We start from the raw sequence: 71,736 nt of genomic DNA on the forward strand, positions 1-71,736 counted from the left end.
ATTTGGTAGCATTGACTTTAAATTGTTTAGCGTGGGTCAAACGTTTTGGGTAGTCTTCCACAAGCATCCCACAATAAATTGCGTGAATTTTGGCCCATTTCTCCTGACAGAGCTGGTGTAACTGAGTCAGGATCTAGGCCTCTTTGCTTGTACACGCTTTTTCAATTCTGCCCACACATTTTCTATGGGATTGAGGTCAGGGCTTTGTGATGGCCACTCCAATACCTTGACGTTGTTGTCCTTAAGCCATTTTGACACAACTTTGGAAGTATGCTTGGGGTCATTGTCCATTTGGAAGACCCATTTGCGACCAAGCTTTAACTTCCTGTCTGATGTCTTGAGATGTTGCTTCAAAATATCCACATCATTTTCCTGCCACATGATGCCATCAATTTTGTGAAGTGCACCAGTCCCTCCTGTAGAAAAGCACCCCCACAACATGATGCTGTCACCCCCGTGCTTCATGGTTGGGAGGGTGTTCTTCGTCTTGCAAGCCTCCCTCTTTTTCCTCCAAACATAACGTCATTATGGCCAAACAGTTATATTTTTGTTTCATCAGACCAGAGGACATTTCTCCAAAAAGTACAATCTTTGTCCCCATGTGCAGTTGCAAACCGTAGTCTGGCTTTTTTATGGCGGTTTTGGAGCAGTGGCTTCGTCTTTGTTGAGCAGCCTTTCAGGTTATGTCTATATAGGACTCGTTTTACTGTGAATATAGAAACTTTTGTATCTGTTTCCTCCAGCATCTTCACAAGGTCCTTTGCTGTTGATTTGCACTTTTCACACCTAAGTACGTTCATCTCTAGGAGACAGAACGCGTCTCCTTCCTGAACGGTATGGCGGCTGCATGGTCCCATGGTGTTTATACTTGCGTACTATTGTTTGTACAGATGAACGTGGTACCTTAAGGCGTTTGGAAATTGCTCCCAAGGATGAACCAGACTTGTGGAGGTCTATAATTTTTTTTCTGAGGTCTTGGCTGATTTCTTTTGATTTTCTCATGATGTCAAGCAAAGAGGCAGTGAGTTTGAAGGTAGGCTTTGAAATACATCCACAGGTACACCTCCAATTGACTCAAATTATGTCAATTAGCCTATCAGAAGCTTCTAAAGCCATGACATCATTTTCTGTTTTTTCCAAGCTGTCTTTCAGTGATACACATCCCGGATCCGGGAGCATCCTCATCAAAAAAGCAGACTAGCATAGCCTAGCCTAACGGGACAGGGATATCATATAATATAATTTCATGAAATCACAAGTCCAATACAGCAAATGAAAGATAAACATCTTGTGAATCCAGCCATCATTTCCGATTTTTAAAATGTTTTACAGCGAAAACACAAAATGTATTTATATTAGCTAACCACAATAGCCAAACACACAACGGCATGTTTTCACCATGTTCCACCGCATAGGTAGCTTTCACAAAACCCAGAAATAGAGATAAAATTAATCACTAACCTTGAACAACTTCATCAGATGACAGTCTTATAACATCATGTTATACAATACATTTATGTTTTGTTCGAAAATGTGCATATTTGAGGTAGAAATCGTAGTTTTACATTGCAGCCACCATCACAAATAGCACCAAAGCAGCCAGAATAATTACAGAGAGCAACATGAAATACATAAATACTCATCATAAAACATTTATGAAAAATACATGGTGTACAGCAAAGGAAGGATAAACATCTTGTGAATCCAGCCAATATTTCAGATTTTGTAAGTGTTTTACAGCGAAAACACAATATAGAATTATATTAGCTTACCACAATAGCCAAACACACAAAGCTATTTATTCACCGCCAACATAGCTTTCACAAAAAACAGCAATAGAGATAAAATTAATCACTAACCTTTGGACAACTTCATCAGATGACAGTCTTATAACATCATGTTATACAATACATTTATGTTTTGTTCGAAAATGTGCATATTTAGAGCTGCAAATCGTGGTTATACATTGTGAATACGTAGCAACAATTCACCAAAATCTCCGGAGATATTTTGGACAGTCACCTAATCTAACCAAAGAACTCATCATAAACTTCACATAAAAAATACTTGTTGTATGGCAAATGAAAGATAGACTGGTTCTTAATGCAACCGCTGTGTTAGATTTTTTAAAATAACTTTACTACAACATACAGCATGCATTATTGTGAGACAGCGCTCACCTATTCTCCGCCGTGTTGGAGCCAACATGTTACACAGAAATACGAAATAACATCATAAATATTCTCTTACTTTTGCTGATCTTCCATCAGAATGTTGTGCAAGGAGTCCTAGGTCCAGAATAAATCGTTGTTTGGTTTTAGAATGTCCATTTCTTCTGTCGAATTAGCAACTTCGGCTAGCATTGTGGAGCGCACATGTCCATCATCTCTTGGCGCATGGAACAAAAAATTCCCAAATTCCCAATAAACGTCGAATAAACTGGTCAAACTCGGTTGAAAATCCTACTTTATGATGTTCTTCTCATATGTATCCAATAAAATGAGAGCCGGAGCAATTCGTAGTGTATACCGAACGCTTTTCAGAAGACAATGTGAGGTTCCCCGGCGCGCAGATGAAAACTGACAAAAGGGCGGACCTGTCACTCCAAAAGCTCTTATTCGGCCTCACATCAAGCTAGACACCCCATTCAACCTTCTACTGCCTGTTGACATCTAGTGGAAGGCGTATGAAGTGAATACAGATCCATAAATAAAAGCCAGTTGAATAGGCAGGCCCTGACACAGAGCCTCATTTTCAGAATGTTCACTTCCTGTATGGAAGTTTGCTGCCAAATGAGTTCTGTTTTACTCACATATATAATTCAAACAGTTTTAGAAACTTCAGAGTGTTTTCTATCCAATAGTAATAATAATATGCATATTTTGTATGATCTAGAACAGAGTACGAGGCCGTTTAATTTGGGCATGATTTTTTCCAAAGTGAAAACAGCGCCCCCCTATTCACAAGAAGTTAATTAAAGGCCCTGTCAACTTAGTGTATGTAAACTTCTGACCCACTGGAATTGTGATACAGTGAATTATAAGTGAAATAATCTGTCTGTAAACAATTGTTGGAAAAATTACTTGTGTCATGAATAATGTAGATGTCCTAAACGACTTGCCAAAACTATAGTTTGTTAACAAGAAATTTGTGGAGTGGTTGAAAAACGAGTTTTAATGACGTCAACCTAAGTGTTTGTAAACTTCCGACTTCAACTGCATATGCATTATGGTTGTTTAAACAGTTGATGTTTTGTACAGTACAATACTGTACAATACAGTACTGAGTGATAGGCTGTATGAGTACATGTGATTTAATGTGAGTGCGTTCAATTTACAAGGGGAGGGGAAGTATATGGAGCGGAGTGAGGAGGAACCTTTATTTTTTAATTTAACTTATACAAAGATCAGCTCTGTGCTAAAAAATATATGAGACAACAAACTCTGATCTCCACTGTATTTGAATAAGTCTGGTCTAGGCCTTCTGGGAGGAATGGGTTTACCTTCATCTTAAACTCAACTCAAACAAATGAAAGCTGGAATTATTTGAAAGAAATAGCTTCCTGACATCCATTTGTTTACATTCATACTGTGTCTTATCCATGGGTATTTTTCATTTGGTTTTCAAGGTGTAATGTTCAAGGCACATGGAAGGTTTATTTATGTACAGGTGTAGGATCTTAATTTGACCAGTATTGTCTTCGCAAAATAATCCTGCAGCAACAGGATTTGAACGTTCAATCCATAATGTTGCTTGGTCGGTAGTTAGGCTATTAGCTGGACAAAAATTGGGTACATGAATGTGCAATACTGTTAATATAACCGTGAGTTAGTGTGGTTTATCAGTAAATGTTCCTACGGCATAGGAACATTCTCAGCAATAAAAGAGTGATCAAATTAAGATCCAACATCTGTAGGAACTAGTTAGATATAGTACCATTTTGCACATATGCATTTCACTTGAATGTGGGAGGCATCTACCAAATCTGGTGTTGGATTTTGGGTTTATCATTCCTTAAATGTTTAACTAGGCTTTACTCAACTGTCTTTTACACAAACTGTTATGCAGTTTATTCAAATTGAAGCAAGTTAAGAATGATGATATTAATATTGATATTATATCAATTTCCTCTCCTTTAACTTCCTCTTCTCTTCAAAATACAATATTTATCATAGATCCTGCTGCACCCTCTGTTCTGGAATTGTAAACAATGTGCAGAATGGCAAGGACATTTATAGAACCCAAGGTGTCATTTAATTCCTGGCATCCATCTGTTGTCATAACTTCAATCTTTGTTGCCTTGCTTGATTTCACTGTTATTCTGTAATGGTCATGGTTACTTTTGTAATGAGGGCCTTTTCAAAATAATTTGAATTCCTTAGTCACACGACTGCAAAGTGGTGTATGTACAGGTAACTGACAAAATAAAGGAAACACTTGAGTAAATGAGGGATACAAAGTAAACTCAGCAAAAAAAGAAACGTCCCTTTTTCAGGACCCTGTCTTTCAAAGATAATTCGTAAAAATCCAAATAACTTCACAGATCTTCACTGTAAAGGTTTTAAAGACTGTTTCCCATGCTTGTTCAGGTGCCTTGGTGGAAGAGTGGGGTAACATCTCACAGCAAGAACTAGCAAATCTGGTGCAATCCATGAGGAGGAGATGCACTGCAGTACTTAATGCAGCTGGTGGCCACACCAGATACTGACTGTTACTTTTGATTTTGACCCCCCCACCCCCCTTTTGTTCAGGGACACATTATTCCATTTATGTTAGTCACATGTCTGTGGAACTTGTTAGGGTTATGTATAAAAATCCCCAGTTTACCATTATTTTGGCTACCATGGTTGAGTGCATGAGTGGCGCAGTGGTCTAAGGCACTGCATCGCAGTGTTAGCTGTGCCACTAGAGATCCTGGTTCGAGTCCAGGATCTGTCGCAGCCGGTCATGCCCGGGAGACCCATGGGGCAGTGCACAATTGACCCAGCGTTGTCAAGGTTATTAAGGGAGGGTTTGGCTGGCAGGGATGTTCTTGTCCCATCTCGCACTAGCAACATCTGTGGCGGTGCAGTGCAGACTTACATAGTAGCCAGGTGTAAGGTGTTTTCTCCGACACATTGGTGCGGCTGGTTAAGCGGGCATTGTGTCAAGAAGCAGTACAGCTTAGCTGGGTTGTGTTTCAGGGGACGCACGGCTCTCGACCTTTGCCTCTCCCGAGTCCGTATGGGACTACCAATTGAATACCACAAAAAAGGGGTATTTTATTTATTATAAAAGAAGTGACTGAAATATGGGTCTTACGCAGTGTTTTCCACCATCATCATCAAAACACCAAATTATGTAATTTATTGTGGAAGAATGGTGTCACATCCCTCTAATAGAGTCCCAGACACAATAGAATCAATGTTGGCATTGAAGCTGTTCTGGCTGCTCGTGAAGGCCCAACACCCTATTAGAGTTGATTGACGCACCCATGCATCACAAGGTGACATAATTTTAAATATTGAATAACTCCCTGTGTGTTTATGCTAGAGACTTAGTTTATTGTAGTGGCTGCAGCTCAATCCTCTCTTTCTGCCGATATAAATTATGCGCTTATTCCAAATCATGGGGCTTGTGAAAGTGGTCTTTTTCTACACATGAGATGATCCGGACAAGAAAATCGTCACAAAATCGTGTGTAAAACCCGAACCATTGAAACACGACAGTGTCGGTTGTTTGGCTCTATGACATTCACAGGCTTTATGTCTGAACTCTCTGTCTTCTCACAAAACCGACTGTCCAAACTAAAATGTCACCAAAGAGGAGACTCTCATGAACACAAAGGTGTTGGCTATTCTGCTCTATGAGCCACACAAGTTTCAGGGGAGTCATTTAAAGGTAACCCTGTACCGTTGTGTAAAAATGGCAAAAAGTGCATAGGGGGTAAAATGTGCCACGAATAACATGACCAAACATGAGTCTAGATTATTTTATTTATTTGTTTTTTTATATTTCTCAGATATAGTACCTCTGGCGTACCGGACACTCCACAGTTACAGGGATGGTTAAAAACAGCTTTATTGCCTTAGCAACATCAGGGAAACTGGGCAGAAGGGAGTGGTTCTTCAAATATAGCAGTTCTGCAACATCTTTAATAGAGCCTCTTATTCTCTTTAATTGTGGCTTCAAAACGTTACAGAAAGAGATGAACTGTATAGGAAGCTCTGGGACAGGTCATCTGGATACTGGAGAACAAATAAATTGGCAGATGCAAACAGATTATCATCTTCAGCGGACAACAGTCGTTGAGGGCACAAACCAAAAAATTGGTTTGCGATTTTCTTCATACTGGTGAACCAGTGTTTGAGTTGTGTGGTTGCAATATCAACAGTCCTTTATCTCTGTTATGTCTTGGCATGCATCATTCAAGACTAAGTTTCAATTGTGTGCAGCGCAATGGACATACAGTATAATGCACAACGTCTCAGGAAGACTTTAGAAGACCAGAGGAGTCTCTCAAGCTGGATTTCATCTAATCGACTTTGATTGCAGCCCATTTGTGTATGCTATTAGCCAGACAAAACCTGCTGAGTTCAACAATAAATAATGGCTACATTTATCCTCGAGCTGAATACTTTTTCCCTCATTGTTGGGCTATTTGATGTATAATTTGTATAAAAAGTTTATAATAGCAGCGAAATGGCAGCTAAATAATGTATATAGTGTCGTGGTAATTTCCTGTATTACTCAATAAAGAGAGAGAGAGCCAACCACACACAAGTCAGAGTTATATTATAAAGTACATTTTTAATATATATATAAGCTTCACCAAAGCCCTTTAATGACTCTCAGATCAATTCAGTGTCTATAAATGAATTCTCTGAGAGTGCTTACAAAACAATTCTTAGTTTCATTTATAGCCAAGATACACCCCTCTCAACTTACAAAGAACCCTGTACCCGAAAGAGGAGTATCCTATCGCTAGACAGCATCAGCTATAAATCATTGTTCAGTTTGATCTCACAAGACAAGGTTTCAATCTCATGCTTGGTACTTCACTGTCTACCAAAACCTTACCTCATCCAATGGCATATATCAATTGTCATTTGAGATACTCCCATCTCAAATACACCCCCTCCTGGATAAGCTCAGAAAAGACAGTGAGCCTCTTAGGTCATATACTAGATCAAGATAAGGGCAACCTCAGAGGGGAAATACAATGGTTCCAAACACTGCCAAACTCCTTCCCCCTATGAGAAAAGTAGGGAGTGACTGGCGTACAGACATTGTATGAGATAACTAACTGGTTCCCCATTAATAACGCCATCCCATCACATGGTTTAAGATTATAGTTACAGACACATTCATAAGAAAACAACGTTCCATTCTGTCCTCCTCCCCTTCTGATATTCTACATAGCACCACATGGTTTAACAGATACATTGACTTATGAAGACAAGCCTGACCTCTCCCCTCTCTGGCCCCAAGTTACTAAGCCCTATCACAGAAGGGGAAAATGCACTGCCAATCCTATAGTCCAAAGGGCCCCATTCTAATGACAAGTATCTCACAAGCATATGATGAAAATAACATCTTATCTATCTATGTTACTTAGCTAAATCTGATTCTGCCACGACAATAGCTATAGATAGTAGCCTACACTGCAAAATAAAACAATCCATAGTAAACTAGTGCTTTGAGGGTGGACTGACTTGTTTGGCATTAATAGACTGGTTTAACGCCCAACAACGTTCTATCCAAGCTGGGAGAGAGCACGAGGACTGCTCATGTCATGGAGGTTCAGGTAGGCTGTACAAGACAGTTGTTTTTTTATAAATCGGTTGCAGATTAGTATTCTGTTGTATCGAAAATACATTTTACAATCTGCAATGTTTAAATTTCCAACTTTAATTACTGAACCAGTGATTATATTATTGCCACCAGACAGCATTTTTAATGATGGCAGACTTGCGGCACTGTGTACAGCTTCGTGAAATGTTAAGCTTAACATGAGAAAATGACGACCAAATAGGCCTACCAATAAACATGTATCCGTTTGCTAAAGCAAAGCTATAGGCTACATGCCCTGTCACCACAGAAAGCCTATCATCGTTCCGATAGGCAGCCGCATAGATATGTCCTAATTTCAGCACCATGGACAGTGGTTGGTAGTCTAAACTTTGTGAGTGACTCTCTGGCTAACACATTCTGTGTTTATTTTAGGGTCCAGAGAAACTGCGTTACACCAGTGTATAGGACAGACACTTCAAAACCTTAACCCTTACAATTTATTTTTGGAATGTCTGTTTTGCCATATACAAATGTGTTAATTAATTTGTTTCTATGGGTTATAGCAGTAAAGGCCAAAATTCAGTGTTTCATCAAATATATGCATATATATAAAAAATTATATACCTACAGGGGTCCTCAAATTCAAATGGCGAACAATTCCATATCTTAACTTAGTAGATACTGCGACCTATGGGCTTAGACCTAAAGACACTTTATGTTGGCGTTTTCGTTATTTTGGCAGTTACCTGTATATACCTCCAAGAAAACCTATGAGCAACCAATGGTGTATGTTTGTATGGGAATGACTGCCACCTGATGGCAATGTTAAGGAAAACAGTTTTGAAACTGTTGAGCTAAGACAGTTTATTTATTTTTTTAATTGGGGTGGGGGGGTTAATATACAGTAAGAAAATATCAAAATACAAAAAAGAAATCATATACAACAACCAATTCAGTAATTAACTTGATATAGTCCCCTTTAACTGTCCTTTCAGTTTTGGAAAAATGACAAATACAAAAACCATGACTCAAACTGCATGAAGACATACTTAATTTACTGTGAGTTGACACTGTATGTTAACTATATGTACTACATACTGTACGTATGAAACAAAATGTGTGGGGGGGGGGGGGGGGGGTGTATGATGCTGATGTTCCATCTATGTAGAATACATTTGATTCTATGCATTTCATGTGGAAGCAGCACCACTCTAAATCGTCCATGACAAAATGTACCCTCGTGGACAATAAAGTATATCAGATCAGTGCTGTTTAAGCTGCAGGGTTAGTGGTGACCTCCTCGAGCAGAGGCTTATACTGCTCCAGGTCCTGGATGTTCTGCAACATATCAGAGCAAAGTTACACATTACTTGGGAGGACACAACAAACACTACCTTGGTTGTGTGTGTGTGTGTGTTTGTGTGTGTCTACAAATCCGTATTCTACTTCAATTTGTATGGCCGTTGTATTCGCTCTGTTCAAGGGTTCTCTGTTCATACCTCTTTTCCCTCCTTTCCATTCTTGTACAAAGCCTTGAGACCCAACACAGCAGAGCTGATGGTGACACAAAGCTGAAGGACTGCAAGCACGATGAGCATGATGTCCAAGGTATCAACATCTAATGGTAGAACAAACACATGGAGGAGGATTTGAACATATTGACTGGATTGTTTAGCAAGATAGCGGTGTTGGTGAACACTGGAAAATACAGAAACAGACTGGCATACCAGCTATTAGAATGTGCTTTAAACATGGAACCCACCATCTCTGTTTAAGAACACACATGTTCATTACTAAATTAAGCAGTTTGATCCATCTAATCAAATGTTAATATATTTGACAGACAAGGGACACCTTCCTCACATGATGGATATCATTAAAAAACTTCATTCAAAAGCACTCACCTGTGCAATCTGCTTGGCATCTTTGCATTTCGCCAAGAGTCTATCCCTCTGCGGATGACTTGGTGGTTGTCTCACCTGGCCGCCATAGTAGTCATCTCGCCAGATGTAGTCATCTTCATTGCAACTCCACCAGAAATGGCCGTTTGCCAGGTCTACAGAATACAGCACAATTCCAGAAATGGCCAGAGAAGCACCTGACACGTTCATCAACATATTGATGCCCACCTAAAACACAATCAGAGAATATAAAACCAGTTTGACTCAATTGAGTAAACCACGGAGTACTAGTTGTCTCAAATATTCAGTTGATGATTATAATTCAACTGGATCAGATTGAATGATTGTTCAATGGATGAAGGGAATGAGGCTTAGGAATGACAGGAAAGAGTTAAGGTCAATGAACAACTCACCAAGCAGGGACTGGGGAACTTCTCAGCCAATATACACATGATGCCAACTGCTATAAACTAAGAAGGCACAGAAATATCAAAATCAAATACGCACAACCTACACAATCAACACATTATTTGTCCTGATAAAATAACAAAAAATTCACAAGAAAATACACAGACATTTGACTTCAACCCTTAATTTTATTTAAAAAAATACTACTTAAGTAGGCAGGCCGAAATTAAAAAATAAATAAAGTTACTTATATGTTTCCTGGTTTGTTTACTGTGGTTATAACTCCAAGTGAAATCATGTGCTTTCATACTAAACATGATAACATGGTAAATGATAACAAAATAAAGTAAGCTTACCATACCACCAAGCCAATAAGGAACCCTATACCCTGCCAGTGTAATAATCAGTGCTAACAAGGATTGCTCCCACGCCAATGTTGAGTACTCCCACCATGATCTGTATAGTCGGTGAAAGAAGAAAATAATCATTTTAGATAACTCCCTCTCACTTCTGATGACAATTGTGACCCAGTGGTGATAGACATGTATGTTGTGGTGTGTGTGTGTGTGTGTGTGTGTGTGTGTGTGTGTGTGTGTGTGTGTGTGTGTGTGTGTGTGTGTGTGTGTGTGTGTGTGTGTGTGTTTTAGTTCACTCACCCCCAGAGCTGACTGGGAACTGGCTTGGAGCCTCCTCTGTCCCTGGGACACAGAGCTTGCTGGGCTGTAGCACAGGGTCCCAAGTATTTGACACAGCAGGGGCCAACTGCTTCCTTCTTTAGAGTTCACGGTAAATACAGTCACCCCTTTGCCTTTGGTCACAGTCACTGACATGCTGGCCACTCTTGGTTACACAACTCTAAAACAAAAGGAAGGCTGAATCTGCTATAAATAAGGGCTCTCTTACTGTCACTGCTACTGTGTTTATTGGGTCATAGTGGCAAACAGGTTCCATCCCATGTAGACAACATTAAAGTTAATCTACCCATTATTTTGTTGCTTTGCTTTCCTTCATTGCGGTAATCTCTTGCCTCATTGAAAGATGATATGGCATGTCATAAAGTGTGGTGATGAGTGGGTGTAGAGCCTCTGCTATGCCTGAGCAGGAAGTGCACATCATAAAACCCCCTCTTCTGGGAAATGACTTGAAACAGCAATTGTATGACCATGTTGCTCAATTAACTTATCAATTCAGTACAGCTCAAATTTCTGCAGCACTTTACGGTAAAGAATTTAGGCTACCGATTGTTTACTTAGATATGTGGGGGAAACTCACATCATCCACATACAATGTATAGCACCCAACTGGGCAGCCATTTTGCATTAGAAAGTGCTCCACCCACTTTGTACCAAGCAGGCTACAGGTATTTACAAATAGTGTTTAATTATTTTTAGTTAGCAGCAGAAAGTACCCATACCATATAATGTCCCAGTAAACCAGCTTAAACAGTACTGTAAAATAAACTACTATCCAGGAGTTACACATGCGTCTGTCAGTGGTGGAGTTGGTTTTGCATGTCCCGGTGCCCCGGGTGGGTGGAGATTTCACTTAAGGACCAATGGAATGGTCTAAAATGAGCATATCCATCCCGCTGACTCACGAGAGAATGTAAACCATGACAAATGTTTGCATAGATTTTATAACTGTTGAACTTCAATTTGCAGTATGAACTGTTCAATATAATCTATTTATTTACTATTTTGTAATTACATTTGATTACATCATTTATTTTTGAGACCATGAAACAACTACACACCCATTTCAAATTCACTCAAAACATATCATTCAACAACAAATGCATATTTTAGAGAAAGTGAGCTCATCCGTTCCTGGCAATTGAGATGGACACCTCTATAGGTCATATGTGATCAGTGGCAGACCAGTCTGCTTGATGCACAGTTTGGTTTCATTACAGGGAAGTAGCTGATAGGGAGGGCTCAACCAGTCTCAGCTAGTTCCCAACAGTACCTCCTCAGTTTAGAGGAACTGAGAGGTTAACCCTTCCCTCAATGAATAATAAACATACAATGAATTCCTGTCATTTCCTGACAAACTGAAGAACCCTTGCTGTCTGTTTCCAAGAGAGTAATGCCCAGCTTAAAGCTGGATTTCTGTACAAATATCCTCTTTCCACTTGCCTCAGCCATAGTTGGCAGGTCAGACTTCACCCATATATCTTTATAATTTTTCCAACCAGCTCCTCAACATTCCCCCCTTAAGGCCCTTCTACTAGCCTGCTAGCCCCGGCCCGTTAGCTGTCTGGATTGCCGTGTCTCCAGCTCGCCTAACCTCCCACTGGTCCCTATGATCACTCGGCTACGAAAGCCTCTCCCTAATGTCAATATGTCTTGTTCACTGCTGTTTTGGTTAGTGATTATTGTCTTATTTCAATGTAGAGACTCCAGCCCTGCTCAATATGCCTTAGCTAGCCCTTTTGTTTCACCTCCCACACATGCAGTGACCTCACCTGGTCTAAATGATGTCTCGAGAGACAAAACCTTTCATCGTCACGCAATGCCTAGGTTTACGTCCACTGTATTCACATCCTACCATACCCTTGTCTGCACATTATGCCTTGAATCTATTCTTCCACACCCAGAAACCTGTTAATTTTACTCTCTGTTCTGAACGCACTAGACGACCAGTGCTTATAGCCTTTAGCCGTACCCTTATCCTACTCCTACTCTGTTGACGTAGAGGTTAATCCAGGCCCTGCAGCGCCTAGCTCCACTCCCATTCCCCAGGCACTCTCATTTGTTGATTTCTGTAACCGTAAAAGCCTTGGTTTCATGCATGTTAACATTAGAAGCCTCCTCCCTAAATTTGTTTTACTCACTGCTTTAGCACTCTGCCAACCCGGATGTTCTAGCCGTGTCTGAATCCTGGCTTAGGAAGACCACCAAAAATCCTGAATTTTTCATCCCTAACTATAACATTTTACGACAAGATAGAACTGCCAAAGGGGGTGGAGTTGCAATCTACTGCAGAGACAGCCTGCAAAGTTCTGTCATACTATCCAGGTCTGTGCCAAAACAATTTGAGCTTCTACTTCTAAAAATCCATCTTTCCAGAAACAAGTCTCTCACCGTTGCCGCTTATTATTGACCACCTTCTGCCCCCAGCTGTGCCCTGGACACCATATGTGAATTGATTGCCCCCCATCTATCTTCAGATTTCGTACTGTTAGGTGACCTAAACTGGGACATGCTTAACACCCCGGCCGTCCTACAATCTAAGCTAGATTCCCTCAATCTCACACAAATTATCAATGAACCTACCAGGTACAACCCCAAATCTGTAAACACGGGCACCCTCATAGATATCATCCTGACCAACCTCCCCTCTAAATACACCTCTGCTGTCTTCAACCAGGATCTCAGCGATCACTGCCTCGTTGCCTGCGTCCGTAATGGGTCTGCGGTCAAACGACCACCCCTCATCACTGTCAAACGCTCCCTAAAACACAGGCCTTTCTAAACGACCTGGCCGGGGTATCCTGGAAGGATATTGACCTCATTCCGTCAGTAGAGGATGCCTGGTTATTCTTTAAAAAGTGCTTTCCTCATCATCTTAAATAAGCATGCCCCATTCAAAAAATGTAGAGCCAGGAACAGATATAGCCCTTGGTTCACTCCAGACCTGACTGCCCTTGACCAGCACAAAAACATCTTGATGCAAATGCAGTACGCCACGAATAACCCCCGCGATATGCAACTTTTCAGGGAAGTTAGGAACCAATATACACAGGCAGTTAGGAAAGCAAAGGCTAGCTTTTTCAAACAAAAATTTTCATCCTGTAGCACAAACTCCAAAAAGTTCTGGGACACTAAAGTCCATGGAGAATAAGAGCACCTCCTTCCAGCTGCCCACTACACTGAGGCTAGGAAACACTATCACCACCGACAAATCCACAATAATTGAGAATTTCAATAAGCATTTTTTCTACGGCTGGCCATGCTTTCCACCTGGCTACTCCTACCCCGGTCAACAGCCCACAGCAACTTGCCCAAACCTCCCCCATTTCTGCTTCACCCAAATCCAGATAGCTGATGTTCTGAAAGAGTTGCAAAATCTGGACCCCTACAAATCAGCTGGGCTAGACAACCTGGACCCTCTCTTTCTAAAATGATCTGCCGTAATTGTTGCAACCCCCATTACTAGCCTGTTCAACCTCTCTTTCGTATCGTCTGAGATCCCCAAAGATTGGAAAGCTGCCGCGGTCATCCCCACTCTAGACCAAAACTGTTACAGACCTATATCTAATCTACCCTGCCTTTCTAAGGTCTTCGAAAGCCAAGTTAACAAACAGATCACCGATCATTTCGAATCCCACCGTACCTTCTCCGCTATGCAATCTGGTTTTCGAGCTGGTCATGGGTGCACCTCAGCCACGCTCAAGGTCCTAAACGACATCATAACCGCCATCGATAAAAGACAATACTGTGCAGCCGTATCCATTGACCTGGCCAAGGCTTTCGACTCTGTCAATCACCACATTCTTATCGGCAGACTCAACAGCCTTGGTTTCTCAAACGACTGCCTCGCCTGGTTCACCAACTACTTCTCAGACAGAGTTCAGTGTGTAAAATTGGAGGGCCTGTTGTCCAGACCTCTGGCAGTCTCTTTGGGGATGCCACAGGGTTCGATTCTCGGACCAACTCTTTTCTCTGTATACATCAATGATGTCGCTCTTGCTGCTTGGTGATTCTCTGATCCACCTCTACGCAGACGACACCATTCTGTATACTTCTGGCCCTTCTTTGGACACTGTGTTAACTAACCTCCAGACGAGCTTCAATGCCATACAACTCTCCTTCCGTGGTCTCCAACTGCTCTTAAATGCAAGTAAAACTAAATGCATGCTCTTCAACCGATCGCTGCCTGCACCTGCCCGCCCGTCCAGCATCACTACTCTAGACGGTTCTGACTTAGAATTTCTGGACAATGACAAATACCTAGATGTCTGGTTAGACTAAACTTTCCTTCCAGACTCACATTAAGCATCTCCAATCCAAAATCAAATCTACAATCCGATACTTCTGTACCGGTTTCCTCCAGCATCTTCACAAGGTCCCTTGCGGTTGTTCTGGGATTGATTTGCACTTTTCGCACCAAAGTACGTTCCACTCTAGGAGACAGAACGCGTCTCCTTCCTCAGCGGTATGACGGCTGTGTGGTTCCATGGTGTACAGATGAACGTGGTACCTTCAGACGTTTGGAAATTGCTCCCAAGGATGAACCAGACTTGTGGAGGTCTACAATTTTTTTCTGAGGTCTTGGCTGATTTCTTTTGATTTTCCCATGATGTCAAGCAAGGAGGCACTGAGTTTGAAGGTAGGCCTTGAAATACCTCCACAGGTACACCTCCAATTGACTAAAATTATGTCAATTAGCCTATCAGAAGCTTCTAAAGCCATGACATAATTTTCAGGAATTTTCCAAGCTGTTTAAAGTCACAGTCAAGATAGTGTATGTAAACTTCTGACCCACTGGAATTGTGATACAGTGAATTATAAATTAAATAATCTGTCTGTAAACAATTTTTGGAAAAAGTACTTGTGTCATGCACAAAGTAGATGTCCGAACCGACTTTCCAAAACTATAGTTTGTTAAACAAGACATTTGTGGAGTGGTTGAAAAACGATTTTCAATGACTACAACCTAAGTGTATGTAAACTTCCGACTTCAACTGTATATACACACACACACATACATACATACATACATACATACATACATACATACATACATACATATATATATGAATTGACTCACAGCATTTTGCTCACTTTTCAAAAACTTTCTTTTCCCCCATTAGGTTTAAAGGAAGAAATGTTAGGTTCAATTTAGAGTGGACAATGTAAACCTCTATAATATCTGTAGTGGAATTAATGGGGACTTATTTTAAATACCTGTAGCCATACTTACACAAAAAGCAGTAACATGTACTGTAGAGGTGGCACAACAGACCTTTCTCAGTGGTCCTCATGGTCACGTTAAAGGAGGAAAACATGCAACAACCTGCCAAAAAAGATGAATAATACACTGCTCAAAAAAATTAAGGGAACACTTAAACAACACAATGTAACTCCAAGTCAATCACACTTCTGTGTAATCAAACTGTTCACTTAGGAAGCAACACTGATTGACAATAAATTTCACATGCTGTTGTGCAAATGGAATAGACAAAAGGTGGAAATTATAGGCAATTAGCAAGACACCCCCAATAAAGGAGTGGTTCTGCAGGTGGTGACCACAGACCACTTCTCAGTTCCTATGCTTCCTGGCTGATGTTTTGGTCACTTTTGAATGCTGGCGGTGCTTTCACTCTAGTGGTAGCATGAGACGGAGTCTACAACCCACACAAGTGGCTCAGGTAGTGCAGCTCATCCAGGATGGCACATCAATGCGAGCTGTGGCAAGAAGGTTTGCTGTGTCTGTCAGCGTAGTGTCCAGAGCATGGAGGCGTTACCAGGAGACAGGCCAGTACATCAGGAGACGTGGAGGAGGCCGTAGGAGGGCAACAACCCAGCAGCAGGACCACTACCTCCGCCTTTGTGCAAGGAGGAGCACTGCCAGAGCCCTGCAAAATGACCTCCAGCAGGCCACAAATGTGCATGTGTCAGCATATGGTCTCACAAGGGCTCTGAGGATCTCATCTCGGTACCTAATGGCAGTCAGGCTACCTCTGGCGAGCACATGGAGGGCTGTGCGGCCCCACAAAAAAATGCCACCCCACACCATGACTGACCCACCGCCAAACCGGTCATGCTGGAGGATGTTGCAGGCAGCAGAACGTTCTCCACGGCGTCTCCAGACTCTGTCACGTCTGTCACATGTGCTCAGTGTGAACCTGCTTTCATCTGTGAAGAGCACAGGGCGCCAGTGGCGAATTTGCCAATCTTGGTGTTCTCTGGCAAATGCCAAAAGTCCTGCACGGTGTTGGGCTGTAAGCACAACACCCACCTGTGGATTCGGGCCCTCATACCACCCTCATGGAGTCTGTTTCTGACCGTTTGAGCAGACACATGCACATTTGTGGCCTGCTGGAGGTCATTTTGCAGGGCTCTGGCAGTGCTCCTCCTTGCACAAAGGCGGAGGTAGTGGTCCTGCTGCTGGGTTGTTGCCCTCCTACGGCCTCCTCCACGTCTCCTGATGTACTGGCCTGTCTCCTGGTAGCGCCTCCATGCTCTGGACACTACGCTGACAGACACAGCAAACCTTCTTGCCACAGCTCGCATTGATGTGCCATCCTGGATAAGCTGCACTACCTGAGCCACTTGTGTGGGTTGTAGACTCCGTCTCATGCTACCACTAGAGTGAAAGCACCGCCAGCATTCAAAAGTGACCAAAACATCAGCCAGGAAGCATAGGAACTGAGAAGTGGTCTGTGGTCACCACCTGCAGAACCACTCCTTTATTGGGGGTGTCTTGCTAATTGCCTATAATTTCCACCTTTTGTCTATTCCATTTGCACAACAGCATGTGAAATTTATTGTCAATCAGTGTTGCTTCCTAAGTGGACAGTTTGATTTCACAGAAGTGTGATTGACTTGGAGTTACATTGTGTTGTTTAAGTGTTCCCTTTATTTTTTTGAGCAGTGTATAATGCAAATCCAAAAATCATACTCCTGATTTTCTATATAGCCTTACTTTTCTAGATGGCTTTCCTATACCAAGACTGAAATAGAATGTTTCACCTGGCTAAAGACTGGGATAATCACATACAGCTCCGGCCTAAGTAGTTTCACACAAGTGCTGGTGGTCTGACCTCTGCAGATTGCCAACTAAATTATAGCATACTGATAAAGGATAGGCTGGTCTTATAGTGTTTACCTAGTGTTTTTCCTATGTCTTTGAGAAAGGTTAATCACACCTTTTTTTTGTTAAATCAAATGGTACATTCTCAGCCTTGATCTGCAGTCGCAAATGTGAGACGAGCCTTGTTAAGAATGTCATTAGCTTTATTTCCAGCCAATTGGCGACAAATTTTCATATGGACATTCTCAAATCCACATAAAGAAAAAGATGCACATTTTCCACATCGGTAGGTTTCCAGCCAATTGGATACAGACTGTCATGCGAATATTCTAAAATCCGCATAAAGAAAAATGATTTTCCCACCAAACAGACTTGTTGCGGATAAAAGTCCATGCGTGAGGATGTAGTGTACACAAAATGTACTTTTTCGCTTAAAGCTGCAATAGTTAACTTGTTACTGTCATTCTCATTGAAAGTAAGTCTAAGATGTTTTACATGTTAGTCATTTAGCATACGCTCTTATCAGAGCGATTTACAGTAGTGAGTGCATTCTTTTCATACTAAGAAACGGTAGAACTGTTTTATGTGGGCTATGGCTCCCGGTTTTATGGTTCGTTTTTGTGTCTTTTACTTTCGGTTTTGTAGGCTACACCAGCTTCAAACAGCTGACAATTCTATATTTTTGGTTATGGAAAATGTATTTCACAGCAGTTTAGATCACGTGTCAAACTCATTCCGCCGAGGGCAGATTGTCGCCCGACTTTCGCTCCACCCATGTACTTGATTGACTAATTAAGGTTAGTAGTTAGTATGAAACTCCCCTCACCTGGTTGTCTAGGTCTTTATTGAAAGAAAAACAACTAATACCTGCAGACACTCTGCCCTTCATGGAATGAGTTTGACACCCCTGGTGGGCCTACAATGATCATCTACACCAGGGGATCCCAAACTTTTTAACTCAGGACACACGCACGCCACATCCAAATGTACTTTTATATGACAATTATTATATCAAATCAATTTTTACGCATAAAGGCGTTTTCCATGCACCGCCATTTCTCGCATATTTTAACGACACAAAAAGATCCCACCATGTCCAATGAACAAATTATCTGTTGGCATTTATAAAATTGAAGCCTACCGAAACTTCCTGTTTCCGTCACAGCTTTCATTAATAATTTTTTATATGATATTACTTTAGGAAAAATTAGGGTCGCATTAGGGTCGTACAGTGCTTTGATTGAGTTATTAGGCATAATAGGCTGTTATTCACCTTCAAACCTTAATTTTCATGTCATTAAAGAATTAAATGAATGCATGTGGGATTTTATGCTCATTACCGCACAAAAAACTACAATACTTTAAAGGGACAATCTGCAGTTAAAACAATAACAAGGTATACGCCCCAACTCTGTTATGGTATGGTAAAAAGTTGAGGGATGGGCCTGGAGAAATGTAACCACTCTCACATTCATAAACATAATGGTGCAAGGACTGACCATCCATGATATTAACATTTTATTTTTAACCAAGTTTTTAGGATGCAGTGTTTGTTTACATTTACATTGTTTACAAACATTGGAGTAAAACAATCTTATATTTTGGGTTTGATAGGGTGTGACAGTTGAACTAAGGCATAAATTATATTCTTCAAGAATCAATTTAGGGTTCCAAAAATGTACGTAGCAAATGCAGATTGCCCCTTTAAATATAATATTTAATATATAAAGTATTTGCCCACTTTTTTTCTCAGCATTACAATTTTAGATTTGACAGTGATTTAGATCTTGGTTTATATACATAATTGAGTAGCACACATACATTTTGGCCAAATGCAATGACACCCCCACACCACTAGACTTCAACGTTGCAAAAACCTAAGGTAATACTGCTTTCATCTCAGCTTGAGAATTTTGTTAGCTAGTTTTGTGATGTAGCAAAGATTGTTTATTATATTGACAAGATAGTAAAGTGACCGCTATAACAATGGAAATACATGTCCTCAAAGATGGAAGGCGGGCGATGCGAGAGCACGTGGCGCCATTCTAGCCAATGAGAGGGCCGATACAAGTGTCAACAATAGGCCATAGAGATAGATAGAGAACTCATCTTTGTGTATGTGCTATTATAGCGTCTGTAACAGCATTGGCAGCGCATTTGAGGCTAACTCCATTTTAAAGTAGTAAATTATCTTCTTCTTCATCGGTTGAAAACTCCCAACTCATAGGAATCCCCACCTAGTTGACCACTTTAACGGTAGAAGCCCTCAATGGCAATGGCCATACTTGAACGTGTTATATGATGAGTCCTCTATCTACCTCTATGACAACAGGCACAACTCCGATATAAAGTCGTTGTTTTGGCGAAATGCCACGTCTGGTACACCATTACGAAACTTCTATTTGATCAAATAATCCTCACATAGCAAATAAAATATAGACGTTTTTGTTGACCAAATTCGACACTTAATGACCATACAAACAAATATTATTTTCGTGGACAGATTTTGGGCTGAGTAAAACCTCTCGCTTCGCCTCTTCCTCTCTGGATGTAGTGAATTCGAAGAGTAGTAAATATGGCGGAGAACAGCGGCACAGATCCCACTGTGGATTCCAACGTTGTTGAAAATGCTGCCTCAGACGGGACCATGATCGTGGTCACGGTAAAAACTCCGAAAGATAAAGAGGAGATAGCGATCTCGGAGGATTCTTCTGTCGCACAGGTATTCGCATTTATTTACACAGTCAGTTATGCAAGTCATGCTGTGGCTAACAAGCATAAATCGAAGTTAGCCAACTATTACCTAGCTGGTTTACGATGTTAATTGGGAAGAATTATCTAATGTTCCTGACTAGTAATATTTATTTTCAACTTGTCCATTTCCTTGAAAATCGGTTCCTAATAGTAGATTGACTCGTGTTTTGCACAATCGGCACTGTGTAAAGACATGTATAGTAAGCATGAGCTAGCTAACTACGCAACTAGCTAACGTTAGCTTGTGAGTAAGCTAGCCAGCTACGTCTCTGTCAGGCTCATCTAGCTAGCTAACTTTAGCTGCGATCAGGCTAGCTGATAACCGGCTAGCCAACGGAGGACCCGGCCATTGCAAAAGCCAATCGGGAAACGGGTGGGTATAATTTGTGTAACGTTCCAACAGGAATCTGTTCCAAAAACTTCGTAAAGTACAAGGTTGCCAACAAACAACGCATACAAAGTGGCAGGATCAATTCACCTAGCTGCCGAATAGGCATGCATCACCTCACCACGTAGCTTATTCTTAATGTTTGTCCATAGGCTACCAAAGTGAGGACAGACATTTTTCGGAATAAACGTGGTGAGTGAAAATTTGAATGAAATAGCCCGCTCCCTACCCGGTGTCTTATTCTGCCGCTATACAACTTTGTATGCGTTGTTTGTTGGCAACCTTGTTATTTACGAAGTTTTTGGAACAGATTCCTATTGGAACGTCCCACAAATGATACCCTCCCTCGGGAAACTGATTGTTAAGTTCACGGCTGGCGACATGGGTAATGCTGTATTTGGTGATTTCCTAAACCATTAACATTTGACCTCATTGTTCTTTATAAAACTAAAAGGACAGCTAGCAGATTCACATAGTTAGCTAGCTAGGCCAAGACAACTTTTTTTACCAACACTGAATGATTTGGGTGTGTACCTATCCTCTTTATTCCCATTTGTCTTCACCGGCCACTTCATTCTGTCTCTTGCATACAGTTTAAAGAGGAGATATCCAAAAGGTTTAATGCCAAGCAGGACCAGCTGGTGTTGATTTTTGCTGGCAAAATCTTAAAGGATGGAGACACACTGAACCAACACGGCATCAAGGATGGACTCACTGTTCACCTTGTCATCAAGACTGCTCCCAAGTAAGAATATTTTCTTGCCCACTATTCTAGTGACACTATTTTGTGTGTGTGAGATAATGGGAACATTTAGGTTGATAATGACCATGCTTTTTCTCCAGGGCTACAGTTGGTGGCACATCCCAGTCCTCAGCATCCAGCTCTGGGACCCCCCAGGCCAACAGCAGCGTCAACCCCAGTGCAGCGCCCAATGACAGCACAACACCAGGCACTGGGCCTACCCCAGCCTCTACACAGCCACCCAACTTACTGAGTTAGTGACCCAGTCCCCACCAAACCATCTCACAGAAAGATGGCCATATTGCCATACAACTACTCAACATCCACACAACTAGGCATTAACCTATATCCTTCCAGTAATCCACCGCCCCCTTGTGTCTGCATAGGTGGGTTTGGTGACCTATCTAGCCTGTCAGGCATGGGCATGGGCTCGGCCAACTTCATGGAGATGCAGCAGCAGATGCAGAGACAGCTGATGTCCAACCCGGAGATGCTGTCTCAGATCATGGACAACCCTCTGGTGCAGAACATGATGTCCAACCCAGACCTGATGAGGCAGATGATTGTGACAAACCCTCAGATGCAGCAGCTGATGGAGCGCAACCCTGAGATCTCCCACATGCTCAACAACCCTGAACTTATGAGACAGGTTAGGTCTGGAGCTCAGATGGGTCCTTTGCTCGAGGTGTCATAGACTTGGTTTTGGGGAGTCATAGTGTGTCTTGGCTTTATTTGAATCCCTCTAAAGAACCTACGCTTGAAGAGCATATTACTCAAACCATTTTGCTTGTTTATGTAGTTAGCTTGCAATGTAGTTTAAATGTAAAAAGGGTCTATGTAACAGTGCAAATTTACATAGGCCCAAACCCTTAAACTAGACCGCCTCACTCGCAGAACGGTGGGAGGAATGGATGTGAGGTGGATCATGCACAGATGCATAATGTTAACTCCCTTCCTCTCTTCAGACCATGGAGTTGGCAAGGAACCCAGCCATGATGCAAGAGATGATGCGTAACCAGGACCGGGCGCTTAGCAACCTGGAGAGCATCCCTGGGGGCTACAACGCCCTCCGGAGGATGTACACAGACATCCAGGAGCCTATGTTCAGTGCCGCTAGAGAGCAGGTAGCTATTATTCCTGCAAATACCATATGTAGACATACAATTGTCTTGAATCTTTTTTCCATCCATAGTTTGGAAACAATCCCTTCTCTGCTTTGGGGGGCAACTTGGACTCTGGCGTGCAGCCCTCCAGAACAGAGAACAGGGAGCCCTTACCAAACCCCTGGGGACCCCCAGGAACGACCCCCTCAGAGATCAGGGGGACTGGCGCCTCCACGACAACAACCTCCTCCGCTGGCGGGACTGCACCCAGTGCCTCCAACCCCCTGGGCATCAACGCCTCTGGGCTGGGCAACGGTAACACCACTACATCAGAAGAAGCACTTTCACCTTTTAGTCAATCTGCAAAACTATATTTCCCTTTACACCTGTATTAACATACCACCCTTGAGTATAACCCTTGTTTTGCGGCTTAGCTAATCCGTGGTCTGTTTCTCTCACTCCACACCCTATAATCTGTCCAGGTGTGTTCGGTAGCCCTGGCATGCAGAGTCTGATGCAGCAGATCTCTGAGAACCCCCAGCTGATGCAGAACATGCTGTCTGCGCCCTACATGCGCAGTATGATGCAGTCGCTGGCGCAGAACCCTGACCTCGCCTCGCAGGTCTGCACAACTTTATCCCTCTCTGCAGTAGGATTCAGAAGTCCTGATGAATATTCTAGGCTATTTTGTGTGGAGAGTTGAGTCATTGCTTAATCCTTTACTAATTCCCTCAGGCAATGCTGAACAACCCCCTCTTTGCCGGAAACCCCCAGTTACAGGAACAGTTGAGACATCAGATGCCAGTCTTTCTCCAACAGGTCAGATTTCTGTCTCCAGTTATACACTTTAGTTCCATATACTGACAACAACAACAAAAAAGACGACAGAGTGTTATGGAAGGTGCTGAGTTTCTGACTGACTAAATGGAACATCATTTGGGTTGACCAACTAAATGGTTATTTTACAGATGCAGAATCCTGAGTCACTGTCTGTGATGACTAACCCCCGGGCCATGCAGGCTCTCATGCAGATCCAGCAGGGCCTGCAGACCCTACAGACGGAAGCCCCCGGCCTAATGCCCAGGTACTGTACCATCTATTATCCAGTAGATGCTTACTGGACATACTCGTGCTTTATACACTGCTCAAAAAAATAAAGGGAACACTTAAACAACACAATGTAACTCCAAGTCAATCACACTTCTGTGAAATCAAACTGTCCACTTAGGAAGCAACACTGATTGACAATAAATGTCACATGCTGTTGTGCAAATGGAATAGACAAAAGGTGGAAATTATAGGCAATTAGCAAGACACCCCCAATAAAGGAGTGATTCTGCAGGTGGTGACCACAGACCACTTCTCAGTTCCTATGCTTCCTGGCTGATGTTTTGGTCACTTTTGAATGCTGGCGGTGCTCTCACTCTAGTGGTAGCATGAGACAGAGTCTACAACCCACACAAGTGGCTCAGGTAGTGCAGCTCATCCAGGATGGCACATCAATGCGAGCTGTGGCAAGAAGGTTTGCTGTGTCTGTCAGCGTAGTGTCCAGAGCATGGAGGCGCTACCAGGAGACAGGCCAGTACATCAGGAGACGTGGAGGAGGCCGTAGGAGGGCAACAACCCAGCAGCAGGACCGCTACCTCCGCCTTTGAGCAGGAGGAGCACTGCCAGAGCCCTGCAAAATGACCTCCAGCAGGCCACAAATGTGCATGTGTCAGCATATGGTCTCACAAGGGCTCTGAGGATCTCATCTCGGTACCTAATGGCAGTCAGGCTACCTCTGGCGAGCACATGGAGGGCTGTGCGGCCCCACAAAGAAATGCCACCCCACACCATGACTGACCCACCGCCAAACCGGTCATGCTGGAGGATGTTGCAGGCAGCAGAACGTTCTCCACGTCGTCTCCAGACTCTGTCACGTCTGTCACATGTGCTCAGTGTGAACCTGCTTTCATCTGTGAAGAGCACAGGGCGCCAGTGGCGAATTTGCCAATCTTGGTGTTCTCTGGCAAATGCCAAACGTCCTGCACGGTGTTGGGCTGTAAGCACAACCCCCACCTGTGGACGTCGGGCCCTCATACCACCCTCATGGAGTCTGTTTCTGACCGTTTGAGCAGACACATGCACATGTGTGGCCTCCACACGGCTCCACAGGGCCCCGTGTGGCTCAGTTGGTAGAGCATGGCGCTTGCAACGCCAGGGTTGTGGGTTCGATTCCCACGGGGGCCAGTACAAAAAAAGTATGAATGTATGTACTTGTAAGTCGCTCTGGATAAGAGCGTCTGCTAAATGACTTAAATGTAAATGTAAATGTCTCCTGATGTACTGGCCTGTCTCCTGGTAGCGCCTCCATGCTCTGGACACTACGCTGACAGACACAGCAAACCTTCTTGCCACAGCTCGCATTGATGTGCCATCCTGGATGAGCTGCACTACCTGAGCCACTTGTGTGGGTTGTAGACTCCGTCTCATGCTACCACTAGAGTGAGAGCACCGCCAGCATTCAAAAGTGACCAAAACATCAGCCAGGAAGCATAGGAACTGAGAAGTGGTCTGTGGTCACCACCTGCAGAATCACTCCTTTATTGGGGGTGTCTTGCTAATTGCCTATAATTTCCACCTTTTGTCTATTCCATTTGCACAACAGCATGTGACATTTATTGTCAATCAGTGTTGCTTCCTAAGTGGACAGTTTGATTTCACAGAAGTGTGATTGACTTGGAGTTACATTGTGTTGTTTAAGTGTTCCCTTTATTTTTTTGAGCAGTGTACATTTGATTTTATTGATGATGCCACTTAAACTATGGTTCTTCTCCTAGTTTGGCTCCTGGTGGGATACCAGTGATTCCTCCAACCACAGGAGGCAGTGTGGCCCCAGAAAACCTTCCTCCCCCAACACAGGGCTCAAATCCCACCGCTGCCACTAACCCATCCCAACAACAGCAGCAGCTCATGCAGCAGATGTTACAGATGTTTGCTGGAGGAGGAGGCGGCTCATCGGTATGTCATTGAGCTGCAAACATAATTTCTGACTTTCTACTTGGTAACTATACTTTGCTATTATCCAGTGGGTTAGCATTAGCTTTGTGTTTCTACTGGCCTCATTGACCTAAAACCAATTAATACTGACACTGAGACTTGTATCCTAACAGTCACTCAAATAGGACCCCAGCAACATTTTCCACGTAGGCTCATATAAAAATTGACTTTGGTTATGCTCCCCTTTGCAGACCCAGACCGTAACCCCAGAGGTGCGGTTTCAGCAGCAGCTGGACCAGCTCAGCGCCATGGGCTTCATCAACCGCGAGGCCAACCTGCAGGCCCTCATCGCCACGGGGGGAGACATCAACGCTGCCATTGAGAGACTGCTGGGCTCCCAGCCCTCCTAACTCCCTTAGCCCCCTGAGATTACCGGGAGAGAAGGGTTAGGGGGGGGCCTGGAGTGGGAGATTACAAATGAACACAGTCCATCACAGTCTGACAAGCCCCTCAGACTCAATTGAATTCCAATTACTATTCATCTCTTTGGCTGATCTGTGAATCGTAGGAAAGATATGGGGGCAGGAAGTGGGTGTTCAGATTCAAGTTTCTATTGGAGAGATCTCATATCAACCCTGTGGAATGATGACATCGCTGCAAAATGACGCCACCACTAACATGACTACTTCCTCTGACTATGGGAGATTATTTCTGAAATGACTGTGCCCATTTGCTGGACATGCATGAGGTTGCCGGCTTAACCCATCTTAATGGATTGTGTTTAGCCGGTAACGAGTTGAAATTTGGAGGAATATGAGTGTTGAAATCATAGGTCAGAGGAATCCCTCATTCTTTCATTGTCATGAGAACCTGCTTGTTTTTACTTAATTTCACACTATCATGCCTGATTGACTAGTATTTATTACAGGAGCTGTAGAAGTTACCTTCTCTTTTCTTTACCACTCACCTTCAATTTACCTTCTGCTTTAAGAATTTCTTGACATCCTTCAAAACTGATACAGGCTGTTGGATTCTCTGTTTGAGCACTATAGTGCTCCTGGTTCAGCTGTTTGCTACACTTTCAGCTTTTTTGGAAGGGATGATTTTCAGATTGGAAGGTCAAGCAAGGTAGCTGGTGAGCTCTGCAGTCAATGCTACATTGAGTCAATGAATTGAGTGTAAATTATTCAACAGTTTAGGCTCTGATTATGGGTTGTGATAAGACCTCAATGTTTTAATCTGAGCAATGATAAAAATGCAGGCACCTTTTACGTTAACCATTTTGTGTATTTTCATACAAGCAGCGGTTTAGTGCCTGATAAAAATGTATGTATTGGGTTCAGCAATATATTCAAAAATAATTTGTGAAATCTATAATGACAAAGTGTACTAATAGCATAGAGAATAGTTTTTCTTAAACCCATACATATTAGTTGCAATACCTACAGTTAATGAAAATCTGTTCAGCTCTGCCTTTTTCTTGGAGTCACTCTGTTATCTATTCTAATAATACCTTTCAAGAAACATGATCAAGTGTGTGGTGGTGATTCATTTAGTTCAGAAGCATGGTCTACACCAGTAGTCTTCACTCCTGATCCTGGAGGGATGCACCCTATGTTGAATTCAGATTCTCAATCCTCAAAATGCACACTTGTTTACCCCACCTCAGATTTAAAAGCACTGGACTGCAGTGAGAAATGTGGTGGAAACTCCATTTAGCCCGAGCTTATGCCAACCCTTTTGGCAAAGTAAAATTGGAATTGAGTGCAAGCCCAGCGCAAACACATGTGATTCAGCTATTCATTATCTTGATGAGTAGTTAATGTTGTAGACTTAGTCTGTTCACACTGACTGCAACCCCCTAGGACCAGGTGTGATTAACACAAGTCTACATTGTGTATGTTATGAAATTATATGAACTTGATATGGATGATTTGTCAACTTGTATGGGAATTGTTGTGTGTAGTCTGAGAGGTGGGAAAGTTATAGTGGTGACCATGCATATTTGGTAAATCATTAAAGGACCAAGCTTGAAAATATAAATTGTGAACTGTAATAAACATTGAAATATCTTAATGGCAATTAAGCATTAAGCTGTTTTAACATTCACCAGAGAGGAGTTTGGATTTGTTTATTTTCCTCCATGATGACAAAATGTATAAAAGCATGGATTTCTTAGATCATCAATTTATGATCATTTCATATAACTTTGAAGATCCTGGTCTAAAATGGTGGCTAAAGGAAAGCTGTGTAAGTTATAAACAAATGACTGGGGCTAGTTCAATCTCATCAATTATGCTTGGGCTGTGAAGTTGGAAGCAATGCAATTGTTAGACTCATCCAGCCTCACCGCAAAGAGGTTACTCGGGGTAGCTATTATTTTTTGTTTAACTGATTGGAATCTCATGTCTGAAAATATGATGGGGATATATGCCATTTTGTGCCCTTGATATACCATATTGTGCCTTTATTCAATAACTGCAATTAGCCCCAGTCAGGATACTGTAGCTAACTCTGTTCTTCTAATACAGATTCTCCCCCAGTACCCTTACTTGGACAAGTGTTTAACATCTCAGGAGCAACATGAAAAGGATATCAATTCTATAATTGGGGCAGATCTGAGCTGAATTGGTGCAATTGAATATATTATTCCAGTGACCGGTTTCAATCGTCTGGAACGCACCCAGTGCCATTCCCATAATGCATTACGATTTGTATCAGGAAGTTGAAGGGGTCAGCTGACTGGATTGTGTTGTTATTGAAGAAGTCACTGAACTGGATGATAATATACATTTCATAATAATTTCGCCTAAATTAATCGAGTTGCTGCGAAGTATTGCTCACGCCAACCATGTTGCGGCCAAAAGCATTGACGCAAGTTCTCAGCCAGGCAAATACAAGCGGAGTACAAAGCACACTGTAAGTATTGAGTGGCAGAGGCACGTGAATATAGCGTTCTTTTCTGCTATCTAGCTAAATTGGCTAATATTTTTTTTTTAAGATGACTTTTAACGACAGCTACCTACATGTAGGTAAGTCTTACCTAACACTCTCCTTGGCTAACGTATTTACATGTTCTCCCCGCAGATTGTTAAACAATGAAGGGTCTCTTTTGGCTTACTCTGGCTATGGGGACACTGACGCTCGAGTGACCGCTGCCATCGCAAGCAACATATGGTCGGCCTATGACAAGAATGGGCATCAAGCTTTCAACGAAGATAAACTCAAATTCATTCTGATGGATTGCATGGTTAGAGTTTGAACTATATGGTCTAGTTACTATGCATGAACCAAATTTATTTTTGTTCCATAATTCTACCTTGCTTTGATTATCCATTGACTATCACAGTCAGAGGCTCCAGAGAAAATCTGTTGTATGCCCTATAACGTTAGTTAAATAGTGGTCGAAAATGATGACCTAGGCTAGTTGGCAGCTTGGGAGGTAGTATCACCATCAAAGGTCAATTGAAATTCAATGTGCATGCATTTTTATCTATTCCTTTCTGGTCTTCTCTTTGCAGGAAGGCAGGGTGGCCATTACACGGGTAGCTAACCTACTGCTGTGCATGTATGCCAAAGAGACTGTGGGCTTTGGAATGCTTAAAGCCAAGGTGAGGAAGAATACTTTGAGTGTGAATGACATTGGTATGTGAATTGTGTTGTATTTGAAATTACAAAACACTAATGACTTATTCCTGAAGAGAACAAGTATGTACAGTTGAAGTCGGAAGTTTACATACTTAGGTTGGCGTCATAACTTGTTTTTCAATCACTCCACTAATTTCTTTTAACAAACTATAGTTTTGGCAAGTCAGTTAGGACATTTACTTTGTGCATGACACAAGTAATTTTTCCAACAATTGTTTACAGACAGATTATTTCACTTATAATTCACTGTATCACCATTCCAGTGGGTCAGAAGTTTACATACACTAAGTTGACTGTGCCTTTAAACAGCTTGGATAATTCCAAGAAAATTATGTCATGGCATTAGTAAGCTTCTGATAGGCTAATTGACATAATTTGAGTCAATTGGAGGTGTACCTGTGGATATATTTCAAGGCCTACCTTCAAACTCAGTGCTTCTTTGCTTGGCAGCATGGGAAAATCAAAATAAATCAGCCAAGACCTCAGAAAAAAAACTGTAGACCTCCAAGTCTGGTTCATCCTTGGGAGCAATTTGCAAATGCCTGAAGATACCACGTTCATCTGTACAAACAATAATACACAAGTATAAACACCATGGGACCACGCAGCCGTCATACCGCTGAGGAAGGAGTCCTAGAGATGAACGTACTTTGGTGCGAAAAGTGCAAATCAATCCCAGAACAACAGCAAAGGACCGTGTGAAGATGCTGGAGGAAACGGGTACAAAAGTATCTATATCCACACTAAAACGAGTCCTATATCGACATAACCTGAAAGGCCGCACAGCAAGGAAGAAGCCACTGCTCCAAAACCGCCATAAAAAAGCCAGACTACGGTTTGCAACTGCACATGGGGACAAGATCGTACTTTTTGGAGAAATGTCCTCAAAAATAAAAACAAAAATAGAACTGTTTGGCCATAATGACCATTATGTTTGGAGGAAAAAGGGGGAGGCTTGTAAGCCAAAGAACACAATCCCAACCGTGAAGCACGGAAGTGGCAGCATCATGTTGTGGGGGTGCTTTGCTGCATTAGGGACTGGTGCACTTCACAAAATAGATGGCATCATGAGGAAGGAAAATTATGTGGATATATTGAAGCGACAACTTCCTGACTGATGTCTTGAGATAAAGCTTGGTCGCAAATGGGTCTTCCCAAATGGACAATGACCCCAAGCATACTTCCAAAGTTGTGGCAAAATGGCTTAAGGACAATAAAGTCAAGGTTTTGGAGTGGCCATCACAAAGCCCTGAACTTAATCCTATATAAAAAAATATGTGGGCAGAACTGAGCGAGCATGTGTGAGCAAGGAAGCCTAGAAACCTGACTCAGTTACACCAGCTCTGTCTGGAGGAATGGGACAAAATTCACCCAACTTATTGTGGGAAGCTTGCGGAAGACTATCCAAAACATTTGACCCAAGTTAAACAATTTAAAGGCAATACACTCAATTAGTATTTGGTAGCATGTGAACTTCTGACCCACTGGGAATGTGATGAACAAAATAAAAGCTGAAATAAATAATTCTCTCCACTATTATTCTGACATTTCACATTCTTAAAATAAAGTGGTGATCCTAACTGACCTAAGACAGGGAATTTTTACTCTGATTAAATGTCAGGAATTGTGAAAAACTGAGTTTAAATGTATTTGGCTATGGTGTATGTAAACTTCCGACTTCAACTGTATGTCATTTAAAGAGCCATGAGCACAGATCATGTCTGCATACCATACTAAGCATATTTCTCCTGTATGTGTGGTATTTTTAGGCTGAAGCACTGGTACTTTACCTGGAGGAACCTTTAACCCAAGTTGCTGCATCATAGGGGAAGTCTGGCTGGAGCGTTGTCTTCAATTTTGTCTTCACCTGGTCTTCATGAACCACTGCAATCTGTGTATGAATGAACTGAGTATTTATCTTCTGATTACTATATTTATACTCAATATGCTCTAACTTAATGCTTGAGTTTTTAGTAATTTGTCCTTTTGTGGCATGCAGTTCAAAAGTCAAGCTCATACATTGTGTAAGGCTGGCTATGTAAGTCTTTGAGATTCAAGAGGACTGCTGAACATGCTGACACATTAACTTTAAGGCATTCACTGTTTACCCTAGTCAGAATCTTACATTTGTCTGTTGCTGCCATGCAATAAAATGTATGATATCCCTTTGTAACAGGCTATCCATATACTATTGTTTTTTTTCAATGGAAAAATCACAAATGTTTTTATCTTCAAGGATCTGAAATAAATGGTTTTATGTGTTTGATTTATACGTTCGATTTTTAGTTCCAGGGGTACTAAGTTGTTTTTTTGCGTTACAGGTTTGCTGAACAGACCTAAGATTGCATCACCTTGTCAATTGTTTGACAGTATTGTTCTTACTGATATATATATTTCTGTTTGACAATTCAGACCATTATCAACACTGTTTCTAGGTCCCTTTTACTGTTGCTTTGTGTTCCTGGTTTGAAATGAACAGAACCAGGGGTTGGTTTATTCATTAGTTGCATACTGTAGCAAAATGTTTTGCAATGGAAACAGTTTTGCAACAATTAGGTTCTATTTGGCAGGTAGGTCCCTCCCTGTTTCGTTTGCTTTCGTTTGGTTCATAGTGAATACACCTCAGAGGAAGCAATGATTTTCTCTCACCATGAAAAAGGGATAGGGAAACAGTAATTTCCTGAAGACAATCATTTGGTTTGTCCAGCAGGTGGCATGTAGCAATTGTTTTCATACAGTTGCTCATGCTGTTGTTCTACCTGTTCAACCTGCCATAGACTTACACCAAGCCACTCCCCCAACCCCCATCATTCCTCAGCAGAACTACCTTATGACACAGCGGAGCAAGTTCCTTGTAAACAATCTAAGTTTATATTAAACATAGAGGGGGACAGGTGACTTGCAAAGTATTTGTGCAGCTCTTTTAAATCTGAAGATTAGGGTGAGTGGCTTCTGGGCCAGTGTCATCTTTCCTTTCTCCCCTCACACTTTGAGAGCTGGACTTGAAGACAAGGCTTCACATTGTGGCACCACTGAAGGGGTACATCATGGGTTCAGATGAGGCCTACAACTTTGTCTTTAAGGGTGAGTCCATGTTCTTTCACATTTAACAGATTGATGTCCTACATTTACATAATGTAGCAGACACTCTTATTCAGTAGTGATTGCATGCATTGTCAGACTTTTTTTGCTTACTGGTCCTCTATGGGAATCAAACTCCTAACCCTGGCATTGCAGGTGCCATGCTTTACTAACTGAGCCACAATAATGATATAGTGTATATGTCAACAGAGTGACTCTGAAACCTACTTTTTCTGTAGTTAGAGCTAGTGCAGTGTTGTTCAGTACAGACAACCATTGGGTTCTGTCACTTAGCTTCTAGCCTTAGCATACACACACTAAGTGCCAGCACAGAATCAAAAGCACACAGTAGATTGTTAGTAACACATCTACCACACAGATAGGATGCAGGTCACTCTCAACTGTGTTGAAATTACAGAAAAAGTCTAGGACACACCCTGTTTCAGAAGCAAGTTGTCTTGCATAGTGCATGCACTCAATAAATATTGGCAATTATGTTTACGCCAGTCCTGTAGTGCAGGGCGTCTCAGAGTAGGAGTGCTGATCTAGGATTGGTTTAGCATTTTAGGTCATGAAGAATAATCCTGTATGGACAGACCTTAGATCAGCACTCCCACTCTGGGACAGTTTGTGGATACAGGCCCAGGTCTAGGAGTTTTACCCAGTACTTTGAAGAATGCCTCTAACCTTGAGGTTCATTAATAAGCTACTGTTGGTATTTTACAAGTCAGTACAGTGCTACTTCAAGAATGTTGCTATTTCTATGAACTTGAATGCTATTTCTCTGTAACTGAATACATTCTCGACCCCCAACTGATATTGTGGTGAGTTTCACAAGCTTGTCAATGTCATTCCAGGAAAACACGTTCCTGAATGTTTGAGCCTATCACTCTTTCCATTATGTCTATAGTCACACTAGAGAAACATGTGTACTATTACACTAAATGACCTACTAAGTCCTATACGCTGCAGGCATGGTAGAGAAGGTGATGTTGTGCATGATGAGGTGAAGTGATTTGTCGGTAGGGAAACAAGAAAACCCAGTTGGTTGGGCCAGGGGGAAGGTGACAAAGTCAAATTTTGTGTGTTTTCACTGATCCACATGTAAGTTTCTGCCATTCATTCTGGAACGAAGGACTAGGCCTAATTCTACTATAACTTTTTATTTTTGAAACCATCCAGACATCATGAAGTAAAATCTAAATGATTCCCTGCTTTGATTGTCTAAAAGTAAATGCAGCTTTTGTATGTAAATAAGATGAGGGAACTGCTCAGTCATAAATCAATTGAAGTAAAACTAAATTATTACATGAGGGGGAGTTTTTTCTGCAACTTACATAATCCCCTTTTTCCTCAGAATAAAGTCAAACCAGGCCAGTAGAGTGCTTCAAGGCCTCTTGTCCTATTTGCCATGGAAACCAGGGTTTTTGTTTGCATAAGAGGTTACTGAGTATGGGAGGGGAAATGGCCACATTTTCATCTCACCTACTAAAAACTAAAAGCAGAACAATGATCTGCCAATGGAGTGAACAATTAGCCAAAACAAACCAAAGTAGAACATCTCGCAAACATTCTTTCCTGCTGCCTGTTTTACACCTCGGGTTAAATCTAACCTAGGTTCAGAAACCGGATAGTTGCTTTATAATGTAAATCTGGGAACATGAACAGGAATGACCCCAACATTTTTGCTTTTGAAAAATAACGTATTGCCTGTTAAAAGCTCTGTAGCCTAAATCAGCATGCTGGGAAGAGAATCAATACTTGCATATACTTGCATATTTGGGGCAGCAGGTAGCCTAGTGGTTAGAGCGTTGGGCCAGTAACCAAAAGGTTGCTAAATTGAATCCCCGAGCTGACAAGGTAAGAATCTGTCGTTCTGCCCCTGAACAAGGCAGTTAACCCACTGTTGCTAGGCCGTCATTGTAAATAAGATTTTGTTCTTTACTGACCTGCCTAGTTAAATAAAAGTTACAAAATCTTATCCCCACTTGTGGTTTGGAGGGCAATAAATATAATATGTATTAGGTGACTGTACTAAATAAACATGTCACACTTTTTTTTTAACCTTCTGCACACTGCTCTTTTTCACATTCTTGGTTTCCTGGGTACTTACTTCTTAGATCTTCCTTACTGGTGCGTCATGGAACTTGGATGCCTATCTTGGTTCAGCTCACATTCTCATGGTTGAGATTAAAGCAGGAATTGGTGTTTGGCTCAGCTCAGTCGGCTGTGTTGAAATCATGGTGTTATTGTGTCTTGTGGTCATATTTTCCTATATGTTTGTCAAGTAAGCCAAGGCTGGCTTTCTGAGTCAGCTGCTCACACTCTATAAGCAAACACATGAGTCACTGAAACATACAAGGGGGCTTCATTGTTCCTTGTACCTCTTCTGTTTGGACTCAGTAGACTGATTGCTCACAGCAAGATAGATATAGGGAAGTATCAGCGTAAACTGTACCACCAGATTTTTTTTAGTCGTTTCCTCTTTTGAAGGCCTGTTTCATTACAGGAAATTCCCCAAGAGCAATGCAATAAATCCCATCCTCGCTGGTTCTCCTTTGGTTCTCTTCAACAACTGACCCATCACTGTATATACTACATATCTCTTAACCTACACAGCATAATAATAACATATTAGCTCCCATTTCCTGGATTATAATTAATACGAACAAGCATGATAATTCATTTTAAAGACACCTGAGCCATGATTTTGATGCTACTTCTCAGATGGTTTGTTCTACATTCCTCACTTAACATAATTAGCCCAGTAACCATTTGCACGGGTGTGGTGCTGTTTCTGTCATAGAACATCATTGTGAAGAGAGTCCTAATGATATAATGGGAACAATGAGCAGCAGACTAAGACTGAGGGTTTAGGGTAGGGTTAGTGAAATTGAGTGGGCTGTTTGAGGACACACCTAGGCCTCACCTAAGAGTTACACTATGTGCATGAAGTTCAGGGAGCAGCCTTATTGTAATTATGAGTTGGTATTAATCAATGGGATGACATGAGTGAGATTATAACAGTAAAGAAAGAGATACATTGAAGAATCATTGTTTTGTGTGTAAAAACCATTACTTACTCTCATTATTGTAATTCCATATGTGTTGTGCCCTGAAATGGCACCTTGAGGTTCTACGCCTGATACTATTGTGCGTCTGCACTATGGCAAAATAAAGTGTTCTATGTCTAGGATGAAACACGCCTAGTCCCCTTTCTAGATGATAGACATACCATTCATTCACATAATAGGGAGTCACTGGGGATGTAAAGCACATATTCAAACATCTTTCTGGTGCACTAGAACTCATTCCCTCCTCTCGCTCCCCCTTCTTTCTTCTCCAGTGGTTCTGATAGGTGAGTCCGGCGTTGGCAAGAGCAACCTGCTCTCCCGCTTCACCAAGAACGAGTTCAACCACGACAGCCGCACCACCATCGGGGTGGAGTTCAGCACACGCACAATTGAACTGAAAAGTCTCATCATCAAGGCTCAGATCTGGGACACGGCTGGGCTGGAGCGGTACAGGGCCATCACCTCCGCGTGAGTACTCTGGGTGAAACTGTGGACCCACGTACACACACAAAGGGACCATTTCTCACTATTGTGTGGGCATCTTGGGTGGTATTATAGGCCCAAACACGCCACGTGGACAGGCACTGGTTTCACATTTTTCCCAGATAGCCTGGAGGAACAAACAGCAGGTTCACTGTTCCAGACATTTACTACTTGTGCATTTTGGTCTAAATATCCATTTGGCTGGACATACTCAATAAACATCCAGACTCAAACATGTTTCTTCTCTGACTTCTTCTCTGACTTTTGTAAAGACTCTGGAAGGGTTAATGGCATGGAAACACATTTCAAAACAATAAAACTGTGTCCATTCAATTTAATGACAAGACAAATCTGAGGATATGCTATACCACTGCAGGATTAGTTCTTCTCTGTCCAGAGTTTAGTAATTACTTTACTGAATAATTCCCTCATGTACATTTCCTTCCCTAGAAATGTCTTTCTGTAATCAAAAAACAAGTCTATTAGAATATTATAAATCTTTCGTCGGTTCAATCATGTATCATACTATGGAGGCCTACATGGCATTTCAAGAGAAACATGGGATATGGATACTCAGAGGCATCACCCATCACATACTGTATCAATATGAATAAAAACATCAGGTTATTGGTAAGGTGTTGACTTATCTCATCACCTCTTTTGCTTTCATATTTTCTACCTAGTTATTATAGAGGAGCTGTCGGAGCGCTACTGGTCTATGACATCACCAAGCATCTGACCTATGAGAGTGTGGAGCGCTGGCTTAAGGAGCTCTATGATCATGCAGACCCTCACATCGTAGTCATGCTGGTGGGCAACAAAACTGATCTGGGGTCAGAGCGATCAGTGCCCACTGAGGAGGCCAAGGACTTTGCGGGTACAGCTGCCAGGCACAATGAATATATCCTAGGATAAACACAAAGCATTTAACTTCAAAATGTTGTTCCCTTATATAGTGAATTGTGGTTTTGCATTCCTAATATATTAATATTCACAACAGCCAATCGGCCAATAGACTTTATTGGTCCAAACTTATTGGTCCAAGGCTTGAGCAGTGCTTGACTTGGGAGCTGAATACCGGCACCTCAAATGTTCTACTGCTTGAGCTCCTGTTCCTCAAATAGAATATTAGTTCAAAGGTATTGTTGAGCTCCTGCACCTACTGTAAATATAAACAGTACCGGCACCCAAAATGAGTACCAGAGTCTATTTTAGTCCATGTCAAGCACTGGGCTTGAGTCACTAGTTCACCCCAAATTTGACAAACCTAAATTATGAGAAAATACTCTGTAATTCTTGCTCTTTGCAGAAAAGAATGGCCTATTGTTCTTAGAGACATCAGCCTTGGAGTCCACAAACGTTGAGACGGCATTCCAAAATGTCCTTGGAGGTAATTTACTTTATATATTTACAGTACCAACCCTATTATCGATTTGTTTGTTTTTAGCTCTCTAGCTAACCTTGTTTTTTTGGTGTAATAGTAGCGCAATCAATGCTCAGTAATTCATCCGTAAAACTGAGTGGAAAGTTGGCATTGCAGAACAAAATGCTTGTGCCACATTTGTTTTGTGTAAGCAGTTGTGTCACTGGCAGTTTGTGGTCAATGTTTTTTTGTCACTGTTTGTTGCACCAGAATTCATACTGTATCCCTGTGCCTATTCCATCAGAGATCCACAGGAAGGTGAGCAGTAAAGAGGTGACCCGGGGGTCCATTAGTGCCGTGTCTCTGGCCAGCCCTGTCCCCAGAGCTGCAGGCGACCCTGAAGAGAAGAAGCCCTGCTGTAGGAACCTCTGATGGGACAAACCACCCAGTGTGGGGGGGTGGCTCAAAGGGGTGACTGTCGAGCAGTATGGAGCTGCCTGACCCACCCACCCCTATTACGACCTCATGTGGTATAGAGCACTCCATCTTCCTCTAGTTATTGTGCCAAAAGTGTGCACATCTGATTGAAAAGAATGATGCTGAGCAAGACCACTTTGATGTGACACATTTACATGGTGGCAGACAGAATGAGTTTTCCATTCCTAAAGATGATGTAATGTGTATGTATGTACATGGCTGGAGGTCCATGATACATTTCCCCAAAGAATCCAGAAATCATTTGAATATAAAAAATGTCTCAAACAAAGATTTTGTGTAAACTTTTAAGATTCAACTTTGCTTGGAAGGATAAACATTTTTTTGAAAAAAAGGTAGTCAACTGATGTACAGAATATTTGTATTTTTAGTGACTGTGAGGTTGGACAACAGGTGCCAAAACCATGTTTATAATTTTACACAAAGCTTGATTAATTAAATTTGCTGTCACTGTTGTTTGTGCTCTGTTTACTTAATGTATAGTAACATGTAATTGTTTTATTCTATGCTTAAATTGTTCCAAAACGGCTTATTCTTATTGTGAGGTGATTTTACAACAATACAGGAATATTTTTTTGCACTCAAATGCTAGGTTCATTATTGCTTGCCTTTTAATTATCACTTTTTACATTTGATTTCCTTCACAATAATAGCCAATCTATCATACACACATTCCATTATAATACATCTAAAAATGCATATGCCAATAAGTATAATACACAAACAGCAACTGATAGATGAGAATATAATGGAATAGCCTACATTTTCCATCTGTGGGGATCACTTTTGAATCTAATGAAGTTATCCCATTAATGATCAGACATTGACCATATTGATCTCATAAGTAGCCCTTGGCTAAACCTATAATAATCATAATACATTTAATTTGTAGTGCTTTTTTCAGACCCAAGGTGCAAAAAATACAATAAATAGGCTGATAGGCCAACATCCAGATTGACAAAGAAGTATATATTAATTGCATATATTTAGCTGCATAAGCATAGCCTACAGTTCACGTGACGTCATTATGATACCGTGCCAAGGATCAACCTGAGGCTCATGGTGCTTTCAAGACAACTGGGAACCCGGAAAAAACGTGTTCAAATCCTGACGTCAGTGATCTTCAGGTCGAAAGTCGGAGCTGTAAAAAGAGGCCCGAGTTCCCGACCTGGAATTTCGAGTTGGATGACCGTTCAAAAATATTTTTCCCAGTCGGAACTCGTTTTTTCCGAGTTTTGTATTTGTATTTATTATGATTCCACATTAGCTAGTTATACATTTTAAAAACATTACAATACATTCATAACATATTAAGTGTGTTCCCTCAGGCCTCTACTACCACATATATATAACACAAAATCCATGTGTACAGGGTTTGTATGTTATCGTGTGTTTGTACGCATGTGTCTATATGTGTGTGGCTTCACATGCTGTTCCATAAGATGTATTTTATCTGTTTTTTAAATCTAATTTTACTGCTGGCATGAGTACTTGATGTGGACTAGAGTTCATTGTAGTGATGGCTCTACGTAGTGCTGTGCGCCTCACATAGTCTGTTTTGGACTTGGGGACTGTGAAGAGACCTCTGGTGGCATGTCTTGTGGGGTATGCATGGGTGTCCGAGCTGTGTGCAGTAGTTCCCAGTTGTCTTGAACGCACTGGAGTCCGAAGTCGGAGATTTCCGAGGTCCCAGGTGTTTTGAACGCGGCATCAGCATACCTGGGAAAGCTTGAGACTGAAGACGTCACCCAAGAAGCGATGAGTAGGATCAGTGGAGGCAAATCATGAATGACAACAATGTAGACCAATCACAGGAAAGTCAGTGACAGGTATCAGTCGTCGATTGGCCAGTCGAAACTGGGTAAAGGGCGGGGCTAGAGACTCGACGTTACGTCGCTCGGAAATGGCACATTACAAGTGGTGGGGAAGAGGAGTCGAAAGTTTGTGAAAGATAGTTTGTTGTCTTTAAACATTTCAGTCAAATAGGTTACATATAGTCGAATAATATATTAGAGGTGTTGACATAGTGCGAATATACCTTTTTGATTCGGTTGTTCGTTCTAAGGAAGCGGTCGGTCGCGAGATAAATGGTCAAGAAGTTTTGTCGAATTGAACAGAGAAACCACCACGGGAGGGTTTGAACATTTCACATTTATATAGGTAGAAACGTTGAAGAAATGACGAATAGAGAAGACGAATATGACTATCTTTTTAAAGGTGAGTGTGTTTACGATACTTTACTAGGACATTGCCATTTTTTTGAGTGTAGTGATTTCGACCTACAGTTGGTTCAGAGCTACACCGCTTTCAATGTAATACATTTCTTTTGTCGCCGCTTCCGCCCTGTCATAATTATTCGGAGTGTTTTGCTGCAACTATGTAACGAGCGCTGCCAAAATCAGTTCTCAATGACACGAGGAAATGCGTAGCAGTACCAGTTACAGTAACAACTTCACTCTGAATTGCTGAAACTATTGTTTCCATTCAGTAGAAATATGGCTACAATTGTGTAGTAGGCTAGTTGATTGCAACGGCACTAAACACTGTCAGTTAATAAGCACCAAGTAACTATCCATTAAGTGGCATCTGTTTAGTCATCTTGTGGTGGGCCTATGACGCAATCATCAGGAGAGGAAGTATTGGTCAACAGGAGTCATATAGCCCACTGATTATGGCAGGATGACACCTCAAAATACTACATTTACTCAAACCGATTGCCCCAAGGTGACCAGTGACCACATGGTTTAGCCTTTAAGTACCATTCTGTTTGTAGGGATTCCATTGACCTGGTGTGGTGGGTCACTCTGGGTTTAGAGAAAGCAGTCATCTCCACGATCTGTTTACATCTGAATGAAGTGGAGTAAAGATGACCGTGGCCTAATTCATAGATAGCACAGAGTGAAATCTTATTGGCCCCTACTCAACATGACTTGTCTCGACCTTATGTTCTATGTTGTTTAGTCGTACCTTTCCCAGACTTTTCTGTGCACATGCACTGTAGCCTATTGTTAGGCCTACATATGAGAGAGAATGTGTAGGCCTACATTTGTAAGAATACAACAACAATTGGTATGTTACAATGATAGTGGATACTTACTGCTCCCCTGTACTCACTTACACTAACTACTTCCCTCGTGGGTTGTTTTGTCCTGGACAAGGGAAATAAAGTGCACGGGGTCCTTTGTTCAAATGTAGAACCCCAAACAAACATGTTGTCAAACTGGAAAGACCTGCATGAATCAAGTGAGTGTGTGTGTGTGTGTGTGTGTTTGTCTGTGTCTGTCCCTATACAGAAGGCCTCTGACCATAGTGAAGATAGATTAGATTACACAGCTAGAATGCACTGCCCCATAGAGCCTAAAGTGAGGACTGTCAGTAGGTCACATAACCAGTAGGTTCCTCCCCCTCCAGTTTCCTGCTTTTAATTGCTTTCTTTACTGCACCCTCAGTGTTTAGGCATGAGTCAGTCAGGTGAGTGGTTGAATCACTGCTCCCGACTAGGAGCTTGTAAGTGTTGCACAGCAAGTTGACCAGCTTTCTTGTTTAAAGGACTCCTACTGAGTGCTCTCTTTACAAATAACATATGCTCTCTTGTTGATTCGACTTCCAGATAAGATAGGCCTACTTAAAATAACTTCCTTATACTGTATTGGGAAATAGAATTTGGATTTTTAAGGAAGCTAGACTACACTGTTTAGGCCTATGCTATGTAGTGATGGCGTCCAAGAATAGAACAATGATTGTAGAATGGTTGTATCTTTAGAACTCTGGAATGCAGCCTACACAATACCGTAGCCTAAATTGGTGATATTATGTTTCTGGTGACAAGTACACTGAAAGTTGCATAATGCTGCTGTTAGTTCCTCTGCCACCGTATTATCACTGTTACCAGATAGCGTGACCTGAAGATAGGCTAGTCTAATGGAATTGTAGTTCAGAGTCCTTCTTGAAAATGACAAGGATGTTCTTGGAACTACTTAGTAACATGAGAACTGGGACTAACTGATGTGAAGAGGTGCCAATGGATTTCCTGTGCAACAAGTTTACTTTTGTTAGGTTCTCCTAGCTTGAGTCAGTCAGCACAATCGTCAATTGGTAGGCACGTTTCTAACTGTCTTTTGCTCCACTGTAGCATTTTCATGTGATGAGGTTCCATGCTTAGCTTGTATGATTGACATAGCCTACATTCTGTGGGAGTAGGACATTTGTCAATAAGGCCTCATCAACACACAATCAGTTCCTATTTCCTAATAACAGGGTGGTGAGTTTATGAGTTAGGATTTTCCTCCTGACTCACCTGGATTTCAGTCATTGTAAAATCCTCTTTCCCAACACCCCGCCTTGTGTTTGGAAATGAATGGGTGTCAACGGGAACAGGTGCCAAATGTTTAATTGGCCCATAAGGGCATGGTTCAGTGGTGGTGCTGCTAAGTGAATAGGCTGAACTACACAAGGCATCATCTTCTTGGTCAATTAAATCAAACTTCGGTCATTCATGACAATACTTAGCCTAGGCGCTACCTCACAAAGGTCGAAACTTCACGTCATGGGGCTTAGTGTATAGTAAAAACACATATTGTTTATTGAACTACAGTCAAGTATAGTCAGGCCCTCTCAGTAGACCATGAATCACTAACAGAACAGCAGACACATGGTGCGACCCAATCAGGAGCTGTCATATCTTCTACCACAATTTTTTTTGTCAGACATGTTTTATCCCTACTGAGTGTTCCTGTTCCTACATCGTAGAAAATAAGTTGTTTGTCGACCCCTGTACAGTGGGTAGCGTAATGTATTGTTATTCTGGTGGTGTCTGTCTGACTCATGCCCTCGATCCTCTCTGCGTGCTTCAGTGGTGCTGATTGGGGACTCTGGAGTGGGGAAGAGTAACCTGCTGTCTCGCTTCACCCGCAACGAGTTCAACCTGGAGAGCAAGAGCACCATTGGGGTGGAGTTTGCCACGCGCAGCATCCATGTGGAGGGCAAGACTGTCAAGGCCCAGATCTGGGACACTGCAGGACAGGAGCGCTACAGAGCCATCACCTCAGCGTGAGTATTAACACTGCTCACACACATAGAGATTTGTTTGTTTTTCATCTGTCTGCCAGGCAGGCACCTTTTGACATATTTGCAGTGTTTAGACAGACAGCCCAATTCGGGTCTTTATTTAACTAATTGGTCATTTGACCAATCCCGTCAGATCCTTTTCACAAATGAGCTCTGAAAGATCTGATGTGTAAAGAGCTGATGGGATTGGTCAAATGACAATCAATGGAAAAAAATATCAGACTTGGGCTTCCTGTGTAAACCCAGCCATTGAGGATATTTGTGCGTACTGCACATTCCAGCCTACTTCTGCTAATTTTCAAATGTTCTCATCTTGTTGACAACTTTGAGTCCTTTGCTTATGATGTATGCAATAGCATTTCATGTAGGGAATGACAAACTATATCTACTACTCCATTGACTCAGCCAATGCTCAGCTAATGCTCAGCTGTTCTGTCCACCACTGCTCCCAGTAAAACTTATTTCCCTCCTGTCCTCTGTGTAGGTACTACCGTGGGGCAGTGGGGGCTCTGCTGGTGTACGACATCGCCAAGCACCTGACGTATGAAAACGCTGAACGCTGGCTGAAGGAGCTGCAGGACCACGCTGACAGCAACATTGTCATCATGCTGGTGGGAAACAAGAGTGACCTGCGCCACCTCAGGGCCGTGCCCACGGATGAGGCCAAGGCCTTGGCAGGTATCCTCACATCAACTAGTTTTTTATAGCCATCTTGTTAATCTGTTTGTGCTGATTCTTCCACAGCATTACAAGCCAAGGGGACAGTACAGGAGAGTTGTTTCTCCCTCAATCATTTTAGCTTTTTTATTCACAATAGCAGTAGACATAGAGATACGGCAATCTGAACAACACAATACCAATATTTTGGTAAATATGTCCATAATCTCGCTTTCAAAATTGGAATAAGGGCATTTTAAACACATTCCAAAAATAATCTGGGGAAAGTGATGCACTTGAGCCTCGCAGTGGACAAGGGAATGCCTTCCACTGTCTACTTTCCCCTTAGGGGCTACTCTTTGATGTGGAGACGAGTGCCCATCAGGCTGCCTCTGTCAGTGGTTAACAGCCTATGGTTCTGAATTCACATACCCAGCAATAGAAAAAAAGCCAGTCAAGTTGACTCCATTGTGATTTTAGCTTCTCTCCACACTCCAATGTGACATTTCCAGCTTATCACACTTCTTCTTTGTAGCTCTGCATAATGTTTCAAGTGTTTACTTATGACCTTGAGTCTTATTTCATGCATGGAATACACTTTGACTTGTAAATTGCTCTTGATAAGAGTGTCTGATAAATATATATATAATTGAATGGAATTGTTCTAGAAGACGTCATTGTGTAGAGTAAACAAGCATGCCATGTGAAACCACAGGCTCTCGTTCAATTTCTGCTATTGATTTGTCACTGGCGTTGGCTCATGCAGCACTACTACAAAGGGTCACCGACATCATGCCATTTTTATTTGCTCTATCAGTTAGCTTACACTGTGGTGGCTGTTGCAAATTATTTATTTATTTATTTTTCTCCATTTTCACAGAGAAGCATGGACTGTCTTTCCTGGAGACCTCGGCGTTAGACTCCTCTAATGTGGAGCTGGCTTTCCAGACTATTCTCACAGGTTAGTGTACATTATAAACTGGGTGGTTCAGTCCCTGAATGCGGATTGGCTGACAGCCGTGGTATATCAGACCGTATACCATGGGTATGACAACATGTAATTTTTACTGCTCTAATTACATTAGTAACCAGTTTATAATAGCAATAAGGCACCTCAGGGGGTTGTGGTATCTGGCCAGTATACCACGGCTAAGGGCTGTGTCCAGGCACTCTGCATTGTGTCGTGCTTAAGAACAGCCCTTAGCCGTGATATATTGGCCAGATACCACACCCGCTCGGGCCTTATTGCTTAAATATACCATGCAACACTGCCTACCATATACACTGGGACTGTTTGTGGTTTTTAACAAAGTGTAATTCTGTAACGATGGAATTGCCCCGACTCCAATTTTTACTTTTAAATGTATGCTAAACAAAAAACATTGATTTTAAAAGATTAACAAACCATACAATTCTATGCACAGTAACTACATTTAACAATTTATACAGTAAATTATAAAATAACATTTATTGGAAGCTGCAGAATTACAGTAAAATCTCAGTTTTTATTATTACCAAACTTTGTATCTGTGCAGTTCTTCCTGTAAATGTTTTTGTAAAATGTTCTGTGGATATTGTTAAAATTAGTCTTTATGCATTGGTTTTGGTTGTTTCAGATTATTTTATGCCCACTAGAAATGAATGGTAAATAATGTATTGTGTCATTAGCATGCATAAAAAATCAATGGTTTTTGTTTGGTATACATTTTTGAAGTGAAATTGCCCCAAAGCAACTTGTGTTCACCCTGTAGTGCACACAGAATCATGCCATCTTGTGAAAGAGCTGGCCTACTCTAACACTTAAAAGGCTTAAAAAGAGTTGCTAGTCCAAGTAAAGGTCTCCTCTTCACACATCTTATATTAACGGCCATACCAAACGTTTCTTTAGTTTATATATATATATATATATATATATATATATATATATATATATATATATATACTGCTCAAAAAGATAAAGGGAACACTTAAACAACACAATGTAACTCCAAGTCAATCACACTTCTGTGAAATCAAACTGTCCACTTAGGAAGCAACACTGATTGACAATACATTTCACATGCTGTTGTGCAAATGGAATAGACAACAGGTGGAAATTATAGGCAATTAGCAAGACACCCCCAATAAAGGAGTGGTTCTGCAGGTGGTGACCACAGACCACTTCTCAGTTCCTATGCTTCCTGGCTGATGTTTTGGTCACTTTTGAATGCTGGCGGTGCTCTCACTCTAGTGGTAGCATGAGACGGAGTCTACAACCCACACAAGTGGCTCAGGTAGTGCAGCTCATCCAGGATGGCACATCAATGCGAGCTGTGGCAAGAAGGTTTGCTATGTCTGTCAGCGTAGTGTCCAGAGCATGGAGGCGCTACCAGGAGACAGGCCAGTACATCAGGAGACGTGGAGGAGGCCGTAGGAGGGCAACAACCCAGCAGCAGGACCGCTACCTCCGCCTTTGTGCAAGGAGGAGCAGGAGGAGCACTGCCAGAGCCCTGCAAAATGACCTCCAGCAGGCCACAAATGTGCATGTGTCTGCTCAAACGGTCAGAAACAGACTCCATGAGGGTGGTATGAGGGCCCGACGTCCACAGGTGGGGGTTGTGCTTACAGCCCAACACTGTGCAGGACGTTTGGCATTTGCCAGAGAACACCAAGATTGGCAAATTCTCCACTGGCGCCCTGTGCTCTTCACAGATGAAAGCAGGTTCACACTGAGCACATGTCACAGACGTGACAGAGTCTGGAGACGCCGTGGAGAACGTTCTGCTGCCTGCAACATCCTCCAGCATGACCGGTTTGGCGGTGGGTCAGTCATGGTGTGGGGTGGCATTTCTTTGGGGGGCCGCACAGCCCTCCATGTGCTCGCCAGAGGTAGCCTGACTGCCATTAGGTACCGAGATGAGGTCCTCAGACCCTTTGTGAGACCATATGCTGGTGCGGTTGGCCCTGGGTTCCTCCTAATGCAAGACAATGCTAGACATCATGTGGCTGGAGTGTGTCAGCAGTCCCTGCAAGAGGAAGGCATTGATGCTATGGACTGGCCCGCCCATTCCCCAGACCTGAATCCAATTGAGCACATCTGGGACATCATGTCTTGCTCCATCCACCAACGCCACGTTGCACCACAGACTGTCCAGGAGTTGTCGGATGCTTTAGTCCAGGTCTGGGAGGAGATCCCTCAGGAGACCATCCGCCACCTCATCAGGAGCATGCCCAGGTGTTGTAGGGAGGTCATACAGGCACGTGGAGGCCACACATACTACTGAGCCTCATTTTGACTTGTTTTAAGGACATTACATCAAAGTTGGATCAGCCTGTAGTGTGGTTTTCCACTTTAATTTTGAGTGTGACTCCAAATCCAGACCTCCATGGGTTGATAAAATTTGATTTACATTGATAGTTTTTGTGTGATTTTGTTGTCAGCACATTCAACTATGTAAAGAAAAAAGTATTTAAGAATATTTCATTCATTCAGATCTAGGATGTTATTTTAGTGTTCCCTTTATTTTTTTGAGCAGTATATATATATATATATCAATTCTTTGTACTCTGAGAGCTTTGTAGTCCATTTGTTCAGTGGTGACTCATCTTCCACCAATAGATGGCAGCAAAATCCAGGTTATTACGAGGCCTCTACTGTAAGATTACTCTGCAGTAAATTGAACAGTACCTGACATTTAAGGTCAAAAGCATCTGTAATTGGCACACTCAGACAATGACACTTTGTGTGAGCCTCAATCAGATCTGCTGTTTGCCATGAAATGACTAAAGCATTTTTGGTCTGGTCGCAATATGTACATTGAAATACAAATGTGAGCTATCAAATGTTATTAGTTACATGCGCCGTCTACAACAGATGTAGACCTTACAGTGAAATGCTTACTTACAAGCCCCTAACCAACAATGCAGTTTAAAAAATGAATAATAAATAAAAGTAACAAGTAGTTAAAGAGCAGCAGTAAAATAACAATAGCGAGACTATATACAGGGGCTATCGGTACAGAGTTGATGTGTGGGGGCACCGGTTAGTCGAGGTAATATGTATATGTAGGTGGATTTATTAAAGTTACTATGCATAGATAATAACAGAGTAGCAGTGGTGTAAAAGAGAGGGGGGGGGGCAATGCAAATAGTCTGGTTAGCCATTTGATTAGATGTTCAGGAGTCTTAAGGCTTGGGGATAGAAGCTGTTTAGAAGCGTCTTGGACCTAGACTTGGCGATCTGGTACCGCGTGCCGTAGCAGAGAGAACAGTCTATGACTAGGGTGGCTTGAGTCTTTGACCATTTTTAGGGAATTCCTCTGACACCACCTGGTATAGAGGTCCTGGATGGCAGGAAGCTTGGCCCCAGTGATGTACTGGGCCGTACGCACTACCCTCTAGTGCCTTGCGGTCGGAGGCCGAGCAGTTGCCATACCAGGCAGTGACGCAACCAGTCAGGATGCCCTCAATGGTGCAGCTGTATAACATTTTGAGGATCTGAGGACCCATGACAAATCTTCTCAGTCTCTTGAGGGGGGAATAGGTTTTGTCGTGCCCTCTTCATGACTGTCTTGATGTGCTTGGACCATGTTAGTTTGTTGGTGAAGTGGACACCAAGGAATTTGAAGCTCTCAACCTGCTCCACTACAGCCCCGTTGATGAGAATAGGGGCGTGCTCGGTCCTCCTTTTCCTGTCGTCCACAATCATCTCCTTTGTCTTGATCATGTTGAGGGAGAGGTTGTTGTCCTGGCACCACACGGTCAGGTCTCTGACCTCCCTATAGGCTGTCTTGTCGGTGTTCAGGCCTACCACTGTTGTCATCGCCAAACTTGGGCCCCTGGGTTGAGGATCAGCATGGCGCATGTGTTACCTATCCTTACCACCTGGGGGCTGTCAGGAAGTCCAGGATCCAGTTGCAGAGGGAGGTGTTTAGTCCCAAGGTCCTTTGATGAGCTTTGAGGGCACTATGGTGTTGAACGCTGAGCTGTAGTCAATGAATAGCATTCTCACCATAGGTGTTCCTTTTGTCCAGGTAGGAAAGGGCAGTGTGGAGTGCAATAGAGATTGCATCATCTGTGGATCTGTTTGGGCGGTATGAAAATTGGACTGGGTCTAGGGTTTCTGGGATAATGGTGTTGATGTGAGTCATGACCAGCCTTTCAAAGCACTTCATGGCTACAGATGTGAGTGCTACGGGTCGGTAGTCATTTAGGAAGGTTACCTTAGTCCCTGTGCCCAAGAACACTATGGTGGTCTGCTTAAAACATGTTGGTTATACAGACTCGGACAGGGAGAGACTTGCCAGTTGATCAGTGCATGCTCGCAGTACACGTCCTGGTAATCCGTCTGGACCTGCGACCTTGTGAATGTTGATCTGTTTTAAGGTCTTACTCACATCGGCTGCGGAGAGCGTGATCACACAGTCATCCGGAACAGCTGGTGCTCTCATGCATGTTTCAGTGTAATTTGCCTCGACGCGAGCATAGAAGTAGTTTAGCTCTTCTTTCCAGATGTCTCATCGTTTTACAAAGACACAATTTAGTCCCTCATACTCAGAACAACTCACATTAAGTACCTCTACAAAAGCAACTTACTGAGAGGCATTGACGTATTAGCCACACCTTAGAAAGGCCCTTGTTAATGCATGGCCGCTGTAAAATAAAAAATGGGCAACGACCGACTCAAACCCAAGAGTGTCTGAGGAACAAGCCTCACTGAGTGAGGCCTTCAAATCAATTGATATAGGGCTGTCAGCATGCTCCCTGCTATTTGTGTTCTGCTTTCCTCCTCCACATATAATTCCCGCTGCCTGAAGTTGCACACTTAGTAATTCTACTCTTCAACAAATTTGTTATTCATAGAAAGTTCTAATTAGCTCATTTAAGAGAGAACAACAGAGTGCATAGCAGTACTCAAGCACAGGAATTGAACTAGAGACTCCCTGACCCGGGAAGCATGCTGACTGTAGCTACTGGTTGAAATCCCAGGTCAAGGGTTAGTTGAGGTTGTCTTGTCTGTTCTTTTCAATCTCTTGCTGATTTAGAGGCAGGGAACTGACTTTGCGATTCACCAGCCAGTCAGTGGCATGTATGGGTCAGTCTGAAGTTAGTTTTGCGTGCCAGACTCAAGAGTAATCCTAGGGAAGGTGCAGAAGTTCAATCCCCAGGAGCCACGGGGTGCTGCTGGTTTCTATGATAGCTTGTCTCCATTTCATGTTTGTTTTGTTATTTATTTACACAACCCTGTAAAGTCAAATGCTGTTAGGTCCCAATTGCATGACCATCTTGTTCTCTGTTTTGTATCCACTGTAGTCTTTGATGAAACTCTCCCTTTCTCATCACCCAACAACCCAACAGCAACTGTTGTGTCCTCACCTGTCTGTCTGTCCGTCTCCTGCAGCCATCTACAACATTGTGTCCCAGAGGCAAATGACGGGCCGCAGCGACGCCGACTTCTCCCCCAACTCCAATGTGGTGCCGATCACGGTGCAGCCCACGCAGAACGCTGCCAAGTCGAGTGCCTGCTGCCAGAACAACTGAGGCCTCACCACCGTCAGGGACAGACGGGTAGACGGGGAGGGAGGACTGGGAGACGAGGAGGAGAAACCTGGAGACAAGGATACAGGCAGACAGAAACAAGTGGAGAGATGCATAGGGAGACAGAAGGACAGTGAGACCAAGGGGGGCAACCAAGTGTTTCCATAGCCTCAATGCATTGTTTCCTCTGAGAAGTCTGTCCCCATCTAATTCAATAAGCTTTATGGTTACGCCTTGGCTTGATTGGTTTTAAATATGAAAGAGGACATGAATTGAATTAATTTACATGAATTGAGAAATTTAGCATGTTAGGGTATGGTCCGCCATATCTTTCCAGTTTGTCTCACTCATTGTGAACTGATTCCCCCCCCCCCCCCCTCAGACACTCTTGGGTTTGAGTCGGTCGTTGCCCATTTTCAATTTAATAAGCCTGTGAACACCCAATTCCCCAGCACAGAAAAGGGCAATAAGATTCGGCAGTGAAGACCTGACTTCACTGAAGTGTAACCCCCCCCACCTCTCCATTGTCAGGCAGCTCCTCCCAAACGTATTTGCGTTTGTCCCAATGATATTTATTTAACACTATATTGAGGTCTTGTTTGTGCTAACATGCAACACTGGGTGGGTTTGATCTTAAGCTGCTTACTATATATGACTGGTGTCCTCTCTTTTTGTTCTTGATTTCACTGGTAATCAAATCCTTTTATGATGGAGTTATTAAATGTAACTACTCTTGGCTAATGGGGAAACGAGGAGTTAAGCCATCTCATCCCAAATGTTCCTGGTCGAATGTCAGGCCAATCTAAACTGCACAAAATGGGGGTCCTTGGAGAACTTTTCATGTCCATTTTATCAGTGCTCTTCGACTTCCCTATTAGTCTTTACACAGAATAAAGTTTGCTCTTCAGATTTTTTTGTGATCAACATTTTCCTCCTCCCTGTTGAAACCCATTACAAAGTACTTTGTGCACAGCAATATTTCTCACATAGGCCTATGTCTTTTTTGCTAACAAAGCAGTCTTGCTCTTTTGGGTGTTATCCTTTATCACCGTGAACCATCCTTTTCCGGTTTAACTGATTTGCTGTCGCTTTCTCCGTGACTGGAGATATGTGAGGGTGATGAGGGGATATTGGTTGGAGTGGTGGTCATATACCATGGTCTCTGAGTTGAGCCCTCCCTGCGGCCTGCTGTCCTAGATGGATGGACAGCTCATGTTGCAAGAGATGGGTAGCAAGGGCACTCAGCCTTGCCTGCTGCTGCGTCTCTGATGTACACAAGTTGGCTTGTTTTACTGTAAATGAACTCCTCCACCCCTTATCCACTGTATGTAACTGGAACCGTATCATGCCTTCTGGGATATCCCTTAAGAGTTTCCCAGGTCTCTTTGTATGGTTATCTTTTTTCTGGGTGTGTGTAGTTCTGTTAGTAGGTTGGTAAGAGTAAGCACTAGGGAGGATACTAGCCCTTATAGATCTGCTAGTTTGGCAAGAGGGGAGGTGTGGGGAAAGTTTCAGGGTGCCATTACCACAGCTGAAGGTCAACAGTGTAAACAGTCATTATCCTGCTGAGTTTTTTTCCTTGTAGCATTCCCAATAGTAAATTGGGTGGTGAAGGTTAGGTTTTTAAAATGTTAATTCTCATGTGTACATTTAGATTGCATATGTATAAATAAATGTAATTTCTTAAGTCTTGCTTCTTATTTAATGCCTTAACCATGTGCCTACTTTTCAATGAAAAATGACATACTGTGGAGTTACTGTATTTTTTTTTTATTTATCCGTTATTTTACCAGGTAAGTGGACTGAGAACACGTTCTCATTTGCAGCAACGACCTGGGGAATAGTTACAGGGGAGAGGAGGGGGATGAGTGAGCCAATTGTAAACTGGGGATTATTAGGTGACCGTGATGGTTGAGGGACAGATTGGGAATTTAGCCAGGACACCGGGGTTAACACCCCTACTCTTACGATAAGTGCCATGGGATCTTTAATGACCTCAGAGTCAGGACACCCGTTTAACGTCCCATCCAAAAGACGGCACCCTACACAGAGCAGTGTCCCCAATCACTGCCCTGGGGCATTGGGATCTTTGTTTAGACCAGAGGAAAGAGTGCCTCCTACTGGCCCTCCAACACCACTTCCAGCAGCATCTGGTCTCCCATCCAGGGACTGACCAGGACCAACCCTGCTTAGCTTCAGAAGCAAGCCAGCAGTGGTATGCAGGGTGGTATGCTGCTGGCTATATATGTATGGTACTTGACTTATGGTACTTGTTTGCCATTTCACAACTGCAACTTTATAAAATACTCAAGACAAAGCAAAGAGCATCCATCGGAAATGATTTCATTTTTGTTTTATTAGAAACATTTACAATACATCTTGAATCTTTGAAAAAAGAACAGAAACCAAAACTAATATGGCGCAGATACAATAATAAAATGTCAAAAATTATTCACAAAAACATGTGCTAAGAAATAAACCTGCAATATCACATGCCTCTTGCGGGCATGACACACTGTAACAGTTCAAAGAATACTTTTTTTTATTTTATCAAAGTGACGGCCAGCCACATGGCAAACCCTCTCTCGCTGATCACAGAGAAACCAGAAACTAAAGCCAGGAGATGCTGACCCAAAACTAATGCACAAAGACCACTATAAGACCGGTATGAAACACTTCTACGTTGCCGGGAGAATCTGAAGAAACACTACCAAAGACAAACTGTCAGACTGTGGTGGCCCCTTCAGAAGAGGACAACGTGAAGGCTGGAAGGTCATTTCAGTCCCCGTGCTTCAGTCAGTTGTGGTGGAAAATATACCGTCCTGACATGTTGAATTGTACGACAAATGTTCACTTTTAACTACCTAATTTTGGGATTGAAATAAATACATTTTAGGTTCATCCATACGTGACGGAATGACAACCAAGCTTTCCTCCCCTTTTATAGAACTGTGATGAGAAAATGAAAAGGACAAAATACTGACAGTGTCACATGGGGACTGAAACGGCCTCTCTTTGCTTCACCTGAAATACTTGTCCTTTTTTTCTGTTTCTGAAGGGGCGCCAACTATGAATATCTACAAGGAACAACCAGCCCCAGACCCCTTGTGTTAAAACCAAACACATAGGATCTGTGGTGTTTATCCAGTCTAGGTGACCATACAAGATACATGCAAACTAGTACGGATATGAATGTGTTGGTGTGTGTGTGGCTGGTTACCATAGATCTACTACACAGTGTGCCTATGTGCTAAACTATTGATCACTCAGCTCAGCTCTCACCCTGTCATGTTTTCACGAAACTTAAGCCCAATTTTAAGGTAATCATTCATTAAGGCTTTGATGATGTCCTCTCTTGCCTTACCAATCACAAAGGGTCCCAAGTAGTAGACATATGAATGTGTGTGTATCTGTATACGTTACATGTGCCCTTGCGGGACACCTGAATCACTCGTTCTCAGCATTGCAATCACAACTGAAGCTGTGTTAGCATAAAAAGTTAGAGATTAATAAAAGCAAGTTAAGACTCCAGAGGAAATGTGTAATGGGGCCAGTCAGTATGGGTTTAGTCAAAGGGGAAAAGGTAAGCAAGCAGCATAGAGAAAGAGTGCTGATGCAAGAAATAAATGTGTAATTGAGGCACGGAATTGATGCTCAGTGACTAAAATACCTCCAAATCCTAAAAATATTATATTATTTTCTGTCATAATTCCAATGTGAATGCACTGGTGTCCTTTGAAATAGTGCATATCGGAAGTTAAAATAGAAGCTATGGGGAACCCACATCAACTCTTATTTCATTTACAATGAAATACAGTGGAGGTGAGTCCATAACTTTCATAAATAAAACATTTTTTTTTTCTTTACCGTTAGCAGAAACCAACTTTCCTGTGTTTAGAAATATATTAACTTCTTGTATTCTTAACTAAAAAACACATTTCTTGAGGTTACTCATGTTTTCTTCATTTTGAGATTTTCATAAATAACATCCAGAAACTGACTTATTCCCCGTCTTTCTATGAAATAATAACCCATGTTAGCAAAATAGATTTAAGAAACTGTAATAATATTTTTTTTTTTTTAAGTTGCTTTCTATAAATGTATGTGGAAGAACTCAAATATAGACTGCGGTGAAACCTTCTCACAAATTCTTTCCAGCTCACTTTAAAATGTATAAACCAATAGGTAAAAGGAGTGCACTGGTAATTTATTTTACATTCAAATGCATTACTTGCTCATCTTGCGATTATGATAGATCGTAATAATTGCTTAAGTGCATCAATTTAAAGGATTTCCTATCACTCCTTGAAAGGGGTGCTATTATTGTTATACATAATGCATAAAGAGTTGTACATTTGTTAAAGAGAAGAAAACTGTTCAGAGTTTCTATGGTTACTTTAATATATTGTAAAGAACACTAACAATTGAAAAAAATAGTTAATGAAATAGACATCCCCCTAAGAGTTATCTCACCGCCATCTTTGTTTCTCCACTAAAGGAAGTGGAGTACTTCATATACTGGGTGCATATATCAAGCTACACCTCATCTTATAAGACAGTCATTATTTAAATTTCTATATCAATTACACCTCAAGGTAAATATATGGAATTAAATATATGTCCATTTGAATTTCTTTAAAGCTTTTTTATATACCTTGTGGTTATGTTGATGAAATATGTTAATGCCATGGGATCTTAATTTTACTGTTACTCTTATGTACTGTACTAAACTTCAACTATCATACTTTGACATGGTGAATAAAGTTAACTAGAAACAATATTAAATTAAAACCGCAGTATTATTTTTGAACTCTAACAAAGGTACTGCAGGGTATTTGTGTAATCTTAACAACTTTCTTATGCATTATTCAACTATTGTTCAGTCTGGGGTCTTTGAGACGAATCTAGCCCTTCAGCTGCAATTCAACATGAATTTTAACAGAATTGTAAACAAATACAAATCTCTACCTGTTCTTTTTCTAATTTAGTATGTGTTCCTGCCCCATTCTGAAGAAACATCAACTTTCCAAGACAAGTCCAGCCTTTTCACATTAACAGCTGTGATGATGAAACAAAACTTATTGACATAATTATTTATAAATCTAAGTTGGCAATAATACCAATATAAATACAATGTAAGAGGGATTGGTGTCTTTGGGCAGTGATTGGGTAGTTGATCACTGAAGCTACTGTAGCATAAAAAAAGACCAAACTGAAACAGGATGTCTTTATTGAGACAAGGTCCATTTCAATATTGACTGAAGCTTGTATGCTGTATGACTTTTGACAAAACTATCACGAGTGGGTTATTAAAAACAAAAGCTGATTATTATTGTATTGACCTCAGCCACCTTCATCAATAAATCCAAACTATGATAAGGGCGAAATGTGTTAACATTTGTAGAATTGTAAGCTTATGATCAGCAATATAATTCCTATCGATGTCCTGGAACCTCTCCCAAGGTTTTGTTCTTTGGCTACCTTTTGACCTTTTATTTTAAATCAGCTAAAAGCTGGATAATGACAACTACTTATAACAGACAGCATAAAGAAATAATTCAATTGTGCCATCAAATCAGTTACAAAACATGTTTTGGAACCAATCTAAAAACTGAAATATATTCTCATGATATGCTTATGGTAACTATAAACGTTTCTCCCTAAACATGAATAAATACAGAGTAATACATGTTAAATAAATGCTACTTTGTCAAGTGATGAAAATGTTTGGCTCAATGCATTGGGCATCACAATATGTTCATATGGTCTTCGACAGATCCTATGGAAATAATCCAACCTTCTGTCTTACCATTGCGTCTACTTTAGTGTGTGATTTAAGTTGTCACTTAAACACCAATCTATCACCATAGGAGTTATGAGTTCCTGCTTTCGACAGACAGGAAATGCCTCAATTGTTCATGTTATGTTCCTGAAAAGCATTGTATGTTTACACTGAAAAGCTTACTTTTACAATGCAATTGGTTTCTTTCAAATAATAGGTATTGTGTTCTCAAAATTCCACAGATACTAAGAGAAGGAAATCTTGAGGTTGCACTGGTGGTGGCACACCCTGTATTTGAGGTATGCTTGCAGTCTTATTAATATTCAATGTGAAAAAGACGGGATTAAGCAGTCAAAAATTACTAAAAGCAAGACGTAGGAAGGCAACAAAAACATGCTCTTGTGCCTGAAACCGATACTAATTCATTACATTTCTCGTCCTACATTGGCATAAATCCATATGCATTTTTAGAAGATAGACAAAAATGGAATAATATTCAAATGAATCAAGGTTGCGTTATGGATGGCGCTGAATTCTTTGAACTTACTAAACTGGCTCTTTTGTTTACTGTTGCAGTATTGACATTATTGCTTTTCATCCTAATGTACATAAAACCTGATTCATCCAAAAGGATCTAGGAATATTTTAGAACACGTCTTTACATATTTGAGAGAATGTATCGGTATCTGTCAGTGGAAACATCAATACAGCCCTGTATTCATCATTACAGTATGTGGTATTGTGGTATTCTTATCTATATATTTGACTTGATGAAATGCTTACGTTTATTAGATCCATACATATAAGTAGCCTATCAATATATGTCTTTATGTTTAAGGATGAGGGGACATTATATATATATATATATAAATCAAAGTGATCTTCAAAGTCCATAAACAAACAAATTCAAAGGGATATTTTCACCTTGTAAAAATAATCAAAATCCCACTTATATAGCAGGCATTTGACTGGACGTAAATTACTGATATATATATACACAGATGCGCAGAATCCTTTCTCATAAAGCACAATGCAAATTTCTCCCACAGCCTCTAAAACAGTGATACTCTCTAAAAAGCCCTCGACATTAAACCAGTGCAAACTCAACCAAGTCATCAGTACTGACTGAATGGATGAGAGGTCTCCCATAATACCACTACTACAAGGAATAACAATAATTATATTATAAAAACATGATAGGGAAACCTTATGTGCATGTCTTTCAAAATCTATGAAGAAATATTCACCATCAGCGGTCAGTTTGGTATTAATTATATGCGTTTTCTCATAAGGTGCTTTACTCTATATTTTAATGTAAAGTCTTTATGAGCCTAATTTCCCAATTCCATTTAATCCCACCCAACCCGGTTGATTCACATTCTTTTCTGACAAATAGTTTCGTGAACGTTTTTTTTTAAGGGGCAATACTATTGAAGGCCTACTGTATGGCACTAAACTTTCATGCCAAAGTGAAAGAAATATTAATATTTTAATACAAAATATTAAGGCTAAAACAAAATAAAAAAGAATAGAAAATACTATATTCATTTGACAGCGTTATACTGCCTTGAAATTGTCATTGAAAGTTCAGACCAAACCACAGTTCTCCCCATTCATAAATATTCAATTCATTTCTATATATGTAATAGAATTTAGATACTCTGAAAGTACAATTTCTTCACAGTCCACGGACAACAGGAGTGGTCTGCTGACAATACAATGGGGGAAAGGGGGGCTCTGTTGCTGCCTAGACTAGGGACAACAGTCTATTGTAACTATTCATCATATTTTGATGGACAGAAGTTGAGCAAAAGTGTTCTCCTGAAAAAACACAATAGAGCGATCTGATGCAGTGTTAGTGGGAGACCAGCTGAATCACCAGCATGTCCTTGTTCACCTGCCACCACCAGCAAACATGAGGCAGCAGCCTTCTAACTACCCCTTCACTGAAGACACACAAATGACCCCCCACAAAGACTAGATCTGCAGGTTCTCTTTTCTTTGGGAGCAGCCTTCTCTCTCTCCACCCCCAAAAGCCCCCCTCTTATCCTCCAATGGCTCTAATCCCCCCTCCCTCCCTCTGAAATCCCCAGGCTGGGGCTAAGGCAGAGGCAAAGGGTGTGTAATTTGATTCAGCATGAGTGGTGGCTAAATGGGGCGTTTCCTCCGCTTTCCTGTCAATTACAATCGTCTGATTTCATTCTGAAGGCCCAGTGCTAGCCTGCCATTGGCTAAGCCTGTGTGTTTGTGGTGAGTGGGCAGCTGCAGGATGTCCCATACAGACGGGAGATAAAGGGGGGGGACTCTCTATGGAAACTTCGATCTGCACTCGCTCTCTGTCACAAAGGCCTCCATCCAAATTGTGGTGGGGTGATGAACTCCAAGTGATCAGACTCCTCGTACTCTTAAATTATATATGTCTGCATGTTTTCATACCCTTGTCGTATTGAGAACACATGGAGACATCTAGTTCAGTGGGAAATTTCAAAGGATTGGATCTGTGTGTCAGAATTTTACACTAGGTAATTACTGTATCTACTGACACTGTTGATATCTTTTCTTTCTCCAAAGTCCCCTCACTCTCATTTCAGAGCTGGCAGCCTGTTCAGTTGGTCTCTTTCTTTCATATGCTGCTTTTTTCCTGAGTGTTGGGACAAAGGAGGCCCCTCTCCCCAGTAGGGATAGCTCAGAGCAGCAGAGAAGGAGGGGGATATGGAAGGAGGGGTCCCATTCGCCCAGCTGCACCCAGACTGGACCTTCTGTGCTTGTGACAGAGGGATGGGGCGGTCAGCACCAGGGTCCCCCGCACGGTCCGCACCTGGACCGGACAATTTGCCTAATTATCAATGAGTCTCTCCGGGCCGTGTCCGAGCACTTCGGGCCCACGCCACCACTGGGCATAGACAATACGCCCAACACAGGGAGGCAATGCATTGTGGGTCGGCTGCAGTCATTACTACCTTCAATAGCCATCGATCGAACAGTAAGCGGGGGGGGGGGGCACTCCCAAAGAAAATAGAAAAAGAGGGGGCTAAAAAAGACCTCCAAGTTGAGGTCACACCCACAGTGCGCTATTAAACACCTGCTCCTGCACAGCTCTGATAATTATAGGCCTCTGAGCTAAAATACAAAGCTGCTGGACTGGGATGGCGAGGGAGCTCTGTGGATGGTGGTACTGTATTCTAGGAGCTTTTCGCCCATTTAGGCACACTCTATTACCAATTCAGAGAACAGCTCAGTGTTTTCCTCAGCTTCTGTCCACTCTAATTGCTGACGCTCTAACTGCGCAAACCTCAGAGAGATGCCTGTCAAAAGTGGCTCTCGTTTTTGTCCTACATCGTTCATATAACAGCTAAATTACCACATAAGACAATAAAGTGGGTATTAGTTGGCTTTGAAACTAGTCCGTCGGGGAGACGGATCTCCCAAATTAGCCAACTGGAAAAATTCCAAGGCTTTTGGCCTCACAAATGAAATCAGTGCTTAACACCGGCGAAAGAAACATGCTTTTCAAGTGCCACGAGGAACAGGCATCGCTGAAACTTTTCACCAAACTGCAGTGATATTCAAGGTGTAACAGAAGTGAACATTTCAGCAATACAATGTGTAGCATTCATTCACCTCTTTGTGAAAAACGAAATCTATAAAACATATGTGCATAAAGAAAGGCGTTTGTCTGCTATTCTGTCCTATATTGTTACCATTCTTACAGGTGTTTAGGGAGGACTACCAGGTATAACAACGAGCTTGTAAAGGGATACAAATGTCAGAAAGGTGACAATGATGGAATAGTCTGTCTTTCAATTGGAACAAATTTAGACTTTCAATGACAATATCACAGTTTGTTCCATTTTTTTTTTTTGCCACATTGGGGGATTTACCTTTTCATCAGTTACGTCATTTTTCTGGATGATTGACAATCATTAATCTGACTATCCAAAACTAAGACGATTGTAAGGTGCAATGAAAGATTAAATATTTTTCCTTCTGTTTGATTTTGACTTCCTATATCATTCAGGTACAGATAAGATACCAGGGAGTTAAACTGAACCTCAATTATCACCTCCCTCCTTTTCTCCATATAAAACAACTTCATGGTAAAATAAATCTGAATCGTAAAATGTTCACGTTCCTATCTACTCCGCCCACACTGTGATTCGTGAATGAAAAACAGCAGCAGTAAAAAAAAACAGAAAAAATGCTAGGTACTATACTTTTCTTATAAACAAAACTTTTATAAAATATATATGTATATATATATATATATATAAAAGAAAAAAGTCAAAATATTTCTTATACTTTTTAGTAAAGCAAGCAGTGCCTTCTAAAATATCTGCTTGTTTGTTTAAAATTTTCTGAGAAAAGTATAATAATAATAATCATAATAATAATAGTAAATAAATGTCAAACAAACACTGTGATAAAACGAATGATAAAAACTGACGTGGTGTTTTTTAGGAGAATATTCGGATAGCCTGAGAGACCAGGGTGTGGCACACCGGGCACTCTGGATGGTTGAGCTCACAAATGCGGATGGCACACTCCATGCAGAAGAGGTTGTGGCCGCAGGGCACCAGGGCGGCCGTCACTTTGCTCTCGAAGCAGGTCATGCAGTCCCGGAGGATGGCCGGTGGCGAGTCCGGTACAGGGAGGCGTCCAGGGAACCCCACGCCCGAGGTTGGCTCGCTGTGGGCACGGCGGGCCTGGGCATGAGGCGAGCCAGACAGAATAGTGATGCTGGTGCCCGAGGAGTTGTCGTTGTTCCCTCCACAGGGGTCAGAAAGGCCTGGAGAGAGTCTGGTTAGGGGCAGGCCTCCAAAGCTCTTGGAGCGCTGCTGGGCATAGAAAGCCACCTGTTTTGGGTAGTCTGGGTCTCCCCAACTCTGGGTGCCCTCTGAGCCAAAGTAGGAGCAGGGCTTCTCTCCAGGGCTGTTGAAGTTGCCCTTGCTGAAGATTACCCCACCTCCTTCCCCTCCTCCAACCATGGCATCTGAGAAGTTCTGGCGGAAGCTACTGGTCAATGGCTTGCGCTGCCCCCCCTGCAGACCCCACACCTGCTGCAGGCGACTCTCCAGACCCCCGGAGCCTACTGGGCTGCCGCCATCCAGCCCCAAGCAGTCATTCTCGTTGTTGTGGTCGTGCAGACCTCCCGTTCGGAATGCGATGTGCGCCTCGATCTCCTCACGGGCCCTCTCGGCGTTGCTGGGTGATCCCGTGATCTCGAAGACAGGGTCACGGTCTCGGCTAGGGGTGACGATGTAGGTGCAGGTTTGCTGTTGGATGCGTTTGATGGTGGAACCCTTGGGCCCCACCACCAGCCCCACCACGCGGTAGGGCACCCTCACCTGGATGGTGGTCTGGCCTGGCAGGGGCGCAGGCGGGGAACCGCTGAAGGACACACCAAGCTTGTTCCGGGACGCTCGGAGCATGGAGAAGTGCTCGGCGGCAGAGATGATCTCGCGCCGGGCCAGGGCCACATCCTCCTTTCGGCCCGTGATGAGAAACACAGGCTCCTCGCCCCTCACGGGGGTCTTGATGTAGGTGTTGGTCTTGGCCCGCAGGGCTTTGATCTTGCAACCTGCAGAAACAAAAAGGCAAAGTTTGAAAATGGCCAAGGTCACAATGATTTCATTTTTCTGTTACACTCATCAAATATAAGGAGTTTGAAATAGCTAAGATTGTTACTACTACATGGTTTTATGTTTTCCTCTTCTATGGAAACAAAGACTGAATTGATAGTTGACCTTTGACATACCTTTTTAAAAGATGGCAAATTTTGGTCGAAAATGCCCGCAACTTCAGAGTTTTTAGACAGTCCAGAAATGGTCACCAGTCTTTATCCCCTTTACAACATTTTACAGTATGACACTTTTTTTTCCATTTCTGCCAAGATTATCATTACTAAGTCACATGTTTTCACATGACATCAAGTCTCAATCTGCTGTAAAATCTGAAATAATTGAAGAGACTGTAGACATCAAAGTATTTTTAGAATACCCCTTTATTTGATTTCCTATGTACAAACATTGATAAACAGATGAGTTATTGTACCTGTTTCCAAAGGACATCAGAACTATTCTGTGCTATGGCTACAGTTATGGATGCATTCAACAGTGTTGCCACGAACAACCAGCCCCTCTCCTTGAACTGATAAGTCTGGTACCTCCGGCCCACACATACATCATTTTTGGGTCGTTTATTGCAGTGCATTTGCTCTGTTTTTGATCAGTGTGTAAAAGCTGACTATATTAAGTGCTTTTAGCGAGATCCTAGATGTGAGAGAGTACAGGCTAATGCTATTTCATGTCAAATTACCTTAGTCTCTAATACTGAGACGTTGTAATAATGCAGAGGGGAATAAAAAATGAGTAATTGTAGAGTAGGGTTGTTAAGAGCACTTGAGGTCAAGAGGGATATGGTAAACACAGCCGTACTCTGTATATTACGCCTAACAGGAAACGGTATGCAATGCCCCACTAAAGCAGCCAGTGGTGTCATATATACGCAGGTGTGCAGCTACAGTTCTCATTCTGAAATGCAAGTTTATGTTCCACCCCTAAGAATCCCTGAGTGTCTCCCCTTAGCAGGGTCTTTAAGAGGCGTATGTATGTCCGTGGTCTGGTAACAATAACTAGCAATTTATTCAATGGTCAGGTCTCAGCTCGTCTTTCTGAGTAGCACTACAAATCACAGCACACCATTACATCAGTAGCCTAAATACACTTTACTTTACTTACTTTATTAAATGTCGTTTTTTCAGGGACAGTGCACATTAATCAACATTACTGTAAAAGTGCCAGTTTTAGCCAACCTGCTTATTTTCAACTGCAGTCCCTGGGCAGGGACTTTAGCAATGTGGATCAAATGTCATGATCACCTCTATCCGAGGGAAATGTGCTTCCCTAATGCTACTAAATAGCCCCACTTACTAGGGCACAAACTTCAGAAGCCTAGATGGCACTGACTGAGTGACTCAGTGAGGCTCTGGGGGCTGAAGAGTTCAAACTACAATTATTATTTATTTATTGAGGACGATGGCGGTGATGATATTAGTTGGGGTTCAAGCATGATGGTGTTAGAAGGAACACTCAAGCTTTATAATATGTATGATAGTTATAACTCATGTAATAACCACAATGTTATTATATTAAACCATGTGTTAACTTAGGATAGATGTAAGGTTTTGTGATCCTTTGTAGCAGGAAGGTGAATAGATATTTAAGTTGAGACCAATAGGCAACGTAAAACTTAAAACTATGAACAGAGGAGACAAAGAAAAGTACTCCACTGGAACCTTTATAATTTCCTTCAGGCAAATGACAAAGATCATTCTAGATCAATCCACAACTGTATGCCATGTCTTTCATTTGGAGAGCATGCTTTCCAGTACTGTGTGCATTGTTAGTGGCGCATGCACAGCAAACCCACCGTTGACCAAAAGTCGTAATAATATAGCCCTAGACGACACAAAATCATCCTCCAGAATCAATTCAAATGACTTTGACAAAGGACAAAACGATAATATTTGCTTCTCCAGGACGGAACATTAACTTGCCAGATTCACCAGGCAGTAGTCGACCCTGGGAAGGAGGGCGTTGAATGTGAACTAACTAACGAGGCCCTGAATCAAAAGGAGCTCATCCCAAATCCCCCAAATCAGCACTTCTCAGTCAACACAAAGCCCTCTGCTGCACTTGTGCTCACTGGATCCACCCTCTGGCTGTCTTCAGTTACCCCATTAAAATGTGAAGCTTACACTTCAGAGTAACGAACAGGAGACGCACAGGAAGATGAGGGCACTTAACGGCACAACAACAACCAGATCCCCACATCTGTGGAAAAAATGGAGTTGAAGCAAATGGTCTCTATTGCCTTGGACCCACTTGACATTGTGGGGACCTGTTTATTTGTGTAACCCCAAAAACATGAATTAGGATTCACTGGCTGAATTGGTTTGCCTTACCTACACCCCCCCCCCTCCCATTAGGTAAGGGAGCCCTTGGTTTGGGTGTCTGGGTGTGACTCCCTTTCAATGCCCAGTGCCTCTGACCCACCCATTTATCCTTGCTTGTCTAACCAACCCCTCTGTATCTTTTGGACTCATCACAACAATAGGTGCAGTCAAACAAAACCACCCATGTAGCACAAAGCAATAAATAAAAATCAACAGCCTTGAGTTGCTGGTTCTGAGAGTTGGACAGGTTACAAGCAATCTGGAGAATCAATATATTTACAGTCTGATAAATAGCCATTTTGAGTTGATCACAATAACAATATGGGCAATAGGTTTTAAAAAGGCCACATATTTTGTTATTATTTGTTCTTATCTTATATCAGAAAATAGAAGAACCACACAACATTCAACTCGACACGTTGGTTCAACTTCTGGCTGAGTCACGCTTCGATTCCTATGATCATCCCAAGTGTCTACTGGTAACACCGCCTAATAATGTACCCCTCCCCTCACCCTCCTCTCACTTTCACACCTTTGTTTGACAGCTGCTGTCATTCAAGTTCATGTCGAGGTCTTCGACAATTACTCAATACACAGATATATCCATCTTAAATCTGGGAATTCACTTTTAAACTGCTCAAGAAAAGAGAAAATAGAGAAACACTTTTGCCATTGTCTAATTGTGTCACTGGGGCAGTCAGCAACAAAAACAATGAACATAATTAGAATTTACGAAACCGAAAACAACAGCTTGAAAACGTCAATCGTTACTCAAATCCAAGTTATATTCACAATAAAGAGAATAAATCATTTGTAAACATTTCAGGGCGAACGAGATTCCTCCGTTACCAGTAGCACGTTGCGTTTTTTTTAACGGTCTCGCGCGTTCAGACGACAAAGGAAGCAAGTGCTATCCCTGCCTGAAGTGTGCGTCTGTGAGCTGACATTGATGGCTGGATGTAGAATAATGCGCCCATGAGGTAACGGTTACAGTCCTGCTTTGTGTCTCCCCACATTTGAAATTCACTAGACGGACAATAGAACCGAGCCTAGTTGCAACAATGGTGCAGTTTCTGCCACTGTATGTTAACTTGAAACAGATTTGTTACCATGGTCAAAGAGTGGTAGAATACAACAAAAAATAACACCACTCCCTTTTCTATATCAATAACACCAGCTAACGTAACAGTTAGAGCATTATCAAAACACCCTACATACTACAGGGAGACACATTTAGCTCAGAACAGCAACATAACTTTCAATAGGAACATTTGGTTGGAATCTTTACCTTGTCTCCCCACTATTTCGGCCACATGTTCTGAGCTGGGCACGGGGACGCATTCTGTTATGTTGCAGCCTCGTCCTTTCGTCTCACTTGAAGAACCCTCGTACAGGACACATAACTTGTTCTTCCCTTGCAAAAGCCCTGTGTCACCACCACCTCCGCCAATATTATTGGTATGGTTGTGATGGTTATTGTTATTGTTACTCCGATCCTGTACTCCCGTTCCAGGAGCCCCGCCACCGTCCTCGCCTTCACCAAGCCCCAGTAGAGACAGCTGGCCCAGCGCGACCCTCAGGGCACGGGAGTCGTCTTCTTCCTCGTCGGGTGGCACAAGGAGACCTTCGCTTCCGAACCCGGAGCCGGCTAGATCCCCGCCGTAGCCCCCATTTTTCTCCATGATCCCTGCTAGAACCAGCAGGCTAGGCATGGCTAACAAAAGAGTGTGAGACAAAGACAGGGGAAAGAGACTGGAGAAACAGCACCCGTGCCGCCTCCCCGCCCCCTCCTTCTTCCAATTCTCCCTCTGCGCTAGTCCCTCCCACAGACCGGCCCCTCTCTCTGTCTGCTATAGGCCTACTTGCGATACAGTATTCTCCCAGCTCTAGGCAAACGGGACACAAGGCCGTCTGCACGGAGAGGGACTAGGCGATGTATCACTCCACCCCGTCTGGTATACAGTCCCCTCCTTGCTGAGACAAAACGAGCCGCCCTCCCGTTATACCATTCCGTCTCAGGTTCCCAAGCCTGTGGCATCTCAGAAACCAACCCCCGCGTTTTTCCCCACGTATAGAAAAAACTCTACAAATATCCCCTCCACCTTTTCTTTGTCCATATCAGCCATGCGTTAGATCCAAGCCACGCTACTTATTCCCCATCCCTGCAATGCAAGACCGCAACGATCTTTGTACTGTATGCTACTTACACAAGGATGCATGGACTATAGCCTAATAATTCCCCCTCAATAAAATGTCAAAAGTGGATCCATTTAGGATTGTTTCCCGATTCAAGTGACTATTTGGGCACCAGAGTGTACTGTTTTGGTATATTTCCAATGTTGTATTATCTATGGTGGGACGCACAGCAGTAGCCTACGGAGGGATAGATGGACTTTGGATGGAGTTTATTTGTGGAATCTTAACGACTTGGTTCACTGCATGGGGAGGATTTGCGTTATTCTTACTATCGAGAATGAAGGAGTTAAGTGACATTTCGGGGTCCGCCCACCCCACTCGTTGTGGGTTGCGGCAGGTCACCGCGTTGTTGTCTTGGGCGCCGTTGCGCATGGGGGCTGTAACGTAGGAGGAGGGGGTGAGGAGGAGAGGAGAAAGGGAGTTGTCAGACAGGCGTTGCAGACCCTGTGCAGCAGGGATCTTAAAAAAGGTCCTTACATATTTCCCATAAGCAGAGCTCTTGCTTGCAGCATTGCTTGCCTGGTGCGAACAAAGAACCGCGTTTGCCTCGCGAAATCTACATACCAAAATGTCCTCTAGAGAAGCCACGCCTGGCGGCATGGTTGTATAATAACACAAAGACACATGTGCTTAGTAGTAATAATAATAATACAAAAAATAGTACAATTAATTAATTTAATGGATCTCCAGTGTTTTAATTTAAACGGTCGCCAACGTCTCATTTCACAAGTGAGCAATACAAACTCTCAATAGTGAATTGGAGCGGAACAGTATCCTATCTCTAATGTAGCCTATAGTGCCTGTCGCGGGCGCAGTGTGGGTGCGCATGGCAGTGTTGTGGCAAACTGTGGGGGTAATCACTGTGCTTGCGCTCTTACCAACGATGATACGGTTAATTTGATCGGTAATTGACTGTTTCCATTACTTCTGACTGTGCATCTCGCATAAGCAATTATGTTATCTTTCTGTTTCTGGTGTCCTTCGAACTAACTGTGGAAACCTTGACGTTTGTCACCAAAGCCACCCTCAAATGGGTGATATGTTCAGCACTGACAAAACTATAGTTAGCCTAACCGATTATGAATATCATCGGATGATTTGATGCTCTCTTTGTATTCTCAGAGGGGATATGGTTTGGCTGGACTGGCTTAACCAGATTATTTGAGGGCTTGAACCCCACTGAGTGAGTTCAATTAATCACTTGTCACCATATACTGTATGTGGCCTTGTCATGCATTACACTACTGATAACAACAACAACTCTCCTTCATTTGGGATGTGACAGACTGGGTATGTGATCAGACAGTCTGCCACTCATTTCATGAGCACAAATCCCTATACAATAACTATACCTAATAATGTGGTAATAGAGCAGTAATACATGTTCATAATGAATGTTTAGCCTAATATGTTGATAAAAACACTAATTTATAACCATGATGATGTTTACGCCATAATTGTTTTTACAACCATTACAATCTGAGTATGTTTGAAACTGAGAAACAATTACTGAATTAATAATTATTTATTTATTTATTTATTTAGTTATATGCCATTTATTTAACAGGGACCGTTTGCATGTATCAGTAAACATTTCAGTGTTCACATCAATGTACTGTAAATGTGCCAGAGTCTGCAGATTAGCGTGTTTTTTCATCCATAATCTCTGTAATTAGTAAATAGTTAAATGAATCCCTTGTAAAGACATTTGATTGAAATCCCCCAACTTTCTCTTCTGGACACATGAGACACTGACTTAGTCACTACAGGTGAGTAGGCTATGTCATGTGTTGAAATACATTGTCACAACAAAGGTCAGTTCAGGTGCACCTGTGCATAATCATAGTAGAGAGTCTAGACTCTGACACCTGTCCTGGGTGCTAATCAGAAAGGGGTGCTCTCCCAAGGCTGGCCCATGAGGAGAGGGGAACTAATATGTACAAAGGAATACAGGATTAGAAAACCTGTATTAGTCCACCTAACCCCAATGCAACTATGACAACAACAGCACCAACAGCCTGATTGCTGGGGATGAGTAAAGGACAGGGGTGTGGGGGGGGGGGGGGGGGGGGTATGTATCCCCTAACCCAGCGGAGAAGCTTGAGGACTGGGGAGAGTGTGAGGATGGGGGAAGAGGCTCTGGGGCAGACACTGGAGAAGGGACAGCTTCTCAGTGACACACAGAGCCGGTGTTGTCCAAGAGGTCATCTGCCTCCATTAATGGGGTCTGCAGGGAGCCCAAGGCCCAATCAATAATGAGGACTGATCAGGGATAATCCTCCCCCCATCCCAGTCTGTCTGGGTTAAGGGCCTGTTTGTGATGATACTGTGTTCCTTACTTTATTTCTCTCTGTAAACCTACATTTAGAGACCCGGATCTGACCCCACCCCAGTACAAGTTTCACTCAGTATGCTGCTAAAAGTTCAGACACAGCAGGCCTGGTTTACATCCAGGCATTGTTACCTAGTAGTTTGAGTGTACGAACTCATCAGCTGCGCGTGTATGGAGGATGCTTGATAAAACCCAGAGTGCTGAGGTCATGTTACATGCCCACATAAAAAACTCTCAAGGATCTTGACCATCTGGCTGTTTGATTAGGCCTGTCTCCCTTCTGCACCCTCTGAAAGGGAAGCTGCATCTGTGGGGACGTGCTTTGGTTTACTGTGCCACAGAGACAGACACCAATCTCTTTGTCCAACAACCCATGCAAACACCGTATCCACCTATGGACAGTGTCTGTCTTTCAAAGTGGACTTAATGGAGTGTAAAGACATCTTTAAGAAACCCCCAAGGGGCATCCCTTTGACTTTCATGTCCAGATGTCCTTTCATGACATGTTGGGTGCCCCGCTGTCGCCTGAATGATGCTATGAGCACAATGGAGATGTTGGCCTGGCGCCACATGCTGATGTCATACAGTGAACCAGCACTTGTGGATGATGTAACACCTCCTGCATATGATGTCACCATGTCATATCTTGCACTAATATCTCATTCTAAGCCGACATAGCCTAAAATGCCCTGCGTTGCAACAGCTTTGCGCAGACAAGACGGCAATAGAATCCTCGGTAAGAGGATCAGTTTAATATTGCAGATTATTTCACATAAACCATAATCAGTTAGCTTGACTCAGACAAACATGACACTTATCAACATGTTATTCACTTAAACCTGGTCTTTGCTGGTTTTATTTGTCTCTGACTTTATCCAATTCATTGTGTTTGTTCACTGAACACGGTAGAAGTTGTCAATGAAACGGCAGCATTTTCTCAATGAACGGCAATCCATAAATACAGCCCCATAAAACTTCTCTGTAAGTGAGGCTGTTAATGTGTTTCTCTCACTACAAGGCAAGCTCCATTTACTGTATGTTAGGGAATGTGTTTGTAACAGGAGAGTGGTAGGATTGGTGTGACAAACATATCCACACCAAGGTTTATTCAACACCCTCTTTCGCTATTAAAGGCATGATCCTCCCCAACAACTCCCTGGACAGGCATACACTCACTCACTTTCTCTCTTGTGCACGTACACACACACACACACAAAGCTAGTCTCAGCTGGGAATATGAGTCAGGTGGCTATGACTTCATCGCTTTTCTCGGGTATTAGGTCATCCCCCCCCCCCCCCCCCCTCTCTCTCTGAGCAAACTGATCACATCGGTGCTCAGCAGGTAGTGACACACCTAGTGATGAGTATGGTTCACCTCACCTCATGTTTCCCACTCTCTGATGATATCACCCATAAGATACTGAAGTCAAGCTTCAGCCTTAAAGTAACTGTCCAGTGTTACCAGATTTCTATCAATATGGCCTATAATTAATTACAATATGTGTAAAATAGTTTTCCTTTCAAAAATTGGTAATGAAGTATGTTAAAAAGCAGCTTTTCGGTGTTTAAAAAAAATAAAAAAATAATTCCACTGGCTCTATACACACTCACCAGACTATACCCATACACACTACAGATGGCACCACTCCAACACACACATACACGCCAAACACACACACACTCTTTTATACTCTTTCACGCACTTCACATGCGCTGCTGCTACTCTGTTTATTATATATCCTGATTGCCTAGCCACTTTTATCCCTACCTACATGTACATATTACCTTAATTACCTCATACCCCTGCACATTGACTCGGTACCGTTATATAGCCTCGTTATTATTTTATTGTGTTACTATTTCTTGTTTTATCACATTTTTAGTTCATTATTATTTATACATTTTTTCGTACTTTTTAACGCTGCATTGTTGGGAAAGGGCTCTTAAATAAGCCTACACCCATTGTATTCGGCGCTTGTGACAAATACAATTTGATTTGGAATGTTTTGGGAGTACCCCAACAGAATGGTGTGAGCATGTACCGATCATTAAAAATATTAATGACAGTAGACTGCTGATTGGCCAGCTCATCATTCTCTATGAGGAACTAGCAAGCATTTTTTGAAATGCTCTGTTTGAGATACAAGTGTTTTTTTCCATTATTTGGGATATGAGTTAACAGAATATAAACTTTTAAAACGGAGACTTTCCCTAGACAGTTACCAGTGGTGGAAAAAGTACCCAACTGTCATACTTGAGTAAAAGATCATTTAATAGAAAATGACTCAAGTAAGTCACCCAGTAAAAATCTACTTGATAAAAGTATTTGGTTTAAAATATACTTAAAGTATAAATCATTTCAAATTCCTTAAATTAAGCAAACCAGATGGCACCATTATCTTGTTTTTTTAATTTACGGAAAGCCAGGGTCACACTCCAACACTCAGACTATCAGGGATCAAGGTAAGACCCAAGTGCAGAATGTGTGAAGTAACAATGTTTATAATAACCACAGGGGCAGGCAAACGACAGGTCAAGGCAGGCAGGGGTCGATAATCCAGAGTAGGAGCAAAGGTACAGGACGGCAGGCAGGCTCAGGGTCAGGGACAGGCAGAGTTCAGTAATCCAGAGGTGGCGCAAAGGTACAGGATGGCAGGCAGGCTCAGGGACGGGCAGAGTCAATAACCAGGAGGACGGAAAAAGGAGAGGCTGGGAAAAGACAGGCGCTGACAGGACGAACGCTGGTAAGCTTGACAAACAAGACGAACTGGCAACAGCCAAACAGAAAACACAAGTATAAGTACACAGGGGATAATGGGGAAGATGGGCGACACCTGAAAGGGGGTGGAGACAAGCACAAAGACAGGTGAAACAGATCAGGGCGTGACACAGGTATAATCTACAAACAAAGCATGTTGGTTTAGTGAGTCCGCTAGATCAGAGGCAGTAGGGATGACATGGGATGTTTGGTTGATAAGTGCGTGAATTGGACTATTTTCCTGTCCTGCTAAGCATTCAAAATGTAACAAGTACTTTTGGGTGTCAAGGAAAATGTACGGGATAAAAAGTACAATATTTCTTAAGGAATGTAGTGAAGTAAAAGTAAAAGTAGTCAAAAATATAAATAGTGAAGTACAGATACCCCAAAAAACTACTTAAATGGTACTTTAAAGTATTTTTACTTAAGTACTTTACACCACTGACAGTTACTTTAATCTCTTGTACTTTTTCTGGTCTTTTTGTGTGTTTATTCTAGGTGAACAAAGTCATAATGCTTAA

General features: G+C 42.2%; 5 protein-coding genes and 1 non-coding gene across 6 annotated transcripts; 5 read left to right on the top strand and 1 right to left on the bottom strand.

The window, feature by feature from the left end:
* The first annotated feature begins 20,205 nt into the window (after window positions 1-20,205).
* On the top strand, window positions 20,206-27,923 carry LOC120031002 (ubiquilin-4-like). The gene is made up of 11 exons (XM_038976516.1): window positions 20,206-20,562; window positions 21,576-21,727; window positions 21,826-21,977; window positions 22,111-22,373; window positions 22,690-22,848; window positions 22,917-23,142; window positions 23,310-23,449; window positions 23,563-23,646; window positions 23,796-23,911; window positions 25,650-25,830; window positions 26,061-27,923. The coding sequence occupies exons 1-11, from the start codon at window positions 20,416-20,418 to the stop codon at window positions 26,217-26,219; spliced, it is 1,779 nt and encodes a 592-aa protein (XP_038832444.1). The 5' UTR covers window positions 20,206-20,415; the 3' UTR covers window positions 26,220-27,923.
* trnaa-ugc lies at window positions 24,985-25,059 on the top strand. The gene has a single exon. It is a non-coding gene; the product is annotated as a tRNA-Ala (tRNA).
* Window positions 27,924-28,533: 610 nt separating the features above from the next.
* On the top strand, window positions 28,534-31,723 carry LOC120031103 (ragulator complex protein LAMTOR2). The gene is made up of 4 exons (XM_038976681.1): window positions 28,534-28,728; window positions 28,897-29,059; window positions 29,331-29,420; window positions 31,227-31,723. Exons 1-4 carry the CDS (start codon window positions 28,661-28,663, stop codon window positions 31,281-31,283), a joined length of 378 nt encoding a protein of 125 aa, XP_038832609.1. The 5' UTR covers window positions 28,534-28,660; the 3' UTR covers window positions 31,284-31,723.
* Window positions 31,724-32,280: 557 nt separating this feature from the next.
* On the top strand, window positions 32,281-38,408 carry LOC120031154 (ras-related protein Rab-25-like). The gene is made up of 5 exons (XM_038976754.1): window positions 32,281-32,541; window positions 35,885-36,080; window positions 36,779-36,972; window positions 37,405-37,485; window positions 37,763-38,408. The coding sequence occupies exons 1-5, from the start codon at window positions 32,505-32,507 to the stop codon at window positions 37,888-37,890; spliced, it is 636 nt and encodes a 211-aa protein (XP_038832682.1). The 5' UTR covers window positions 32,281-32,504; the 3' UTR covers window positions 37,891-38,408.
* A 1,427-nt stretch (window positions 38,409-39,835) lies between these two features.
* Window positions 39,836-51,880, top strand: LOC120030893 (ras-related protein Rab-11A-like). Its single transcript, XM_038976403.1, has 5 exons — window positions 39,836-40,170; window positions 42,807-43,002; window positions 43,505-43,698; window positions 44,558-44,638; window positions 50,057-51,880. Exons 1-5 carry the CDS (start codon window positions 40,131-40,133, stop codon window positions 50,194-50,196), a joined length of 651 nt encoding a protein of 216 aa, XP_038832331.1. The 5' UTR covers window positions 39,836-40,130; the 3' UTR covers window positions 50,197-51,880.
* An 8,549-nt stretch (window positions 51,881-60,429) lies between these two features.
* Window positions 60,430-66,725, bottom strand: LOC120031623 (RNA-binding protein MEX3A-like). Its single transcript, XM_038977426.1, has 4 exons — window positions 66,690-66,725; window positions 66,395-66,569; window positions 65,218-65,643; window positions 60,430-61,553 (listed from the first exon to the last, which is right to left on the bottom strand). Exons 1-4 carry the CDS (start codon window positions 66,723-66,725, stop codon window positions 60,430-60,432), a joined length of 1,761 nt encoding a protein of 586 aa, XP_038833354.1.
* Window positions 66,726-71,736: the final 5,011 nt, after the last annotated feature.

Source organism: Salvelinus namaycush, chromosome 37 (assembly GCF_016432855.1).
Source record: "Salvelinus namaycush isolate Seneca chromosome 37, SaNama_1.0, whole genome shotgun sequence".
NCBI lineage: Eukaryota > Metazoa > Chordata > Actinopteri > Salmoniformes > Salmonidae > Salvelinus > Salvelinus namaycush.

Coding starts and splice junctions, on each gene's coding strand:
- LOC120031002 (XM_038976516.1), top strand. CDS start 20,416: ATGGCGGAGAACAGCGGCACAGATCCCACTGTGGATTCCAACGTTGTT. Junction 21,978..22,110: donor ACAGCCACCCAACTTACTGA/GTTAGTGACCCA, acceptor GTGTCTGCATAG/GTGGGTTTGGTGACCTATCT. Junction 23,143..23,309: donor CGCCTCTGGGCTGGGCAACG/GTAACACCACTA, acceptor TAATCTGTCCAG/GTGTGTTCGGTAGCCCTGGC.
- LOC120031103 (XM_038976681.1), top strand. CDS start 28,661: ATGTTGCGGCCAAAAGCATTGACGCAAGTTCTCAGCCAGGCAAATACA. Junction 28,729..28,896: donor AGCGGAGTACAAAGCACACT/GTAAGTATTGAG, acceptor TTCTCCCCGCAG/ATTGTTAAACAATGAAGGGT. Junction 29,421..31,226: donor TTGGAATGCTTAAAGCCAAG/GTGAGGAAGAAT, acceptor TGGTATTTTTAG/GCTGAAGCACTGGTACTTTA.
- LOC120031154 (XM_038976754.1), top strand. CDS start 32,505: ATGGGTTCAGATGAGGCCTACAACTTTGTCTTTAAGG. Junction 32,542..35,884: donor CTACAACTTTGTCTTTAAGG/GTGAGTCCATGT, acceptor TTTCTTCTCCAG/TGGTTCTGATAGGTGAGTCC. Junction 36,973..37,404: donor GGAGGCCAAGGACTTTGCGG/GTACAGCTGCCA, acceptor TGCTCTTTGCAG/AAAAGAATGGCCTATTGTTC.
- LOC120030893 (XM_038976403.1), top strand. CDS start 40,131: ATGACGAATAGAGAAGACGAATATGACTATCTTTTTAAAG. Junction 43,699..44,557: donor TGAGGCCAAGGCCTTGGCAG/GTATCCTCACAT, acceptor CCATTTTCACAG/AGAAGCATGGACTGTCTTTC. Junction 44,639..50,056: donor TTTCCAGACTATTCTCACAG/GTTAGTGTACAT, acceptor CGTCTCCTGCAG/CCATCTACAACATTGTGTCC.
- LOC120031623 (XM_038977426.1), bottom strand. CDS start 66,725: ATGCCGCCAGGCGTGGCTTCTCTAGAGGACATTTTG. Junction 66,570..66,689: donor CTTCTCTAGAGGACATTTTG/GTATGTAGATTT, acceptor CCTGCTGCACAG/GGTCTGCAACGCCTGTCTGA. Junction 65,644..66,394: donor TAACTCCTTCATTCTCGATA/GTAAGAATAACG, acceptor CTCTTTTGTTAG/CCATGCCTAGCCTGCTGGTT.